This window comes from Pyrus communis, chromosome 9 (genome assembly GCF_963583255.1).
Source record: "Pyrus communis chromosome 9, drPyrComm1.1, whole genome shotgun sequence".
NCBI classification, from domain to species: domain Eukaryota; kingdom Viridiplantae; phylum Streptophyta; class Magnoliopsida; order Rosales; family Rosaceae; genus Pyrus; species Pyrus communis.
This window is the reverse complement of record NC_084811.1, coordinates 20,450,027-20,521,646: the sequence shown is the minus strand read 5'-3', so window position 1 is coordinate 20,521,646 and position 71,620 is coordinate 20,450,027. Positions and strand designations below refer to the sequence as shown.

Genomic DNA, 71,620 nt, shown 5'->3' with positions numbered 1-71,620 from the left:
CCCTTCTGTTACTCAGGTCATCGCCCAAATAGATGTTATTCGCTATCTGCTCACTTGGCCGATAGTGAAAGGCCTAATTTGGAAATGGACAATGGCGCTGTCCGAATTTAGTTTGCAATACGTGCCCTAAAAAGTTATCAAATGACAGGCGCTGGCCGACTTTTTAGCTCAACACCCATCCCCATAAGGTTTTTGGGGCAACAACGTCGAAATTGGCATGGTGGAAACACGTGATAATTATTGGACAATGTATTTTGACGGCTCTAGTACCTCGACCTTGACCGGCGTTGGAATTGTCATCCAGTCTCCTGATCACTACCGATGGTATTTCTCTCTCAAATTAGATTTCGACTGTATAAATAATCAGGCCGAATATGAAGCCCTTATCATCGGCCTTAATGTCCTTCATGACTTGAGGGCAACCCGCATACTTGTCCTTGGCGATTCGAAACTTGTGATTAACTAACTCAATAGGACTTTTTGTTGCATAAGTTGTACTCTGATGCCTTATAATATGATTGTCAGCTATTTAGTCGAATCGTTTGTTGGCATTACATTTAAGCACATCTCACGAATTCGAAATACCGACACAGACAAGTTGGCTTAAATAGCCTCGGAGCACAACTCCTAGGGGCGAACTAAGCTGGGTCATACCAGTAGTGCGATGCCCACACCTGGCCTTGGTTAATTAGCAAGTTTTCCAAAACGACCACGTGATCAGTACACGAGTTATGTCTCTACCTTCGTTGTTGGAATGAGATGATCATATAGATATTTGTGTGGTCGAGACATTACTAGACGACTAGAGAAAGTCAATTATCCAGTATCTTGATAATCCTAATAGGAACCACGACCGCAAGACAAGGGTACATGCCACAAATTACCTAATGTACCAGAATAAGTTATATCGAAAAAGGGAAGACGGTCTGTTATTATTGTGCCTCGGCCCAGAAAAGGTCGCCCAAACTATTACAAAGGTACACGAAGGGATATGCAGGGCTCAACAATCCGAAAGTAAAACACAGTGGTTGCTCCGCTGACACGGCTATTTCTGGCCGAATATGTTGAAAAATTGCATTGATTACACGTGAGGTTATGTATAATGTCAAATCCATTAGCCCATACAGAGAGTCCTGACCGAACTACTTCACTCGGTCACCAAACCATGGCCATTTAGAGGATGGGCCATGGATATAATTGGTAAAATTACACCGTCTTTTGGATCAACAAAGCATGCATGGATACTTGTTGTGACGGATTACTTTATTAAGTGGGTTGAAGCAAAGTCAAATGTCGAGTTAACTTCTAAATATGTCTGTAATTTTGTAAAAGAAAACATTGTGACAAGATTCGGCATACCAGAAACTATTATAACGGACAACGGCACAATTTTTACAACTGACAGGTTTAAAGAATACGCGACGAGTTTGAAAATTCGGCTCGATCAGTCCATGTTGTATTACCCACAAGCAAATGAACAAGCCGAAGCAAGTAATAAAGTTTTAATTGGTATCCTTGAGAAAAAGATAAAAGAAAAGTCTGATATGTGGCATTTGAAGTTAAACAAGGCATTATGGGCATACCGAACTTCACTCCGATCAGCAATAAGGACGACCCCATATGCATTGACTTATGCACACGACGTGATGCTACTAGTCGAGCTAAGCATAAACTCATTACGAGTTATCGAACAAATCAGTTTGTTTAGTGCTGAGTATAATCAGGCCATGAGGCAAGAGTTGGAGAACTTGGAGGAAGCTCGGCTCGATGCCTATAACTTACTGGTGGCGCAGAAAAAGATTGTCGAACAAGCTTATAATCGACAAGTTAGGCAAAAGACGTTCGGCGAAGGTGAATTAGAATGGCAAACCGTGTTACCAGTGGGGTTTAAAGACCCTAGATTTGGGAAATGGTCGCCGAATTGGGAATGACCATTTGTCGTCCACAAAGTTCTCAACAATGGGGCATACACCTCAAGGATCGAATTGGTTTAATTCATAAATTACCAATCAATGGGAAATTCTTAAAGAAATATTATCCGATCACTTGGGAAATGCAAGAATAAATATTTTATTTCATTGATTTAAAAATGGCGTACAAGTGAAGTTACAAATAGTCAATCGGCCTACAACTAAGGACAAAATCCTAAGGAGTCGAATGAAGAAAAGCTTTAAGAACGGCTTTCAATTCTAGCCACCTTACTTCGCCCATTGTAACTTCAGTCTGTCTTGTTCTTTTCTTAAGTTGTAGTTGCTGTATACACTTCGCGTTCGCTGTGTACTCTGCTAGTCGAAGTTTATTCGACTCAAAATCCTTTTCAAGCTCAGAAGTAACAGCCGACCTTTGATGTTGAAGTTCAGCATTTGACAATCAAGATCGACTAGTCGCTCTTTCCTTGTCTTTTGAGACCATCCTTTGCATGAAGAGCCCTCTCGAAGATAGTGAAATATTGCCGAATTCGTTCTAGAACAGTAGACAAGTGAACAACACTCTCGTTACTCAGAAGGTCATCGATTATAAGGTCGTTCAGACATTCTCCTATAGAATTGAGGCCTTTATGTTGGAGGATTTACGAGGCCGAGAGGGACAGAAGCTCCTACAGTTTGGCGATGGCGCTAGACTCGATCGCGGTTGCCAAAATCTTGGTCACGGTTGTTAAGGCCTAGCCATCCCAGAAACGCTGAAAAAGAAGGCGTCAAGCCTGACCTTCCATGAAAGCTACACACAAAAAAAAAGTTGTTAGAGAAGAGAAATTAAAAGGACGACAGATAAGGAAGTTGTATTAGACCTGCTGATAAGAGACTTCGGCCATGTCTACTGGTTCATTGCTTGAACCCAGAGAGCTTAATGGCTCAGCCCAATACTTAAGGTAGACTTTTAATTCATGCGGCCGATGAAGGTTATCTACGTCTGATGGCCACTAGGGTGGCCAGGAAATATAAATAACGCCATTTGGCGCATAAATTTTCGGTGAAATAAGCGATTGGGCACCTGGCATTTAATATTTTCTTGGTTTAGAATTCTAAGGTTGGAAATTAATAAAAGAAAATGATTGAGCTTTACAAAAGTCGAAGTGACCTCATGAGGAGAAAATCCGAGGTTTTGTTCTTGGGGATGAACCAATGTCTCTGCCGTCGCTTCTGGCTCGACTTGAGGCGGCGCTTCATGCTCCGGACCTACTTCGGCCCCAGGAGGGTCGACCTGGTCAACCGCCTCGACCATTGGTTGGGGATTAGAAGTTGGTAGTTCGGCCGATCGAGGGTGCTTCACCAACGAAGGTCATTCACTTTCGTTCTCCTAGTCATAAAAGATGATTGTTCGTTAGTTTGGAGATCTAGTTAAAATAAAAGGAGAACATTATTAAAAAAAATTGGTCGCACCTCTTCTTCCAGGACGATCACTAAAGTCTTCTTTGGATTTGGGGAACGGTTTATCTCGGCCGTGGTGGCCTCATTCTCCAAAGCAGTAACTCTAGGCTGACATCAGGAGCAACGGCTAGCCTCGGAGTTGCAAGACCCTCGACCAATGGGGGAACAACTGGTTCAATAACGACTTGCGTGGTGGGTCGAATCTCAATCGTTTGATCCATCAGAGGGCTTTGCAATACTTCTGTCGAGGCCTAAACGACAAGAGAAGGGAAAGAAATACTAGAAGTGGTTGCTCCTATGGTTTGACTTGCATTGATATGAATTTTCCGCTCTCCCTTCCTTACCTTTTTCTTGATGCACTTTTAAGGCCGGGCAATGTTGCCATTCGTCTCAACCTCTGAGCAAGGTCGTTTACTCGACGCGGTCAGCGTAGCAGCGACAGTTATTGGAGTTGGTTCGGCTAAGGGAAGTGCAATGGTCGCAGCCTTCTTTGTAGAATGAGCGAGTTTTTTTGTGGCCGCAACCATCGCAATCACATCAGCCCGTTTTATGGCACGACCACCTGGAAAAACTAACCGTAAGTTAAAACAGAGTTCAAATTGAGTAGATAAACAAGAAAAGTAATACCTCGATCGATCGCCAAAAAGTTTCTTCGAAACTTCCTCAGCCGAGATGCCGAAAAAATCCTTAACGTAGGTATCCCACTAGTCGACAAAAATGTTGGTACAGCCAGTTTCTAGGGTATACGGCCGAAGGCAGATTTTAATACACTACTCTTGGAATTCCCGTTCAGCCTCTTCGCATTCCTTCTCCGAGAAGCTGGAAAGGCGTTCTCGGCTCAAGAGTAAGCGAGAAGTAAAGAGCAGCAGAAGACAGCCTTGAGGTAGCCCAGTTGACGGGCCACAAAGTGAAGATGGTCCAGCTGGCCCATCGAGCATCGCAACCGAAGGGAAGGTCACGAGCTAGAACAAATGACCCCCAAGATTGTCGTAAGTCGGCTTCATCTGCTTCTCTCCACGCCGATGTAGAGAGCTTAATGGAAGACGGATATTTCTGGTAACGGCAAACTAGAAACTCCTTATCAGATAGATCTTTAAGGCCCAAGAAATATTTGACTATGTCTTCGGCCGAGTGAGCAAGAATGGGGTGCGAGGCCAGTTGAAGACCCATTGCTTCAGAAGAGTTGAAGCTATGGATCTCCGAGCTTAACGTGCAGAAGTAGATCTACAACCATAGTTAGAAGACCCAGAGCGGGTCGTTCTAGTGCAAATCGATCTTCCTAGCAAAGGCCTTGGCCAAGCACCGAGTAAGGTTGGCAAGGATGGCCGGGTTGAGAGCCAGGACATAACCACTGGCCAGTGTTTTGGCCACCGGCATGTTCTTGACCAAGCACTTGTTCGACTTGGTACAAAAGATGAATTTGTTGTACCAGTAGAACAAGAAGGCTTCGTGCTCCTCCTTCATGAGAGTTTTCCCTTCCAAGCTAGCGAAGTGGGTGATCAGGGTGCTATAGTTAAACAAGTTTTTGTGCAGCTTATGCACATCTTCTTTCGACGGCTCCTGACCGTCATTCATCAAAGCTTCAACGGCACGCTCGTCGAAGACCGCCTTCAAGTCCAAGTCGATTTGATACCGAGAAATAGCAGTATCAACTGGAAAACCAAAAGGGTAAGTGCCAAGTATGGCTGTGACATCCAGCACAGTTGGGGCAATAGGGCTGAAAGGAAGGACCATAGTGTTGGTGGCCGAACACCAGAAGCTTAGGGCAGCTATTAGGAATTCTCGATCCATGTTGATCTCAATGGTCGAGAGCTTAATGGCATCGAGGATGCCGAAAGTCTTCCATTTGCCCTCGAAGCGTAGCTTTATCCGGGTGACCCAAGCAGCCCAGGTCGCGAGGGTTGAGGGCCAAGCTCTTTAGGGTTTGGTCGATTCCCACTTCAACCATTTGTACCTTTGAAATAGGGGAACAAGGTAGTGGGCCTTCAACATGTTGGTGATTGATTCTGGGACTTCGTCCTTGAAAAGTGGTCCCAGAGTTTGGTGGGAGGCTCTTGAATCGTCCTCGGATCGAAGGGTTTTGATGGCGTTTCGATCAATAAAGTCTTGGCACTTGTCGTATTCTTCGGCGAGTTTGGTGATGAAGGTGTTGGTAGCCATTGATGAAGGTTGAAGGTTTTCTGGGTTTCAAAGTTTGGTTTCCTTTCTGGGCTCAGAGCAAATGACAAAGAAGTTCTGGAAATGGTAGGAAGTTCTAGAAATTTGAGAGTGTAAAAAATCATGTGAAGTTGGGCTAAGTATTTATAGGCAATTGGGAAGAAGATCAACAATTTAATTTTAAAATAATGAGGGGTAAATTTGACTAAAGTGTTGCACAATCATAAAAGGATCTTTAAAAATCCAGGTGAAGAGGTCAAAAAGCATGAGAATTTAGGTTGCACGATCCTATGTGACGGCGAAATTTATGACGAAGAGATGGTTCAACGTCTACACGCCTCGAACGTGAGGGCACGCATGATTAAAGATGGACAATCGCAATGAGAAGCTACCACGTGTCAAGTTGTGCAGAAAGAGACAGAAGTGGGAGAAAGTGGAAGCTGCCACGTGTCAAGTAGGGCAGTGTTGTCAGAAAAATTGATAGGTGAAAGACCATGCTTAATAAATGCGTCTGGACGTTTAGAGCGTTCAAGGCTTGCAATGTTCTTTGGGTCTTTAGAGGGAATATGCTAAAGGTTTATTCTTCAACAAAGAATCACTTCTTCAAGGTCGAGGCTCGGCCAGAGATTGTAGGCCAAAGACCTTAGAAGCAAAGGGACAATGTTAAGGCCCAAAATATTGTTTTGGGCCGAGCTTAGAGTTATTCTCAGCCCAATAGCAGTCATCTAGAATTGTTATGGGCCGTCCAGTCAAGGTCAACTAAATCTTGTTGCGAGAAGGATTGGTTTAGATAAAGATAAGGAAGTTGAACCCTAGTGCAACAAGGAGTCATAAAGCTGAAGATGCTTAGAATTAGGGGATGAATCTGGTTCGTTATGGAGCTTGGTTTAAAGTCCTATTAGAGCTAGGATTAGTCAAAACCTAATCATATTAGGTTGAGGAATTCTAATCCGAGTATAATTCTAGTTCAACCATGATGGGGGTTCACTACTATAAATAGAGAAGGGAGTGCATCGATCAAATGCCTCCAAATCAACACAAATTGCCCTTCACAAAGCTTCTCAACAACCTTGGAGATTTTATCATCTTCCCCTTTTTTCTCGCCAACACATCTTCAGTTTGGATAAACAGCATTGTGAAAGCAACCGGCAACATCTTCAATTTGGATAGACAGCACTGCTTCGAGACTAACTGGTTATTTATCCAAGTCTCGGTTGAGAAGGATTTTAGAATCCTTGTTGGTAGAGGTCATCTCATCAGCCTTCTCGACCAAGTGAGGTGTTACCAGGTTACTAGGCTCGGCACATTGAGAGCCGAGTTTTGTTTTGTGATTGGATATTTATAAGTACACTTTAGAGTTCGGCATTTCGACGGCCGAACCACATTTACGATCAGGACATTTATCTCTTTCGAGTATTTGTGTCCATATAATTACCAAGACCGAATCTGGCACCGACGATTTGTGAACTTCGCAGAACTAGCAGCCTAGTCTTCAGGCTCTAGAACCTAAAGGCCGAGATGTGTTCCTTCCTCGGCCATAGTCGCAAGATGGAGAAGTTAGTAGCGCGCCCAACGCGACATCAACATATTTTACTCTCTGGCCAAACTCAACCGACGAGTTAGCACGCCCCGCACACAACCGAATGACGTAGTTAGTTTATTAATTACTCGGCCTGCGTGCCACGTAGGTTTAGTAGGTTTTAAGGTCACCATTACATTTTATTAACAAAACGAGAAGTCACAAGTACAGTAAAGAGCAATGTTTGGCTACTAAAGGATGATTATGAACTCTTACTCAAAATTCTTCATGATTGATTTACAAAACTTTATGCTTATAATACGAACCCGTTAAAATTATAAATTACTTTGTAAATATTATCTCTACAAAAATGAATTAAAACTAAGGTCGTTAAGTTAATCAACTATAACAAATAGATAAACAGTTCGTAATGCTTTTACTATTTTTTTCATCTTGTTCTTATGTAATTTAATGTCTAAACGACTTTAATTTTAATTAATTTTCTTTAGACATAATTTTCATAGAATAATTTATAATATGAATAGATTTTAGGGAAGTGTTATTGGCACTCCAAAAATCTCATTCTACACTCCTCACAAATGTATTTTTCTCATCAAATATAGAAATTTGAAACGTAGGATAAGATTTTTAGAATGTCAATAATAATTCTTAGATTTTATCATAAACACGAAGATGTACGGATAAGAACCGAGAGCCTGAGGGCCCCATACATTATTAGGCTGTGCTGTGTTGGTCTGTGGTTGACTGACATATGACCAAGACAAAGACATGAAGGTTGTTATGAGGGTGGGCTCATCTGAGATCATGTATGGTATTGAATAAAGGGGTCCCATCCCAATCAGACGGCCAAAATGGGTCTTGAGATTGTTCCCTGATACTGTTTTGACGGTAGATCTAAATGGAAGTTTCCATGAAACCAAACACACGTACGTGTTGATAATAAAGCCCCTGTCCACAACTGCTAGCTTGCAGCCTTCTGTTCGTACGTTGAAGCCCGAACTTGTTCGCTGGATAGCCACTGCTTGCTCTCCCTCTCTCTCTCTCTCTGTTTAATCATAAACCCTAGTTCCCAAAATAATATCTGTAAAATTGGATTTTCATTTCCATACCACGTAGTATTTGACACTACCAACTTTTTTCTTTTAAATTTGTAGGTAGCGAAAAAGTATAGAAGGTTACAAAGTTTTATTGGGTCCCACAACAGAGAAATCATAAACAGAAAGGGAACATTTTGTTTACCACTGTAAGATCTACTCCAACTCTTGGACTAAAATTGAAATTTGAAGTTCTAAACTTACTCCAACTTGCTCCAACTCTTTAGACCTACTCCGATCCTTGGAGTAAAACTCAAATTTTACATTCTAAACTTATCACAACTTGCTCCAACCTTTGAGTCAAATATGAGTTTTAACCCAAAATTCATTTCTGGTGCAAATTTAGCCCAGAATTTCTCATGCGTTAGTGGAGCTGGTCTACCATATATGTGTACTTTTTTAGTTTCATATTTAATAAATTCATTTAATCTAATGGCTAAGATCTAATAGAACGAATCCAACGGTAAAAAAAACCTAAGGGTCCAAATTTAAATTCAATGGTTAAAGTAATTAAAAAAATTATTTTATGTATTTCATATTCTTTCATAGTGTTCAACGAGTTTCATGATGTTAGTTTAGAGATTTTTCAATATTTATCCGGATCTAAATATTTTAAGGTTAAAATGTTCATAAAATTAAATTTGGATAGTCTACATATTTTTTTAAGAGTTAGTTTAAGAACAAAATTATCCTAAATTCATTATTTAATACTCTCAAACTAAAAATTTAACGCATAAGGGTTAAAGGAGAAAAAAATGTTTTTAAGTTAAAATCTAAATTTTCTGGGTTAAAAATTTTAGGTTTTAACCCAAGGGTTGGAGATGGTCTTAAGAAAACAGGAGGTTTAAGCCAAAACTCATTTCTGGGGAAAATTTAGGCCAGGATTCCTCCTGGTTTAGTGCAGCTGACCCACTATATATGTGTATTTTTTTAGTTTTATATTTATAAGTTCATTGAATCCAACGGTAAAAAAAAAAAAAATCTAACGGTCCAAATTTAAATTCATCGGCAAAAGTTATTAAAAAAATTGTATGTTTTATATTCTTCAATAGTATTTCACGAGTTTTATAGTGTCAGTTTAGTAATTTTTCAATATTTATCGGAATCTAAATATTTTTAGGTTAAAATGTTCATAAAATTAAATTAGGATAGTCTATATATTTTTTTTAAGTTACTTTAAGAAAAAAATTAGTTTAAATTCATTCTTTAATAATCTCGGGCTAAAATTTTAACCCATAAGGGTTGGAGGAGAAAAACTATTTCCGAGTTAAAACCTAAATTTTCTGGGTCAAAAATTTTAGATTTTAACCCAAGGGTTAGACATGGTCTAACTTATGGTATATGTTCACCATACATGCATACACCTAATTAGTTGTCACGTGTTCTTTCACTTAACTTTAACTTTAGTTAACTGTCATTAAATGTTCCTTTTTCAATTTTGAAGAAATTTAGCCAAGGTTAAGTGAAAGGATATGTAGCAGATAATTAAGTGTACGGTGAGCGTACACCATAGTTTATGGTGCAATGCTAAGGTGACCGAATTTGTAGACTAAATTTTGTAAACTAAATGACATAGAAATTTATTATTAGATTATTACTTAAGTGTTGATTAACATACTTATTTCTTATTCGTAACACTTCATTTAATTTGCAAATTTTTCGATAAATTTAGTATATCTAATATTACTCTTACGGCCATGCGCAAAAATGCTCCCAAATAGAAAAGGAGAGAGAGTCAAAAGTAGGACACTACTTTTAATGGCAGATTACCCGCTTCTTTGTTTTTTAAGATTCAACAAGTTTCTCAACCATTCGATCTCTAACTTTTAACCTCAGCCGCTCAACACTCGTAGCATTTTATTTTATATAACATTGAAGAATTTTCCTTAAAATTGTATTATATAATTCGTTTTTACCCAAAGAAAAATAAGAATATGTGTTTAGAATTTGAGTCAAGCGATCGATATGATATATATTTCAAGATTAAAAGGGATGGATTAAATTACAAATCTAGTCATTGTCTATGATTATGGTTGTCTTTATTACAAAACTCGTCAATAATATGTACTGATTAGAATTATAATGCTACATCAGGATTAACAAGTAGTGACGAACATAATTACTTTTGGTACTACAATGGAGGACAAATTATCAAACTTTACTTTCTTTGTACAAAAATATTACCCTTATCATCTATTTGTACTATTATTTGTATCATCTTTCTATTAAAGATGTGACCCATATGCGTTCTCAGTCCTACATCTAATAGAAAGATGATACAAAATGTGGTATAAGTAGATGATAAATGTAGCATTACTCTTTTTTAGATCATCTCCATCCCTAGCCTATAAAATCTAAGATCTCTCAGTTAAGTCAGACGATGAGAAGAGAGAAGCTCATAGGTCGGCTCAATCAAGCTATAGTCATCGCGGAAAGACTCGAGTTGAGCTGACCTCGTTCCCTTAGTTGATTAGCCAAAAGTAGGATGAGAGCATTCCATCATCCGTCTCGGCTTTGACTAAACCGAGCTGACCACACTCTTCAACCCTCCCATTCTTCGTACAAAGGCACCTACGACTAAGGGACTTCCATGTAAATTGCATACACACTCCTCAGGTAATCAAAATACAAACGCATAGAAAATAGCAGATGTAAGTTGTAACCAGTTATGTTTTGCTTTTGAGGGGGAAAGTGTTATATTTTGGTTGATTCTAATGTATGAGGTCTTTATATAGACTATAAATTATAAATGTTGCAGAGTCTTGCATATGGCCGATTTGGCGCTGTTTTCCTAACGGCTGTGATGAAGTGATCGGGGCTATATAAACGTCAAGAGTAGTTTTTTGTTCTTCATCTTCTTCCCAAGTTTAAGTGGTTTTCTCAGCATTTATTTCGACGACCAAAATTTATAGGATCAAGGAAAACTAAAACTTTATGAGATTTTTGTTATTAACATTCATCATGTACCTTTTTTTTGTTTACTTTTTCACTAAAAAATAATGCAGAGTAATATTTTTAGAGTGTAAATAATAGATTTGCCTCCAATACTTACATGCATTTAATACATTTATCATCTTGACAATCGAATGATGATTGTATTAAATCCACATATTCACAGGAATTATAACTGATTGTCCGATGATAATTATGTTAAATACATGTAAATATTGTATTAAATTCCGTAAATTAAAATTTTTTAAATACGTTGTTGCTCGAGTACTTTGGTTTGAATACTCTTGTGCTAATCACCATGGAGTTAAAATGCGTTTGATTCCATGAACGCCTGAATGCTGAAAACAGACCTCCACTCGGGTGATAATTTTGTGAACACAAAGATGAACTTCAATATCTGATTAATTCTCCAGCATGCACGCGTCAATTTTAAGTTGAAAACGAGTGATTTGTGGTATTTGCTTTTGAGAAAGTAGTGGTGCTGTGGTGCTGTGGTGCTGTGGTGCATCATCATCATTGTGTATGTTGTTGAATTGACTTTATATTCGAGCTATATAGTTATGGTGGACTGGTGTGGATACCAATCCTGTCATTCACAGTTAATGGTTTTCATCCGTTTATTTGTATGATTGGACTTTCATCTCTTGCTCTTTTTGCTGATTTTGCCTTCAACTTTTTTATCATGGATCGATATCGTGGCAAACAGAATTAGACCGGACTCCACTTTGGACCATTTCTGAGGCTTTGTATTTGGGATGAAAATTTAATCCGTCAAATTCAATCAATGCAAGTAATTGACCCGAGCTGTTCGATTTCGAAGACCAAGTTTCAAGTTCTTTTTTGTTATGAGTAACCGTCTAATAAACTGTCTAGTTTCAAATTCAATTATGGTTGTTGGAGTATCATCCCTAAACCTGTACCTATAACCAACCCGTTTTCATTCTTTATATAAATATTTATTCTATGTTTATATTTTTTTGAGCGTGCAAACTTCAAAGGTCTGCAACAACTTTATTCTAAAAAGTTCAGTACTTTCAATTAATGATGGAATGTGGGAGAGCTCAAAGGCCATGACAGATGATTCAATACTTCAATTTTGGGAGGAAAATCCTATTCATTTCGTCATACAAACTGATAGCAGCAACAACCATTTGCTTAGTTTTCAAAAGATCCAATGGGGAATTCATTACACGACTTGTTTGGTTACGGGAAATTCCCGTTAGAGGATTCTACAGTCTCAGGTTTGAAAAAAAAAAGGGGGTTCAGTTATAGGAATGACATATCCAAACCCAATCCGCCTGTCGGCATCTCTACTACTTGTATTGATCATGAGACTAAGAGCACTCTTTTCATTGAATGCATTTTTGCTCACTCCCTAAAGTTGGGGTGATGTTCACCACCTTATTGGTTAACGTTAGATTGCATGTCCTTCTTGAATATCTCGATTCAACGTCAAAGAATTTCCAATTGCTACCATACATTATTCATCTTGATTTAATTAATCTAAGACACGAATCTCAAATTTAAACTAATTTAACGGCACCCAATATGATGGTGAGCGTCACACCACTTTTGGAATAACTTTCCTTGGAAAGTAATTAACTGAAAAGCTACTTTTCCTTTCCCAAGAGAAATTGTTGAGAACAAAAAGGGGTTATTTCTCAACAAATACCACTAGAAAATCTAAATTGAACGGGCCCAACCCTAAAAGCCTGAAAGTTGAGCAGATGAACCAAGAAAGATCAAAGCCCAACAATTTATTAGATCCGCAAAAAAGTAAAAAAAGGGAAAAGCCACAGAAGTTTAAAATTCTCTCACACCCGAAACAAATTACTAATCTTCCTGTAAAAGTCAAATGACTGTCAAATAGTAATTGCATTAAATACATATAAGTATTATTACCAAATCTATAAAATTCCCCTCCTTAACTTCTTTGGGCACCCAAAACTTATATCCCCCTAACAATAGTACCCATCTCCAATATTTTTCTTTCAAGTGTTTCCAGACTATTTTACAAGGCCGTTCTGAAGAAATGCAGGTGGTGTCATCGCACATAACTCTCAATATGTTCATGTGAATATATGGAAATCTTTAATTAAAGCTTCATTGCAAATAAAGTCATGTGTATGAGAAGAGAAGCTGCATAGCAATTGATACTTTGAGCTCATTCAGCTTCAGATGCTGCATAGCAATTGATATTATACAGATAATAGTAAAGGTCATGCGTATGAGAAGAGAAGCTTGCCTCGTGCATCTGCTGCAAAGTAAGCAGCATTTCATTCTACTTTCTGCATCAGTACCTTGTATGATATCATTTGAAAATCGAAAATCGAAATGACTTGCCTCGTTCATAAACACAAGATGACTTGCCTCGTTTGAAAATCGGAACGCTTCCCTAAATTTTGTGACCAATTCTTGATAAACTTGCTTCCCATCCATAACAAAGCAAAGAGTGGCTGCAAGCTTAGGAAAATCTGAGTTTCTTTCTTTAGCATCAACTGAATAACAAAGCATTTTCTGCTGTGCATCTGCCTAAAAAATCATTCCTACATTTCTCGCATTCATTAGGCTTCGTCAAAAAAGCAAGGTATCCGTTCTAAATATGAACAATCAAAATTAGAAACACTAATCCCATTCAAAACTGAAGTAAAAAGTGGAGAAACGAGAAGACAGAAATGAAGCATCGAAACCCTAAATCAAACTCAAACTTGAAAACCATACGAATTTGAACATAAAAGCAGCTATAGAATCGTACTTTCTGAACACCCATCTTAAAGTTGCCAAACAAGCTAAATTTGAACATCAAAGCAGCTGTAGGATACAACCATTTGGTCTCATACAACATAGACTATGAGATGATTGTTGAAGAGAGTTGCAATCAGTGGTATCGTGAACACTCAGTATGCATAGCTCCCAATCTCAAGCTTCATTGCCTAATGTCCAATAGCTAAGAATGTAGACTCGTGCGACTGCTGGAGTTATGAACTATAGTGTGACAATTTAACAGAAGCATTTACGGAAAAAAGAAGAAGAATTTAATCAGCGCTTCAAATAGAAAATGTTGCAAGTATGCAACTGCCAACACAAATGTAGTCTACACTAGAGGGAGAGTTGCTGAAATCGAAAGGTACAAATCTGAATGAATAAGTAAAAACGCTTAACTACATCTACATTGATGCTGCAGCTGCAACACCTGGAAGTGTGGGAAGCCCTTTGGCTTTGATGGAATCGAGACTTCCACGCCCAATTCCACCGCTGCACTGGTGCCTATTCAATCTCCTTCTTGCAGCCTCATCCATACCAATACTCACTGGAGTTTTGTGATCCTCCTCCTTGGTGTTGGATCTTGAAGTCCAGCAATCAGTGGAGTCGGCTGAATTGGGTTCCCATGAAGAAGAAGAGAAGCCCCAATTATGTTGTTGCGAGTGAGAACTACCACTGAGAAAGCTGTTGCTGCCAGAAGACTCTTGGTCCTCCATATCTTCCAATGCACCAGTACCCCTTCTCACAGTCACATACTTGTGGAAGCTTGGCTCCATCAGATCATCATTGGCAACTACCTCAGACTCAACAAAAGGATCTTTTCGCTCATCTGCTAGACAGCCTATGCTCTTCCCAGCAAGTGAAGCATTATAGCCAGAAGCAAATTTTTTGTTCATTTGATCTGTTGGAGTGCTTTTCGTAGCAGAGTTGAGGTCGGCAACTGCTTCTACAATGGAACAGGCCTTAGATACACATGAAGGGAGTGATACTGCACTCGGCGTGTTCTGCTGGTGGAAATTCTGTATGTCTTGGAGCAATAGTGAAGTATACAAAGATTGCCCAGGATTCAAAAGGGTGTCAGTTTCAGGATCAATGTCTAGGTCTCTGGATCGCCTAGAGGACCTGCTTCTTGTTAATGTTTGGGGTTTCCCTTGTGGTTGTCCCTTGGCCTCCTCCACTAGAACCTTGTTCTTGTTGTCCATTGTACTATTGCTGGTTATGTAGTTGATACCTTGGGCAACAATTCTGTTACAGTTGATTTCAAGAGTCGGTTTCTGCAAGATGATTAATCAAGCTAAACTTCAGAAGAACAAGTTCATTGTACAATTTGGTTTTCGGCTTAAAAGTGCAAACTTTTAAGGTAACTAATAGCATAGTCTTCCTCTCAGAGAGAATAATAATAATCGTAGAGGTTTACAAATTCAAGCAATATTCCATTCAATCTAATCTAAACTACGGAGAGGGTATTCAAAAGTTCAAACTTGGGAATAACTATCGAGGAAATGACAAGAAGATAAGCTACCTGATTTGAAAGATTGGTGGGTTCCTTGACAACAATCTCCTCTTCACCCTTGATTTCTCTTTTGTTTCGGCTGTTGTTATTCACTTGTGGGTAGGCAAGGGAGTTAGGATCGATCTCAGCCAATGGGTTCCTTCTGTAGGGGGATTGCTCCGCTTTTCTTGAGGAGCTCCGGCTTAGAGAAGGCTGCTGCTGACCGTCATTGGGACCTCTACCATTCAATATAGCTGGAGACTGAGCTCTAGCCGGGGACTGAGCACGGGGGGATCCAACATTTCTCTTCACTGAAATTCGCTTGATGGTAGTTGCAGATTCCCCATTGTTAATGGCAGCTGGAGGGACTGAAACCATCTTTCCTGGCCTAGGATTCGCACTGGCAGCTGCTGTTGCACCAGAATTAGCATTAGAAGATGAGCGTTTGCCCGGTGAAAGACTAGTTCGTCTCTCCCTGCTGCTCGATCGTTGCTGCTGATTTCTTTCTCTGCTGGGTGTCCTCCTCCTCCTCCCTTGAGAAGAAGGAGAAGAAGGCCTTGACCTCGAAGAATGGCGGTGAGTTTTCTCTTCTGAAAGCCTATCACCCTCACCATCAGCATCAGCACCGTTACATATATCATTGACATTGGCATGAACATCGCTCGCATCAAAATCATAGCTCCTCTTCGAACCAGAGTACTTTCGGGTTCTATTCGCAGACCCGGAAGAATTGCTGCGGCTAAGCCTTCCACACTGTATGAGAATGGCGTCCAATTCCTCCTTGTTGCAGCTCAACGTCCTCACACGCTTCCCAACCTTGTCAACGTCATCCACGGATTCACTGCAAGCACCGGTCTTGGTGTCAGCAGCAATCTGCGGAGGAGAAGCTGCGGAAGCAGCAAAAACAACCGCCGCATCTGACGGAGGTTGTCGCGGCGAATTCGGTTGGATTTGGTTTTGGGGAAGTGGGGTTTTCTTGCAATCTCTGTCCCCTCTTTCGTCATGGCTCTTTCGGTGTTTGATGACGAATACCTCTTTCTTCACTTGGACTTGGGGTTCTTGATCTTGATTGTCTCCTTCTTGTTGGGCAATTTGTTCTTGTTTTGCTCCCGGCTGCTTCTTCACCTTCATTTTAAGGTCCCCTGCTTCAGTTTCCGATATGGGCTTGCTCTTGATGCTTGAATCAACCACCCCATAACCGTAACCATAACCGGTAGGAGGCGGAGCAGATGGAGGAGGAGGCGGCGGAGCAGGAGAACAAGAGGTGTTCTTCTTGCTAAAACAAGTACCCATTGCAGAAATTGATGAATTTGATTTCGAGATGGAAAACCTGAAGTGGGTAATCAAATTACAGAAAAGGAAAGCGAATATCGAGTGATATTATTGACGGTAAGATACAGATTTTGAAGGATTTTGAAGGTTATAGTGCAAGAAGAGATGGTGGCGGTCCTTCGCCCGAGACGGATTTTGAAAAGTGAATGTTTTGTCTCTCTGACTCGTTAGCCGTTGTGGGTTTGATTTCAATTAAACTAATTATAAATTTGTTCAACTGAGAGAGAGAGAGAGAGAGAGAGAGAATTTGAATGATCATGTTTTCCTACTCGTCAAAGCGACTGAGGTCCTCACTCTCCACCTCCCTATTTCCCATTTTACCCCTCTCTCACAAAATTATTTTTTTTTTCATTTTTAGGTTATACCTTTAAGATTAATTTTACATTTCCTACAAAACAACTGAATCAAACCACATTTTATTCGTTTAATTAGCATTGTCATAATTTTAGTGCTTAACTGAAAAATGTAATTCGCTTATTTATTGTATAACATATAAATGACCGAAACGATCTTTAATACGTAACTTAAAACAAGAAGATTGTTAGGGTTCTCCGAATTATTGTAGAATTTGAATTTAGTTGAGAACTTGGGGATGTCATGGATTTAGTTGAGAATTTGTATGATATTTTATGGTTTACAAAAAATTCAAGTTTTAACAGATGATATTTTACTGCAATGATAGAAAATAATAATGATTATGTACTGGGGATGCATTTCCTCTAGCTCTCAAAAAGGACATCATATGAACTGGATTAAAGGGGTCGGTCATCCTAAAATTAGGATTCATTTCTTGTTGCAAATATTCACTTGTAGCATACCATATCTCAATAGATTGGTGTATTTTTCTACTGCGTGTACATTTCCATAATGATGGTGTTTTTCCTAAATAAAACTTTGTTGTTCAGCACATTTGATCCCCACCAATCTCTCTCATCCTAATATTTAATGTTTAACCCACTAGTGCTATCATTTGTTAAAAAAAAAAAATTGTAATTATTTTTCTCCTTATTATCCTATTTGCAGAAGGGTAAAAAAGGAAATTAGATTTTTAATACCCAAAATATGACATTGCAGCTTCCTTGAATACCCAAACCATGTGATATCGGGCTTGGCGAGTAGAGAGTGGGGAGGCTCAGTTGCGCGATTTGAAACAGTGCCAGGCGGGCGGTCGCCCATTTGAAATATGGAGCCGTTTGATGCGAAGAGAGCCGTTGGATGAAACCAGTGACCCCACCACTAACTTCAACTTTCCTACCGCCTAGAACAAGATAATTTATTGGGTTTATTTGTTTTGGGCTAATTACAAGTTTGATCCCAAAACGTTCTTATGTTTTTCTCTTTGGTCCTTAAGAATTTTCTCATTCCAATTTTGATCAATGAACTTTTTCTTAGTATGTTGATATATTTTTACACTATGAGGGAGGGGAATTCGGCTAAAGTACACAATGTGCAACCTAATTTGATATCGAATTAGCAAACCGTAATACTAAGTGGCCGATAATACTAAATAGCAAATCGAATTAGCAAACCGTAATATAAGACCTCTCATTTTCAAGTAAAGAAGAATATTACCAAACCGTAATACTAAGTGGCCGATCAATGAAATTTTGAATTTGTGATTAGCAAGATCAAATAGTGATAAACAAAAAGTGGGCTCCACATTTGAAGTTAACCGATTTCTTGACGGACGGACATAAACATAAGTTCGAAACTTAAGGGTATTAAATTAAAAACTGAAACTAGATGAATTGAAATGCAATATGAGGTCAAATTTGAGGTACTAAATGTAATTCAATGGAAATTATGTGATACGTTCAGTTATAATGTTGATGTGACTGTTCAACGTAATTAAGTAAACAATTATAGTTAGTTTTAGACAATGTTTATATATGCATGGATGTCACAAAATAATTGTTCAAACATATGATCATGTTTTGAAATTTGAACCGCATTAAAAATGATTTTTATTTATTTAAAGAAGATTATAGATGCGGTTCTTAGCCATCATTTTTTTTTTACTGAAAGTTTCTATTTTTCAAATTTGTTTATCAAATTCTTTTGACTTTGTAGCTTGTACACCTCAACATATCTCTAATATCTCTACTAATTAATAAAACATTCATTGTCAACAAAAATCCTATGAAATTATCAGTTTAACCCTTTAATTAAAACAGAACATGAATAAGAAATATGGGGTAGAAATGTAATTTCACACAACCAAATTTTGCTGTTTTTTTTTTCAAAGCCTCACCTACATGTAATCCTAACATATCTCTAATTAAAATAAATAAATAAATAAAAACTTCTCACTCTCACATTCTCTATCACTCTCTTCCTCTCTTCTTCTATTTCAAAAACAAAAATAAAAAAATTTCTCACAGACTTTGTGTGTGCCCATATGCTAGTTAATATTAATGTAATATATTTCCAAACAAATTATGAAATTTAGAACTCTCTAGTTTATGGGATATCTTTTTTTTCTTTTTTATTTTATTGGAAATATGGAATATTATTTAAAACCCACAATTTGTGGATTATAATTTTTTTTTTTTTAAAAAAAATCTCACCCATGTGACAACCCGTTCCAAATTTTACGTTTTTATTTTATTTTAAAAGCGTGAATTTACGAAATTGCCCTAGAGGCAAGGACTTTGACTTCCGTTGACCATCGACTTGAAAGATGTGGGACTTATTCTTTTAGCATATCCTCGTAGTACTCATTGGTACGAACTTATAGGCGAAAACCGTTTGCGAGTCCGGATTATAACGGTATAGTTACGGACGTTCGAAATTGGTTATTCAAGGTTAGTGTTTATTTAAATTAAAACCCCACTTTGTGGGGGAAGCCCAATCAGAAATGGAGGGAGAAAAGAAAAAAAAAAAAAAAAAAAAAAAAAGGAAATGGGTTTTCGTCCACCCGCACCCACCGCGGGTGCCCATTTTCCAAGGCCGATTCCGGCCAACTCCGGTGGAGTTTTTCGATGCCACCACCACCATCTTGAAGCTCTCATTCCCCTCTACAAAACCCACCCAAGAACCACCTTGATTAACCATGGGATGTGGAAGTTTGAGGCCACGAAAGTTGACGAAAATCAATGGTGCTCCGGCCACCCTTCTCGATTTTCCGGCAAATCGGCAAAGCAATGGCCGATGCCACCACTTGGGCTTTGTAGCCCATCATCCCAGGAGCAAAACCCAACCAACCTTGACCCCGTTGGACCACCGTAGACGACGAATCGACGTCGGGAAGTTTTAGGCACCCGCCGGCTTCGTGGGCAAAATTGACCATCTTCCGTCCACTTTTGGACTTCGTGGCAGGTATGAAAGTTGCTCCACTCACTGAGATCTTCATTTCTGTGAAGTTTGAGAATTTTTGGAAATAGTTGGATTTTCCGGCGAGTCGGGGCGGCCGACCGCCACCCGCGGCGGCGCGTGGCCAGTGAGCCGCCAATGCTATTTTTAGGCTATGTCGAATGTTTTGAATTCAGTTTTGTCATTTGAATGACGTAGGTTGATCGTTGGAACCTAAATTCGTTATGATACGTTACTTGATAAAAATGTGAATCGATGATCCGACCGTTGGATCGTCACCAAAATTGGATACATTATAATACGTAATATTTAAAGATCATAGGAACTTACGGATCGGGAATCCGACTTACGGATCTTCCTGAATTGGATTTGTAAGTTAGTAAAATAAATGTTCACGGCCACTTGTTTTAGGCAATTGGCGGAGATCTGACCGTTGGATCGTAATGAAATTTTAATATGTTATTCTAGAAACATATTGTGGATCGTTGGGAGTTGTGGATTGAAAATCTGATATGCGGATCTTCCGGGTCAAGTTATACAGGGTTGTAAACTCTACCGTCGATCTTTGATCGGCGGTTGACTTGTGGTCAATGGGTATCAAACTATTTCAGAATGTCGTTGAGGTTGTGTTTTATGTGAATTGCGTATTCTACGGATAAGAGTTCTGAGATGTGATTTGATAATTGGCCACAGGGACCGATCATTCAGGACGCCTCGATGCGCGTGCTAGAGAAGTATAGCGTGGACTCCAGGTGAGTGGATCTTTTCCTTTTTATTGTGCATATTATTGAGAGTTCTATCGATACTTTTAAATTGATTAGGTATATTACCTTCATATAATTATTGTGAATGCTTGAAGTACCTATATGAACTACGAATGGCTTGATCCCTATTTAGGGTATGTAGACAGTCTAACGAGACGTTAGATGCAGCCATAAAATATTTGAGACAAAAGCCTTGCTTGGGAAATTGAGTAATGCGAAGGAAATTGGTAAAGACAAGTTTTAGTTTTGTGAATTAGTTAGTTAAATTAGAGTTAATTGGGTTGTCATGTATAATTATCCCTGAAAATAAGTAGTTTGGGAGTAGAGCGTTACTGATTGTACACTTCACACCATATTGTTTATAATTGAAAATGCTACGACATGGTTGAGTAGTAGATTGCATCATGATATATCCATATGTATATTACTTGCATATAATTATTGGGAATGCTTTCAAGTGCAAAGGTGAACTCAGGACACCCAGGTAAGTTCAGGTGAGTTTATGGTACTAGTTGAATCGATTACGTTATAGCATGACTACAGTTATGAGTTAGGCAACTTCGATACTGTCGTACTGGTTGCCATGAGTTGCACATGTTATATTGAGATGCATTGAGAGCTCATAAACCTGCACCCCGGTGTTAGTGCTCCCGCCCGTGGCCAGGGCACAGTCCTTCACGTGATGTTCACCTCCCGCACCTTATGCTCACCTTGGATCCAAGGTAGGTGCACAGTCCTGTCGTATAGACCACCTTAGGTGGTTCTGACTCGTAGGTGACCCGCGATTATTCGCCCAGTCTTCACGTGATCGTAGCACTCGAGCGTATTTATTTACACCCAGTCCTGTCGTACAGACCACTTTAGGTGGTTTCGACTCGTGTACAGGTATACTTATTGAGCTATATGCTAGCCAGGATTGATGAGATATAGATAAGTCGTACAGGTCACTATAGGTGACTCCGACTTATATGCTAGCCAGGATTGATGAGATATGGATAAGTCGTACAGGTCACTAGAGGTGACTCCGACTTATATGCTAGCCAGGATTGATGAGATATGGATAAGTCGTACAGGTCACTATAGGTGACTCCGACTTATATGCTAGCCATGATTGATGAGATACGGATAAGTTGTACATGTCATTTTAGATGACTCTGACTGATATATTACTTTGTATTGATTTAGTTCATTTGGCCTACTTATTAATGTATGGTGGATTTGATGGCAAACCGTGGTTTTGGTCATTTCTGAGTATGGTTTGGATATATGTATATATGTTGTACTGTCTTATGGAAAACGATACGGGTTTTACATTTAGGGCATTACTTTTAGAGAGGTAATAACTTTGGGAAGCTTGGTTTTATTGCTTACTCACACCTTCTGTTTGGTGCCCTCCAGGTTTTAGCTGCTGAGTTTGTATCGACAAGAATCTGTGGTGAATCTTAGTATTAATGGATATTTCTGAGGATTCTTACCCACACTACTGTACCTTACTTATGCTCTGACATCGCGTGTGAAATGAGTTCGCTCCCACTCATAGCGCACTCTGGTACTTAGACACTTTTAGATTCAAATTTATTCACTTTTTATACACTATCACATTTTATGGCTTCGTCACCTTCCAGGTGTCGGCCAGCACAGCTCGATTCAGGGTCCAAGTGGACTTTCTGGGTCGGGGTGTGTCAACCCATATATAGTTCTCAATGTCAAAAAATGTACCCCGACCTGAGTTAGGGTACATATCAAAATTTAAATTATGTGCACAAATAAAAGTTTAAAAATATGAGCACAAGAAATTAAATATATGGGTACAAATTAAAACTAAAAATAACAAGTACAGTTAAAAAATGGTTGCAAGTTCTGTAAAACAAAAGAAAAAAAAATGGTACAAATTAAAAAAAAAAAAAATATATATATATATATATATATATATATAATACAAAATTTAAGTATGCTAACATGTGAATTTATAATTATTGAAATTATGACGTGGATAAAAACCAAAAGACCTTGATAAAAAATTTATAAAAAAAAAAAAAAAAAAAAAAAAAGATTTCAATTAATGAAATAAATAAAAAAAGATAGAAACCTAATTTCTTCCTTATTTGAATACCACCCTTCATCTTAATTCATTATACTACCTGTTGTTGTTTTTATCGAAAAACTAAATTTTATTCTCCCTCCAAAAAAATTATTCTAATACGTGTGAAAAAACTTTCGGCTTCAAGACCCATATGGGAGGAAAAATCCACCCAAAAAAATAAGAACTTCTCCCACTTTTCAACATATACAAATATTAACTTGACGTCATTAAATCTGCCCCAATAACGGGCGTTAACCACGATGTAGAAAACATTTTGTAAAATTGTAGGATCCATTAATTAACTCATGCTTAAATCAAAATAAAAGGCAAAACCTAGATATGCATATAATAAAACCAAATCCTTTTATCAAAATCTTCAATGCGTAAGAGTTGACAAATCAAATTTGTTCCCAGAGTTAGAGATGAGATTGTTACCCTTGAGGCTCTCTTTGATTCATAGAACCAAGGTCATCACCTTTGAGGGAAGGCCTTTAAATCCTTGCTCTTGCTTTGTACTCCATTGCCTTCATCTTCATCAATTTTTCTTCCTTGAATTGATTCCCCAAAGCCACCAAAAGAGATGGCCTCTACGTTTTCGCACCAAAGATGACAAGGAAGATGATGAAGTGACCATGGGAAGGAGAGATGCTAGTAACTCCTCAATATGGTAGCCGACTATGGGGGGGGTGAAGGAGGAGAATGTTGGCTCTCAATCCTTCTCTTTGTTGCACAAAAGAAAGCTCTAAGGAGGATGGAGGTATAACTTAGCTTATATAGTGGACTTACATGTGGAAGCCACATACTCCTTTTAATCCTCTAGAAACCTGAAACTTACTTTAAAGGCCCAATATGACATCTTATGTTCATATAATTAATTAACTTACTTAATTAATCTCAACCTTCTCAATTAACTAACATAATTGAATTTCATCGTCTTCATTAGTCCCCTTAAACTCATTCTCAGTGTGCGATACAGATGTAGATGTATTGGGACAAACTATTAATTATATGAAGAGTTGTGTAGTTTTTAGTGGAAACTTCAAATCTTTGATAAAAATCTATTTCAATAGTTAATTAAGGGTTGATTTAATTACGAATTAGTCAAACAATCTTTGGGGACAACGACCTTGCATGAGCGATTATACTATAATTACCTTGTATTCTTGCACGTATTTTTAGTGATTTTAACCCTATTTGCGCAAGTACTAAAAATTCTATCACTAAGTATAATCCACACACTGATTTTCTTTCGGCACCAGTGAAGATAAATTCATCCTATGGCTAGACAAGCATTGCAGAAGCTCGCAAAGTAATTAGGGCTAGAGCTCAGTGAAGAGTGGGGGATTAAGCATCTATTAAATTATAGGAGGATGGTTACTGAGGAAAAGTTTTTTCAAAGTGCTCGGTCTTATACCGATAAGGATGGATTGGTCGGACACGGTGCCAAAGTTGATCTCACAACAGGAGGGCGTTAGTTGGAATTTGGACATTATAAATGAGTTATTTTGGGAAGAGGAAGCTCTCTTGATTCAAAGTATTCCCTTTAGTATACAGAAGCCACTAGATCGTTTGATTTGGCATATGGAACCGAATAGGAAATTTACAACGAATAATGCTTATTATCTTTCAAGATTCGTGGGTGAGGTGTGTGGACAAATAAGTAGCGGATCCTCAATTATTGTAGAAATCAAAATTTTATGGAATACCTTGTGGAAAGCTCAAGTACCTGAGAAAGTGTAGATTTGTGTTTGGCAGATTGCTGGAATGCTTTACCAACCTACGATAATCTGAGAAAAAAGAAAATCACCATGGACGATATGTGCATGTTTTGTAATGGAGAAAATGAAACTTAAGTGCATTTGATGCGAAATTGTCCAAGAGCGGCGTTGGTGTGGTTATCTTGTCTTTTGGGGCTATGAAGTCTGACGGACACACAAGAGATTATGATGGATTGGGTAGCTAAACTTGTAGGTGAGTTGTCAAGAGATAGTTTTGATTTATTCCTTGCACTTCTTTGGAGTATGTGGAATGAACTTTTTTTGCGGCAAGGAAAGGCACTCGAACTAACGGAACTAATTTGTTGGGCAATTAGTTGGATGAAAGAATTCCAACACTAGCATGGGAAAAATGAAAAACACAGCTGTAAAGTTTCTCAAAAATGGACGAAGCTAGGAGAAGGATGGTCAAAATGTAATTTTGATGCTGCTTGGGATGAACATATAAGTATTGATGGCGTTGGTGGGTGATTTTGTGGTGGCCTTCGCAAGAGGCCTTGGTTTTCGAAAAGGATGCGTTACTTGTGATGACAGCTCTTCAACAGGAAGGTCAAAAGGATTATTCGCCGTTTGAAAATATTCTAAATGATACTCACTCAATGATTTAGTCATTGCCTCAGTGGAAGATTGGATATAGCGGAAATGAGACTGAGTTATGTTGTGAATGAGTCTGAGTTATGATAATCCTATTCTTTGGTTTGAAGGACCTCCTGATGTAGTTGTAGATCTTCTCTTTGAGGATAGTAAATCCTAATTTGTTAAGTGTGGGACACTCTTTTTCCCTTTGACCGGGTTGAAATCTCTGGCAAGGTTTTTATCGAGGCCCACTGTATTCACCATATCCTCATTGATTGTATATATTCCTATCGTTAACGAATATCGTACCTTTTTCTCAAAAAAATTAGCGAGGGAGTGTTCAATTAAAACCTTACTAATCGATTATGAATTAAAACCATCTTCAATAAGAATCAATTATTGTTAATCCTCAGGACTTTCATAAGCCATGGGTGATACCTAGTAGTATGTCATGACTACCCAAGCTAAGAAGAAAAGATAGATAACCTCTTTAGTTGGAACTACAATGCAATATGATCCTTCTACCAATACTCCTAATCACATTATTAGGGCATGGAGCTTATGTCAAACTCTAATGTGGATTACTAAGTTAATATGATTTATAATGTATATAATTTAGGACACTCTCTTAATTATATTCAATATTATGTGCAGAGATTCCCGAATCATGCCTTAGAGTATTCTCCTTCTTTATCGAAGGTAGAGATTCCTCGGTTTGCACTTCTACCAATAAGTCTAAGACCCCGACAGTGCGTGTAATAAACCTAATTGTTATGATGCATCGTCAAATGATTAATGATATCTCCATAAGAAAACTACAGTGTCTCGATTCTAAAGACTAATTACATTATTGCGACTTTAGAGTTTCTTATTTGACATGTCGGTAAAACTTCCATATAAGAACTATCGTTCAATCGGTTTCGGTGAATTCATTTTCTATTGAGCATCTACATACTTGTTTTAGTGACGTTCGCACTAATGACTCAAGACTAGTCATTTATCTCAAGTAAGAAGACAGTATATATTAATCTTTAATGAATTGCCAATGCCAAATTGCTAATCCTACAATAAAAAACTTACAAGATATGTGTATGAGGGAGAAAGTCTCATGAATCTCACCTCTTTAGATTATAATCTCACTATTACATAATCCTTGAACATTATTATTTAAGCATATACTTTCCAAACCCCCCTTTAGCATCCATTTCCAACACAGGGCCGACCCTAAGAATTTAGGGGCCCTGTGCAAGATTTAGATAGAGGTCATTCATCTTTTTTAATACTGTATTTCTGTGTTTTTTTATTCAATTTGTAAAATTTAAATACTACAAATTAGAGCACCAAATTATAAATATTATTTGAGAGGACAAGAATGTTTCCTGTCTTGAAAGGTCTTCAATTCGAAATATGTTGCATGGTTTTTTGTGTAAAACTTATCAACTTTTTAAGTTAATAAATTTGCAAAACTTAAAAATAGTAAAATTGTTCCACAAGGACTTGAACCCGGCCATGTACAAGAAGATTGAAGGCCTACACTGGCACTAGTACAATAATTATTATTATATTGCACATTTAAGTATACAATATGTATCTGTTTACATGTAAAGAAAATTTAGGGGCCCTTCCGAATTGGGGGGCCTTGTGCGGTGGCACGTTTTCCACACCTTTAGGGCCGGCTCTGTTCTAACACTATCTTGCTAAAACCCAAATTAGCCTAAAAAACAAGGCCTTCCCTTGATGCCAACATTTCACAACTCGGGGGAGAAATGAAATCTTGGACCCTTTTTATCAAGGTTTTAAAAGATGTTAGGCGTTAGTTGGGTGCGGGCTAGGGCCGAACGCCTAAGCAGCTAAACGGGGTCTAGGTGGATGCCTAGGCGGATTTAAATAAATTCATTATATTTCATGTAAATAATGTATGTTTATACTTAAAATAGATATAATTTCATTATAAACTACAAAAAAAAAATGACATATGTATTATGAAGTATTGGAACATAATGAAAACATGGGGAACAAGCATTTAGTGTGTACTCATTTAAGTATTCAACAAGTTACTTGCAATTTATTTAAAAAAATTAAATGCAAATTGAAAGTTATCTATTTTCTGTCAAAGTGAGTTGAAACCTAGCAGGTGCCTAGGCGGTCTAGACGAGCGCCTTAGCTGGTCTAGGCGCCCTTTCTTAATTTTCAAACGGTTAGGCATTAATCGGGCAGTGGCCAGCCATCTAGCGCCTAGGCGGGGATTTTTGGAACAGTGCTTTTTATACAGGCTGCCGGTAAGAAATTTTTCAGTGTACCTGTTTAGGTTTGGGTTGAGCTTAGAGTCGTTCTCGGTCCAATAACATTCATCTAGAATCTTGTCATGGGCTGTCCAGTCAAGGTTGGCCGAATCCTATTACGAAGAAGATTGGTTTAGATAAGGGTGAGGTAATCGAACCCTAATACAACAAGGAATCTTAAAGCTAAGGATGCTTAGGATTAGGATGAATCTTGTTCGTTTAGGATCTTGGTTCAAAGTCCTGTAGAGGTTAAGATTGGGCGAAACTTAATCAGATTAGGTTGAAGAGTTCTAATCTAAGTAAATTTCTAGTTCAGCCATAAGGGGGTTCACTGCTATAAATAGAGAGGGGAGTACATCATTCAAGTCCTCTCCAAATCAAAACACAAATTGCCTTACGCAAAGTTTCCCAACAATCCTAAGATTTTTTCATTTCCCTCTTTCTTCTCATCAACATATCTTCAGTTTGGATAGACATCACTACTTCGAGACCAATTGGTTATTTATCCAAGTCTCGGTCAACAAGGATTTCCGAATCCTTGTTGGTAGAGGTTATCTCATCAGCCTTCTCGATGAAGTGAGGTGTTACCACGTTACTAGGCTCAACATATTAAAAGTCGAGTTTTATTTTATGACTGGATATTCGCAAGTACATTTAGAGTTCGGCAGTCCGACGGGCAAACCACATTTATAATCAAGACATTTATCTCTTGAGAGTATTTATGTCCGTACAATCGGGTACCAGTTCAGCGTACTTATATGCTCTCGAATATAAGTACCGTGATCGAACCCAGCGTCGACGATTTGTGAACTTCGAAGAAACTAGCAGCTTTGTCTTCAGGCTCTAGAACCCGAAAGTCGAGACGTGCTCATTCCTTGGCCGCAGTTGCAAGATCAAGAAGTCAGCAATGCTCCCAACCCTACGTCAACATATTTTACTCCCTGGCCGAACTCAGCCAACGAGTTGGCACGCCCTGAACACAACCGAATGACGTAATTAACTTATTAATTATTAGGCATATGGGCTGGGCAACGTTACCAATTGTCTTGGCCTTTGGGCGAGGCCATTAGCTCGGTGCGATCAGCGCAATAATGCCATTACTAGAGTTGGAGTGGTTGTCTTCTCGATTAAGGGAGTCGCAATAGTTACAACCTTCTTTGGATGAGGAACGAGTTTCTTTTTGGCTGCAACCATCACAACTATGTTTATTGCACGACCACCTGGAAAAGCTAAGCTTGAGTCAGAATGAAGTTTGAGTAGACGAATAGAGAAATAAAAGATATATACCTTAAGCCATTTCTTTAGATTTTGGAGCAAGAGTCTTCTTTGGTCGATTGCCAAAAGTTTCCATGAAGTTTCCTCGGTTGAAGCACCAAAGAAATCCTTGATATAAGCATCCCACCAATCGGCGAAAGTGCTGGTACTATGGGTTTTTGGAGTATTCGGTCAAACGTGGAATTTGGTACATCGTTCTTGAAATTCCTGCTTGGCTTCCTCGCATTCCCTCTACAAGGAGCTGAAGAGGCGTTCTTAGCTCAAAAGTTAGCAAGAGGTAAGGAGTGGCACTTGACGGCCTTGAAAAAAGCCCAATTGACGAGCCACGAAGTGGGGATGGTAGATTTCCCAACTAGCTCGTCGAGCATCGCAACCAAAGAAAAGGTCACGAGTTAGGGTAAACAAACCCCAAGATCGTCGAAGGTCGGCTTCCTCTGCTTCTTCCCATGCTTATGTGGGGAGTTCGATGGAAAACGAATATTTCTAGCAGCAGAAGACCAGAAATTCATCGTCTAACATATCTTCAAGGGCGAAGAAATACTTGAAGATGTCTTCGACCGAGTGAGTAGGAATGAGGCGCGATGTCAGTTGAAGGCCCATTGCTTCAGAAAAGTTAAAGCTTGGAATTTCTGGCCTTAGCGTGGAAAAGTAGACATGCAGCCAGAGTTGAAAGACCCATAATGGGCCGTTTTGGTGTAGATCGATTTTCCCAACAGAGGCCTTGGCCAAACACCGAGTGAAGTTGGCGACGATGGTCGGGCTGAGGGCCAGGACATGGTCGCTAGCCAATGCTTCAACCACTAGCATATTTTCGGCCAAACACTTGTTCGACTTGGTACAAAAGATGAATTTATTATACCAGTAAAATAAGAAGGCATTGTGCTCTCATTTCTTGAGATTCTTCTCCTCCAAGCTAGCAAAGTGGCTGATTAATGTGCTGTAGTTGAAGAAATTTTTGTGCAGTATGTGCACATTTTCTTTTAACTCATCCTGATCTTTCTTTATCAAAACTTCAACGGCATGCTCGTCGAAGATTGTTTTCAGATCTAGGTCGAATTGATACCGAGAAATAGTGGTATCAATTGGGAGACCAGAGGGAAAAATGCCGAGTAGGGCTGTGACATCCAGCACGGTTGGACCGATAAGGCCAAAAAGAAGAACCATAGTATTAGTGGTCGAACACCAGAAGCTCAGGGCGGCTATCAGGAGCTCTCGGTCCATGTTGATCTTAAGGGTCGAAAGTTTGATGGCGTTGAAGATGCTGAGGGATGTCCATTCCCTACCGAAGAATTTTTCCATTCGTTTGACCCAAGTCGTCCAGGTTGTAGGAGTCGAGGGCCAGGCTCCTTGATGTTTGGCCGATTCCCACTTCGACCAATCATATCCTTGGAATGTTTTAGGCAGTGGGCCTTCAGCATTTCGGTGATGATTTTTGGGGCGTTATCCTTGAAGAGTGGTCCCAAAATCTGGTGAGAGGCGTTTGAATCACCCTTAAATCGGAGGGTTTTGATAACGTTTCAATTGATGAAGTCTTGGCATTTGTTGCATTCCTCGGTGAGCTTGGTAATGAAAGTATTGAAGGCCATTGATGAAGGTTTTAAGGTTTTTTTTCCGGGTTTTGAAGTTTGGGTTCTTTTTTTTGGGCTAAGAGCAAAATGGCAAGAATTTAAGAAAGTTGAAAGCATGAGAATTCACATGAAGCTAGGCAAAGTATTTATAGGCAATTGGAGGAGAAGATCAACATTTTAGGTTTAAGAGATGAAGGGTAAATCCGATCGGAGAATTTTATAATCATAACAGATCTTTTGAAAATCCAGGTGAAGAAGCCGAAAAGCACGCAAATTAAGGTTACACGATTGTGTGTAATGGTAAAGCTTATGACTAAGAGATGTTTAGGTGTTTGCACGCCTTGAACATGGGGGTACGAACAATTGAAGATGGACAGTCATAATGAGGAGATGCCACATGGTTTATTTTGTAGCGTTTTGAGAAAACTGACACGGGTGAGAAATCGCGTTTAATAAATGCGTCTGGGTGGTTGGAGTATTTGAGGCTTGCAATTTTCTCTGGTTTTCTCTAGAATGAATATGCTAAGGGTTTATTCTTTGGCAATAGATCACTTCTTCAACGTCGAAGCCCGGCCAGGAATTATAAGCCGAAGACCTCAGAAGCGAGGGGGCAATGTTTGGGCCCAAAATAATATTTTGGGCTAAACTTAAAGTCGTTTTCGATCCAATAACATTCATCTAGAATCTTGTCATGGGCTATCCAGTCAAGGTTGGCCGAATCTTATTACGAAGAGGATTGGTTTAGATAAGGGTGAGGTAGTTGAACCCTAGTACAAGGAGTCTTAAAGCTAAGGATGCTTAGAATTAGGGGATGAATCTGGTTCGTTTACGAGCTTGGTTCAAAGTCATGTTGGGGTTAAGATTGGCCAAAACTTAATTAAATTGGGCTGAGGAGTTCTAATCCAAGTAAATTTCTAGTTCGGCCATAAGGGGGTTCATTACTATAAATAAAGAGGGGAGTGCATCATTCAAAGCCTCTCCAAATCAACACACAAATTGCCATGCGCAAAGCTTCTCAACAACCTTTTTTTCTTGTCCCCCTTTTTTTCGCCAACACATCTTTAGTTTGCATAGACAGCATTGTGTCCGTACAGTTTGGTACCAATTCAACGTACTTATATTCTCACGAATATAATTACCGAGACCAAACTCGGCGCCGACGATTTTTGAACTTCGAAGAAACTAGCAGCCTTGTCTTCAGGCTTTAGAACCCGAAAGCCGAGACGTGTTCCGTCCTTGGCTGCAATCACAAGATCAAGAAGTCAGCAGTGCGCCCAACGCCACGTCAACATATTTTACTCCCCGGTCAAACTCACCCGACGAGTTGGCATGCCCCACACACAACCGAAAGACGTGGTTAGCTTATTAATTACTCGGCGTGTGTACCACGTAGACTTGATAGTTTTTAGGATCAACAATACCCAAAAGAATATATCTTATCATCACTTATATTATGACATATAATAAACTTATATTCCAACCACATGAAAAAATCTCTTTGCCATCCAACCAAAATCATCAGGAATCACAACACCAATAACCTTCAACTTGTCAAATATGAAAGTTATTATCCTATCCGGTTCTTCCTTCAAAATGCCTTTTTGTCGTTGAATTTCGATTTCCCGAGCGAATTGGGCTAGTATTCAAACCTAGAAATTGCTGTAGGCCCAAGCCCAAGCATCCATTTGAAACCCAAACAGGTCTTTTCAAACCCAACCTACCCAACCCAAAACCGAACCCCCTAAAACCCTCCCGTCCTCTTCCGCAACCCCGCAAAACCCTCCGAAACCAAAAACCACCATGGACGAAGACCACCACGACGACCTAGACGCCGTCGAGCCATTCAACGATGTCGCAGACATCTGCCAACAGCTCATGGACCGCTACAAAAAGTCCTCGGCTCCCCAGCACCGCCACCTCCTCGCCACCGCGGCTGCTATGCGCGCCATCCTCGCCGCCGAGTCCCTCCCCCTCACTCCACCTGCCTATTTCGCTGCCACCATCTCCTCCATCGACGACATGTCTTCCTCCGCGTCCCAGATCCTAGAACCCACTGCCACAGCGGCGCTGTTGTCGTTCTTGGCCATGGTGCTCCCGTTGGTGCCTCCGGGGAGCGTCTCGTCGGGCAAGGCGGGCGAGGCTGTGTCGATGCTGATGGGACTTCTGAAGAGAGAGGAGGAGCTATCCATGCCCGCTGTGAGGGCTTTGGTAAAGTGCTTGGGGGTTTTGGTAGGGTTTTGTAATTTGGAGGATTGGGGATCCATCAAATTGGGATTGGAGACGTTGCTCAAGTTTTCCGTCGATCGGCGGCCCAAGGTAGGGTATTTGCTACAATTTTCTTCCTTGTTAAATTATTTATTTACTACATATACTTAGCATAAGTGGGTATAAAATCTGTAGACTTGGTGTCAGCTGCATAAGGAAGTATGAGCTTTGTGCATAATGGCTTGGTAGTGTTAACTTCTATAGGGAAACTTCGAAAATTGTTACCAATTTACGTGTAATTGATCCCAATATGAAGTCATTTCAAGTAATTTATATTTAATCTTTTATATTTTTTTGGAATTATTGAAGAATGCGGGCCTTGGTGTAGTGTTACCGTTGTAATTTGGAGGGAATGAAACAAAAACAGCCTTTCCACAAGGCGGGAACACTAAGTATGTGGTTAATTTTCTTTTTGCAGGTCCGGAAATGTTCTCAAGACTGTCTCGGGAACGTTTTTAAGTCGCTCCAGTCCCGCACTGTTATCAAGGAGGTTAGCAAGTTGATACTGTCTAAGCTCAAAGGATACATGCCTTTGGCAGTTGAATTAAGTGCTTCACAGACATCAGATGGACCTAAACATCTAGAGGTCCTTCACATGCTAAATGTGGTGAAACTTACCATTCCCTTTCTGTCAAAGAAAGTCGGTTCAAAACTTCTTTCAGAAATAAATGAGCTTGTTGTTCCACGGTTCTCAACACTCACAAGGCATGTACTCCAAATTATTGAAACATTGTTTGAGAGCTCAAGAGCTAATGCCATTATTTCTGAAACGGAGGCGACTATAGCTTCTCTTGCTTCATACGTGTCTTTGGGAGATGAGGTTCCCTCGGACACTGTCATGTTGGCAGCAACCTTGTTAAAATCTTCTTTGTTTATACTTCATGCTGGAGAATTGACATCGTGGATTAATAGTCTTGCTCTAGTTTGTAGTTCTGTGGCAGGTATGTGTCTTTATTGTATTTATTATTTCAAGGCTTCTTGATGCTACTTTATTAAACTCGACATCTAGCCAATTTATTGTAGTCTCTAGCAAGTCTTGTTTCAGTTGAAATATAGAAGGCGTTCTTCTCATGGTGCTTAGAAATTGACTATCTCATCATTCTACTCAATATCATATTTCTTTACGATAGCCTGACATGGTTGGTGGTGATTCTTTTCCCTAAGATATTGTCACTGATTATCCTGGCATGTTTCAGTGCCATACATGAAGCTTTTGCACTTTTCTTTTCTGACTTGTTTATATTCGCAAGTTTGCTAGATGTTAAATGCTCTTAATTGTTTAGTTGACGTAAAACGTTTGATTTCGGTGCCATACTATCCCGATGGGTATAAGAAACGCATAACTGTAGATGAACTTTCTCAGCATGTGTAACCATGTATATGTCATCTCTCTATAAATTTGTTACCAAAGATATATTATTCTTCTTGTTTGCTTTAATAGTTTATGTTGCTAATAGTAGTCATGTTATGAACTTGTGAAAAATGTTGATCTAGCTTGTAGTGGTTCTCTAATACATATCGTCTTAACTCATCTAGGTCTTCTGACTTCTGAGGCTAGCACTGCATCACATGCTTCAGATATTCTTAAAGAGCTGATAAGTCAATTTGTGGATCAAAAAAGTCTGCTGGTGGGTGAAAGCCAACCTTCTGATGATGAAGCACACAAGACTATGAAAGCAAGTGTACTAATATCAATCTGTACTGCTTTTGAGGATGCCCTTAGCACTTGTAAAGGAGTGCCAAATGAGCATCTTTTGGGGGTTATATCGGCATTGTTCCTCAAGCTCGGTATGGATAAATTGGTCATTTGCAAGATTTCTTTTGACAAAAGAGTTATAGAACTACTGCATAGCCAAATTATTATTATTTCTTTTATTCTTTTGGTTGAATGCTACACTCATATGCTTTGCTAACTTTTGAGTTAGTTATTGTAGTTCATTGTTGAAAACGCATTGCATTTGTTGATAGTATTTGTTTTATGTAATTTTTAATTTTGCAGTTTAGTCAACTAATTTCATGGCCTTGCACACTCTTTTGGTATTTCACAATTGTTTGTCAATTAATTGTTATGGTTGTGTCATTCCATTTCTGGAACTAAACAATTTAAATTTTTTGTTCTCCAATTGGTTGGAAGTGCTGTCACTAATTTACATCTTACGTTGTTCGTTCTTGTAAGTTAATTTTTAATAGTTACTTTGGATTTTTGGTTATAGGAGGAATCTCCTATGTCTATATGAGAAGTATTCTTCTCAACCTTGCCAACTCAATGACCCTTGCTAGTGGGGACAAATCTAACACCGATCATGTAAGTCTGAATGGAATATTTAACATTTGTAATAATGATAGGAAATTGGTGCAAACTGCCAATTCTTATCTATAGTTTGTCATCTTTCTCATTTGTGTTTTCTTATACTTTTATTATAAATTTGAGCAATTCCGAATTCTATTGAATCCCATAATCTGTTGCTTGTTAGTCCTGGATCCAACTTTCCATTTCATGTTCATTTCAAGTGTAGTCATGTGTAGTGGGTTCTGAAAATATTCATTCATTGTTTTTCGGGGTAAAGCCCCCCATTCCCCCCCACAAACACACACACAAGAATTATATGTTCGTACTGAAGTGCTAAAAAATGCATGTATTCCTTGCTATAAAATGCACCGGAAATAAAAAAGTAAGCATTAGCTCAAAATTTTGATAAAATCAGAGTATTAGTTGATGAAATGATTATTCGATACTTCGACTACTGTTTTTAGTTTGGTTTGGTTTGTGGTAATTTTATATTAGACTTGCAATTTTAGCTTCTGTTCCAGTGGCCAGATATCTTTACACACTCTTGCACACATTTGATTACCAACTATATGGCCTGTATTTAAGGATTCGTTGTTTTACTTGTCCTCTCAATACTTGGAAATTTATTTATAAAAAATAATTGATCTTCATCAATGGCCTATTTTAAGAATTTGTTTTTAGCCATTAGATTCAATACAGACAACTGAAGTCCTAAAATGGGTGAGATGATTGCACCTCATGGAGTTAACTATATTTGTTCTATCAGGTTGAGAAACAAATCCATGTTTGAGGATGTTGTAACATAATCTGTGTTTGTAATGGTGGCAATTTAAAAATGATTGATATCTCTTTTATCATTGCAGCTTCAGAAGTGTATTGGAACTGCTGTAATTGCAATTGGACCTGAGAGGATACTTGAACTTGTTCCTATATCTCTCAATGCTAGCGACTTCACCTGTTCAAACATTTGGTTGGTACCTATTTTGAAAGATTATGTTGTTGGAGCATCACTTGGTTACTATATGGAGCATATTATGCCTCTTGCAAAATCCTTTTGTCGGGCCAGTGGTAAAGGTATTTTCTTCAGACTATTCATATATGAGACAAAATTAACTGGTAAACTTGCATATTTGGATGTGTTTGCAGCTGTAATGCTTTAACAGGGTTTAGTTTTATCATTCCAAGTCTTTATCTTTTCAGCCTCTTTTTTGGCATAAATATCTTTTTTCTCTTTGAATGATGTTCATACAAACACATAAAAATTGCAAAACCTCGCTCGTGACATACAATTCAATTTAAAGCCTAGCCATTCAACTCATTAGAAGAGACATCCAAATCACTTGAGAATAAAAAGACATAACATGAAAATACTAGTGATCCTGCTTGCTGGTTCTTTTGTTTTTGTTTTTATCGTTTTTAGGTTGGAAACCAGACAATTTTATGAAACAAAACCATACAAGACATTGTGAACTAGAAGTCTCTCTAGAGTTTACTCGAACCGTACAAGAACAGGGATCATTTTATTTCTAGTGTTGAAGCTTTCTTCAAAATATGTTTAATATTTGTCACGACTCACGACCTCTCCATGAGTTGAGCTTTTTCCCTTTTTGGGTATGATTTTCTTACTATGGGTACAAGTTCAATGAAGTGAGGAATTAATTTGTCACAAACCCTTTTCTTTTCTTTGTTTTTTTTCTTTTTTACTTTTCGATGGTTTCCATAAAGTAATATACCATTTCACATAAGTCACCCATTTCTGGACATTACATTCTCTTTTGCTCCTCCTTTTCCAGTTAAAAAGTCAATAACCAGTCAAGATCTACAAGCTCATGCACGTGATCTGTTGGGATTGCTGCCTGCTTTCTGTAATCTTCCAACTGATATATGCCAAAAATTTCGACCGTTGGCTGAGATTTTAGTAACATTTCTTCAGGACTCCTTAATGCATGAAAATATTGCAGTTGCCTTGCAGGTGATGTTTCCTTCATAATAATTAGAATTCATATGGTTCACTTGAAGTTTATTTATTTATTCACCTTCTTATTATATTTTGATGTCCAGGTTCTTGTGAATCAGAACAAAAGTGTACTTGACCAAAAAGATGGTGCTGGTGACACGAAGTCCTATGCAGTAGACAAATCTTTGTTAGAGTTCGGCAACTTACCCAATTATTCAAAGAAAACTGCTACCAGAAACATTAAGGCTTTGACATCTTGTTCTTCTGAGCTGCTTATTGCTCTAACAGACTTATTTCTTTATTCACCCCCTGAGAAGCGTTTATATCTAAAGGTTCTCCATTCATCCCTTGTTTAAACTTCATAAATTAGCCAGAAATTGTTAGCATGTTTCAAACCAACTTAGATTTAGGTGGTTTGTTTTTATTATGAGGAACACTAATGCCTTCAATTAGGTGAAATGCTTTGAACAACTAGGTTTGGTTCACTGTCCTCAATTTTGTGATATGCTATGTTAATTCAGAAACTTTGGACAAGTATTGACAAACCTGTATGAAACGGTCATCTTATGTATATTATTTTTCTCCATGCTGACTCAAATAATCTTTCTCCATGTTGACTCGACTTAGTTGTATTCTAATTTTTCCAGGATGCCATAGGATGCTTGGCTTCAGTAACTGATTCTTCCAATGCCAAGAAGATTTTTATATCATTGCTTGAGAAGTTCCAGTTCAAAGATAGTAGGCATGAGCTTGGAAAGTTGGAGAGTCAGACTGATGCATCAGCTGGTGAGGAAGAACAAAACCTAAGTACTAGAGAGAAAGATGCTCTGCGGTAAGCTAGGGACTCCTGTTTCACGTTATATAAAAGTGGAGAAAGTTTACATACATAAGTGTGGTATGTCTGTTTGAATTGTGATTCTCTAAATAGCAAGCTCAGTGTGCATTGTTTCATTTTAAGGACATGCCCTCGTATTAAATTTTTAAAATGAGTCTTACATCTGTTCAAGAGCATGATGACCTTGTTTTGCTTTCATTTTGATTTTATTGGGTTTGCATCCTAGTGTTTTAGTTTCATGTACACATTTTGAACTCTCTCCTGGTTAGATGTTTAAATTTTTAATGAGGTTCTTTTAGATAACAGCACTGGCTAGCTATCATAAAAAAAATGGCATTGGCTAGATGAAGTCTCAAGCCATCCTTCTTCTGAATGTCCTTACAGCTATTGGGCTTTTTCTTCTTTTTCTTTTGAGGTCAAATAATTTTTATTTATTTTTTAAATTGGGGTTCAATCAATCAACATTTTGTGTGTTAGGAGTAGGTAAATGGGTGCAAGAAAGGATTGATGATGCCTTGGAGATGGAAGTGGAAGTGGTGTGGGAGAAGGTCGAGTGTTGGGCAGCTCTTATGCCTCATGATTAACTAGAGTGTCTTAAGATAGATGTAGATTTTTCAATTAATGTTTTTCTTGTCTGCTCATGGTGGATTACTTGTCTACTTGTGTGTTCAGGTTTATTGTTTGAAATACAGTTTCTAATTTTCAGAAAAAAGGACACATTTTGTTGCGGGTGATTTTTCTTAAATGAGCAGCATCGACTTTAATTTTCTTTTCTATTATCTTTAGTTCCAAATTAGAAGTTCTCCTTGAAAAGCACTTCCACTGGATACCATGTAAATTTCTGCGGCAATTTCTGGAATGCTTGAATTAGGAGTGTTATGACAAACGTGGAGTCTTTGCAAATGTTAAGATGTCTAAAGGAGCTTTGATAACTATTTTTTGAGGGAACTATGATGACCATTTCTTTCTCGTGATAATTGTATTGATGATATCATCAAATTGTTTTTATTTTATTTTATTTTTGTAAATATCTAAATTTGTTTTGTATTCCTACAGATGCGTGATGATGGAATTAGCATCTTCTTTTGTTAAAGGAGCCAATGAGGATCTTATTGATCTAATATATGCCTTTGCTAAAGATACTTTACTGGTAAAGTTGATTTTTAACGTTTCATGACATGTTTTTGATTCATACATTGTATTGGAACTGTTCCTTTTTTATTTCTAAAGTTCTAACTTAATTTTGTGTTTAGAATGATGATGAGATCGCCATTCATGAAGCATACCATACTTTGAGCAGAATTCTAGAGGTATGCATTCTCATCTTTGTTAAATTTTTCATAGGTAATGCTCTTGCCGTGCTATGTTCATGGCTGAAGTTCCTTATCCCTGTTTGTATTGACCTAATGCAGGAGCATGATTGGTTCTGTTCTTCTCGGTTTGCTGAATTGATTGATCTGCTACTTGGTTTGAGATCTCCTGTTGATATCATATCTCTAAGGAGTCGCTTTGCTAGTTTCCAGACTTTAATGATTCATACTTTGAAGGTCAGATTTATCTGTGATTCTGTTTAAGAATGTCATTCATATCTATCATTTAGAAATATTGAAATTGTGCCGTTGTCTTGATAGAGTAATAGAAGGCTTGATTTGTTTCAGAGATGTTTGTTATGTTGTACGTGCACACATGCAGCTTTCTGTGCATTAGAGAAATATAGATATATAGAGGGTATTATTTATTAGTATCAATTGAGCCGGAGGTTTGCTTTCGATGGGTTATGGGTGTCCACTTGTCGAGGTTGAGAGTATTCTTTAGAAGGCAGGGAAAGATGACATGGAAGCAATACCGTTCAGTGATACTATTCGTGTGGAGTGGAAAATTGTTAAGCAAGCCTATGAGTTTTGTCATTTTACATCAAAGAACTTTGCATCACTTCCTTGAGTGTCCGAGGTCTAAAACTCTGTGTTACAAGCTATGGTCGTATCTTGGTAATAAACTTGTTTGTATTTTGATAATAAACATGTATGTATCTTGGTAACCAAGCGTGTGAGCCCATGACTTTTGTCATTTTAAATCAAAGAACTTGGCATCAATTTCTTGAGTATCCGATGTCTTAAGCTTTTTTACCAGCTATAGTTGTATATGTATAATCATTTCTTATTTGTTCATTTCTTCAAAATAAAAGTTTCTCAATACCTTACTTTTGTCAGCATCCTATAGTTATTCTGTGTAAACATGTATTCTTTTTCTGCCATACATGTGCAACTGTGAGAGTTTTTGTGGGATTAATGGTCAATTGAATATTTTGTTTAACCCTTGTAATTGATTTTTGCAGATAGACTCAGAGGTAGAAAATTCAAAGTCGTTTCTTATTCTCAATGAGATCATACTCAAGTTAAAAGATGTAAGAACTACGTGTAGAATAGTGATGATTTGCTTAACGTTGTGACGTATCCTTTTGTTATTACTCTTGTTGTGTAGTTCCATCTTATTGAGGTTGCCTAGCTTACTCTCTATGAGTTTTTGAGTCTGACTTGGAATATGAGCCTTTTGAATCTTCTGTATTTGATTTTGAGTCTAATTATCAGGCACAGCTTCTGAATATGAGACAATGGATCTGTTAATAATTTTTAGTGTTTCTTGATTCGTAGGCCAAGGATGAAGCAGTCAGGGAGGCAGCTTACGATGTACTCCTCAAAATAAGTGTTAGCTTGAGAGATCCATCGTTTGTCAGATCAGATGGACCTTACCAGAAATTAATTAATATGGTAAGGGGTTCACTTATCCCAGTTCAAGTTCTTGACAAGTAATCTAGTGCATGCTGGTTCATCGTTTATGTGACCGGTATGGTAGTTCTGTACTCTACTCAAATGATTGGTATAGAAGTGAGACGGAGGAATACGAAACTCCAAGGCTATGATTGGGTCAGGAACTTTTAAGTCCCAAGGGATTTAGGTCAAGTGAGGAAGACAGAGACTACAAAGGGTGATCACAAATGCACTTCTGACCATCACAAAGGCATGTATGAGGGATTTGTAAATGACTCCTTCCATGTAGTCATTTGCAAATCTCTTTTCTCATGCTTTTTTTAATGCTTATGAAGTGCATTTCTGAATCCCCATATCTAACATGTTGTAATCCATTCAATGCTAACTTGGTCTCATGGTTCGAAGTCCCTCAACCAAACATAGTCTAAGGTCTCTCCATTTTGAAGAGTGATTTGTTTTAGTTATTAGGGGCCGAGGTCCAAAACAATTACTTAGTAGTCGTTTTAGATATAAAAATTTATTTATTATTATATTGTTAAATTGCTTGACTAGATTACATTCATATGTATATATCTGAATTATTCTTGATTATGTTTCTGAGGTTTTGTGGTTGAGTGGCTCTGGTTGTCTGTGATGGTCTTCTTGACCACTCCTCTGTTCTTCCCTCTTTCGGGTTTTAATATAATCGTTACTTTCTCAAAAGACAAGCTGAACATGATCAACATTCTTGCCCCAGCTTTAGGTGAGTGTTGGAAATAGAAATATATTATGATTAGGACTCCCATAATGCTTGGTTTCCTGATTTGATCATAAATTGGTTTCCTCCTGTTGCGTTTATACTCTATTAACCTATTTTACTATTTAGGCAGTGGAAATGGATTCTTGCTTCTTCTATTTTCTTCTTCTATTTTCTCAAAGAAGAAGCAAGATATGAGTAAAATGTTGCATCAAATTGAAACCTCTTTCGTTTCTTGTTCCCTTTAGTTTCTCGTTCGTTATACAAGTAATATTACTAATATGTAGCAAATTGAAATTAGCTTGCTCCATGCTTTGCATGCTTACCTGCGTTATGCTCTTGTTGGATGAGCTTTTTCTGCTTATGTTTATCGACTGATTATTTTATAATATTCAGATAATGGGCTATCTTACCGGTGCATCACCGCACATAAAGAGTGGAGCAGTGTCTGTGCTATCAGTGCTGGTGTATAAAGATACAGATATTTGTCTTTCAATGCCCGATCTTGTTCCCTCTATTTTATCTTTGTTGCAAGGGAAAGCTTTAGAAGTTATAAAAGTGAGTGTCATTACTTCTGATCACAATTAGTGTTTTTTCGTCTATTGAGTGTTTTTGCTGGGCCTGAAATGCTAATGAGTTTGTTCCTACACATTTAACAGGCTGTTTTGGGCTTTGTAAAAGTACTAGTATCCTGTTTAGAGACTAGACCTCTGCAACGGCTTCTTCCTGATATTGTCAATGCAGTTCTCCCATGGTCACCTGTTTCGAGACATCATTTCAGATCAAAGGCATGTACAGATTTAGCAATAATGCTTTTAGTGCCTGGACAAATGCACTCACATATTTATGTTTGGAAATATTTTTACTTTTGGCACCTTAATCAGCACCATTTTACCTACAGGTTACAGTCATAATGGAGATTTTGTTAAGGAAGTGCGGTACTGCATCAGTTCAGTTTGCTACACCTGATAAATACAAGGGTTTCCTGAAGGGTATTGTGGAGGTAATTTCTTTAGTTTCCATGTATTAAACGGATTTGGTGGTTAAGTTTGGGGTACTCATGCTGGAACAATTCCTGCAAGAATTGAGCTTCGTATTACATGATCTGGAATTCTTTCCTATTACTCCGTCAATTTTGACGTTGTAAATTTCAGAGAGAAAATATGAATATATTTGTGTGTGTGGGTGTATACATACATACGTATACACACATATTTAGTTGAACCAAATAAGAAATTGATTTTACAATGCAAATCTTACTGCAGAGCCGCCATAACAAGAAATCTTCCAAGGAAGTTGCAACAACCGATATAGACACGGGTCATGCAGACACTACAACCAACAGGTCTGATATTTTTGTACAATTTGTTTTACTGTCCAATACACTAACTGTATGTAGTTTACATCTACTCATTTCTCTTGAACTCTTTTTAATAGGACGGAGGATAAAAAGCGCAAGAGATTTGGTAAGCCACATGAAAAGAAAGGATCAATGGAACATAGAGAGATGAAAAGGTTGAAGAGACACATTCCTAACAACCAGAGAACCAACGAGCATCATACTTCTGGCGGTGATGGATTCAAGCGGACTAATAAAGGTAGGCAATCTGATGGAGTAAAATCAAATAAAGACCAGTCAGAAAGAAGTGGAAAGACAAATAAAGAGAAATATAGTAAAGGTCCCGCAAGTGGCTTCAAGAGGAAGATGGATAGCACAAATACGAGGAAGGATGCAGCTGCGATGCCTAGACCTCACACTTCATCCAAATCATTCAAACACAAGAAGGTTGGGAGAAAAAACTAGATAGTTCAGTAGGGATTTCCTCGATATGGGATTGCAGCTGCATATGTGGAGCGTAAAAAAACCTGCACCGTCCTGCCCCGTAACATTACCCATGAGTTTCTTCTTCACATGGAGCTTGCAGTTTAAAGATATGGCAATGTGGCATCTTGCTCTCCATCTAGGGCCCGAGTCTCGCTAGGATTGGCTTTCGTACTTCCGATTCTTTCGGAGAAGCCTGAAGCAAATGCCTAAGCTGATTCTTGCTATATTTGGGTCTAGGGATTTTGGCTTGACGGCTTTTATATACCCATTTTTTGTTTCCCCTACATGTATTTTGTGTTTGATATGTTTGTTTAAATTATATATTTGGTGGCATACACCGTGACATTTTATTTATGTTTTCTTGTGATCTTGTAGCTATTTTGTAGAAGAGGCAACTTGATAAAGAAGAAAAGATGGATTGTTAAAGTGGATTTCTGATTTAATTATAAATCTCTCATTTGAGGTTGTTTCACTTTTGCCCTCAAATTTTAATTTTTTTCGTTCCAAGTCGTTACTTCGGTCTCTTTTTTAAGTTGAAACAAAACTATTGTTTATCCGTTTTAGGAGGACAAGGTAAGGGTAATTACCGTCTGAAAAGTAATTGTCTTTGGGCAACTCCTTCACTCGTTAGGTTTGGGAAAGGGAAAGGGCGATTACTATTTATATATACATTATTATGTTATGCCTTGTAAGTGTGAACTATGTAAGTTTGTTTTTTTGAAAATTAAACTCCATGTTTAACTCTGATAGTTTAATTTCAAATACAAAGCAAAATATAATGTTGCAACAATCATAGTTAACTAAACATAAAAGGCGAATGAAGAAGATGGTTGGATAACTTTTCCTAACCTTTATCTTTTTATTCCCATTTATTTTCTTATGTTTGTTTTCCATATTTAACGATTGAATTAATCCTTGCCATTTGATTTTTTTTTTATTTTTTATTATTGATTTTGACTTTTTAGGTCATCAGGTCGTTGAAAATCCAACAACTATTGTGTCGCCATGTTAGGCAGCCATTGCAATTTTTTTTTTATTATTTGTCGCCATCAAGGTTTTTTTTTTTATATTTTCTTTAACATGAAATTACTAATATGGCCACCAAGGTATTTTTTTTCTTTGACAAACGGCAATGTTAGTGTGTTAAATTATTAGTTGTTAGGGGGAGGGCGATCAATGGGGACGAACCCACACCAAAGTGCATAAGCATGATTACTTCTGGCAAAGTAGTAAAGCGCCATCTACAACCATCAAAGTATTCGATAACAAACAAAATAAGAAATTTGTTGTGAAATTGAGGATGTAAGCAGTGGAGGCCACATTAGTACTATCTATCATTATCTGAAATAATAGGAGTACAAAAATATCCATCACTATTTTTCTCTCTATCTCTTTAGCACTGGCATAGCTTACATGAATTTCTCTAATTTTGTGTTATGTTCTTCAATGATGCAAGTACCTCTTTATATAGAGGTTTTCATTCTTCCTTGGTCATATACATATATATATATTTTTTTTTAACATCAATATTATCTATACTAAAGGAGAGGGGATGTGTTTAGCCTCACAATGGACTAACAATAAAATGGTTCAAATTCCCCTTTGACGAGAATTAAACCTAAGACCTCCCACTCACTAATGAAGAGGAATACCACTAGACTGTAGTACTAAGTGGCTTCCTTGGTCATATTTGGTTGACCATGTTTTCCAACCTAACAAACTTATCAAGATATTTTCTTTGACAACATTGTAAAGCTACGATCATATTTAATTGCTTATTACAATGGGCGTTCATACCTCCATATACAACAAAATCATGCAAAGATTCAATAAGTAGCAACTAAAAACCCTCAAAATTTATTCGAAAAAAGAGAATTAAAGCACTAGAACGGCCTTTAAAAACTTTAAAAAAAAATTAAAAATAAATAAAAACCCAACAAAATTCAAAAATTAGCGTCAAATGTCCGCCTAAACCGACTTGCCTAGAGCTGAAGCTAACGGCTATAAAACCAGTACGCGGATTCTCTCTCTCACCCGCCCTTATTTCTTCCTTTTTCTCCAGCGAACTCAAATCTCTCATCACTCTTTCTCTCTCTCTCTCTCTCTCTCTCTGTCTCATCAAATTTCAAGTTTCAAATTTTTAAATCTCTGATCGATATCAATGGAGTTTCAGCGCTCGTCGTTCTCGTTCCGATCTTCTGACTACTGGGTCCATGTGACGCTGCAGGGTTTCCCATCTCCAGCGGACTTTAAGTCCCAATTTGTCGGCGAGCTTTCTCTCCGTCAACACCAGATTTTTCAGAAACGCTTCCACGCCTTTATTCTCGATGAATTTCCACTGGGTCCTGATCGCTACGCTACGCTCCGTTTCGCTCCCCGCCAACTCCTACTCCCCGAGTTGCGCGCTAACTTACGATCTCTCTCCTCTTCCCTCAACCTCGATCCTGCCATCTACGAAGCACTAGCCCCCCAGATCAAATCCATGGCCCGGAAATTGGCAAACCCTAATGGCTCCATGGGCTTTGTTATGGTGGCTACGGTTAAAATCCTGACCATTGAATATGTCGACCAACCGTTTGATGATTTGTCCGACTCAATGGCTTTGCTTGCGAATGGTAGTAGCGATGGTGGTTCAACTTCGTCGTCAATTTCTTTGGACTTTGTGGTTGAGAAATTGGGGGCAGAGAAATTTTTCGAAAGGGGAGACGACGACTTGGGTTCTTGCAGTGTATGTTTGGAGGAATTGTCTAGTGGGAGTGCGAGTGAGCTCATTCGGATGCCGTGCTCTCATGTCTATCACCCACCTTGCATCCTTCGCTGGTTCAACATGGATAAGAAGACATGTCCCAACTGCCGATATCAACTCCATGTGGAGTGAGTGACCCAATGTTGCTGCTGCTTTGTCAAACAAAAGTTTGCGATTCATCATTTCCTTAGTATTCGTTGATTCTTTATTAGTTAGGATAAGTGTCGATATGTGTAAGTTGCTTTGTAAATCCATTTTACAAAACGTGGTTGAAATTGCAATACTCACAATTTACATGCATTGTTTGGTTTAGCTTTGTCTTTGTTCTTGTGTTTTTGTTACAATTTCTTTTGAAAAGCCTGCCAAACTATAAATAATTTTTTATCAACTTTAAAGAATTTTTTTTCGTTTCATCTTATTTTATTTGATTGTGTATTTTTGGATACATTGACTATTACTGTTATGTGAAAACACGTTTTTAAGCAGTAATTTACAAAATTATAACTTATTACAATGTGAAATTTATTATGCACCCTTTCTAAAGAGTAAAGATTATGTTAGGATGTAAAGTTCAGTTTGGACTAAGTTTGGTAAGATGCTTATTTACAAGACTGAGATTGACATTCAAATTTCCATATAATTCTCGCGTCACCCTGTCTAAAGATTATCTGACAAGTGAATGTGTCATTACATGGGATATAAAGTTTAAATTTCTTTAGTTTTATTGTCGATAAAATTTTGAAGGCAGCCCACTAATTTTTTAACATGAAAATCCTTCCCGGGGCATAGAAGATCAGATCAACGTATTTGTTTTCTTTAACATGAAATAACTAATGTGGGGTTTTTTTTTTTTTTTTTTTGACAAAATGATAGTGTTAGTTGTTAGGGGAGGGAGATTGGTGTGTATTGAACAAGAATCAGAATACATAGACATAATTGTTTTCCGCTACTACGGTGAGACGCCATTTGCGGCCATCAAGTCCAAAAAGCGAACCAGAAAGGTTCGGAAAAAGGAGGCAAAAAATTGAAATCGAACCGATTTTACCGAAATGGTTTTGATTTTTCAATTCGGGATGGGTATTGGGCCTGCAAGCCAAATTTGCAATCAGAACCCCAATCTGCAATCTCAACCTTGTTAACGCTCAAGTTAGGAGGTTAACAAAGATCAGTATGGTCGTGTAGTCGACCTTTGGTGGGCTCGGGATCGCAATGATAAGAAATGAACAATAATGTTTAAGTGGTTCACCCCTCAAAACTAGGCTATGTCCACTAAGTCACTCGTATATTGAATGAAACATTACAAAGAGCAGTCGGCATAAACAAGTCTCTCTCTTTTTGTCTGACTCATTCTAAGGAGTACTCACCCTTGATGAGCCCCAAGTCCCTAGGCTTAAGTCTTCCATCGCTTTCGCATTTAATGCGCCAAATACGTATGTATGATTTGCTAGCTATTCCTCCACGCTTTAGTCGATACTTGGTGACACAGTGACATCCGTTCAGGTCCACTTGCATGTTTTCTTAGAACAATGTGTACCGAGCGCCTTGCTCGGTCCCGAACTTGGTGGGAATCCACACCTGAGCACAGAATCTGTCAGCCTTTACATCCTTTTATATTACTTTTTGCCATTGCAAAAAGGTCATGTGAAGCCATCAACGTATTCGATAACAACAAAACAAAGAAATTATGTAAAGATTCAATAGTCAGCAACTAAAAACCCTCAAAATTAGGTTACTTTTTGTTGAAGTCTAGAAGACCATAATGTGCCCTAGAATTATTCGCCTTAAATAGAAGTAAAGGACTAGAATGGCCATTAGAGAAGAGATAATGCTATCGAGATTAAATTTTTAAACTAAAATTTATAAATTAAGTGATGTGTAACAAATAGGAAATAAGTACGTTAATCAACACTTATGTAATAATCTGATAATCAACCACCACACCATTTGCTTTACAAATTTAATTTAAAAATTGATCACCTAGCATTACCTTTAAAATATTATTCCAAAAAAGAGGATTTAAAAAATAAAAAATTCCTCACAAAATTCAAAAATCAGCGCCAAATGTACGCCCAAACCGACTTGCCCAAACCGACCTGAAAAACCCAGAAGCTAACGGCTATAAAACTAATACGCGGAGTCTCTGTCTGTCTCACCCGCCCTTATTTCTTCCTTCTTCTCCAGCGATCTCAAATCTCTCATCTCTCTCTCTCGCTCAACGAATTTCAAGTTTCAAATTTTCAAACCTCTGGTCGTCTGATCTCAAATCTCTAGTCGATCAATGGAGTTTCAGCGTTCGTCGTTCTCGTTCCGATCTTCCGACTACTGGGTGCATGTGACGCTTCAGGGTTTCCAATCTCCGGCGGACTCTAAGTCCCAATTTTTCGGCGAGCTTTCTCTCCGTGAGGACCAAATTTTTCAGAAACGCTTCCACGCCTTTATTCTCGATGAATTTCCACTGGGTCCTGATCGCTACGGTACGCTCCGTTTCGGTCCCCGCCAACTCCTACTCCCCGAGTTGCGCGCTCACTTACGATCTCTCTCCTCTTCCCTCAACCTTGATCCTGCCATCTACGAAGCATTAGCCCCCCGGATCAAATCCATGGCCCGGAAATTGGCAAACCCTAATGGCTCCATGGGCTTTGTTATGTTGGCTACGGTTAAAATACTGACCATTGAATATGTCGACCAACTGTTTGATGATATGTCCAACTCAATGGCTTTGCTTTCGATTGGTAGTAGTGATGGCGGTTCAACTTCGTCGTCAATTTCATTGGACTTTGTGGTTGAGAAATTGGGGGCAGAGAGATATTTCGAAAGGGGTGACGGCGACCTGGGTTCTTGCAGTGTATGTTTGGAGGAATTGTCTGGTGGGACCGCAAGTGAGCTCATTCGGATGCCATGCTCTCATGTCTATCACCCATCTTGCATCCTTCGCTGGTTCAACATGGATAAGGAGACGTGTCCCAACTGCCGATATAAACTCCATGTGCAATGAATGACCCGATTTTGAAGCTGCTTTGTCAAATAAAATTTTGTGATTCTAGTTATGATTCATTAATTCTTTAGTATTCTTTGATTCTGTGTTTGTTAGGATTGGTGTCGATCTATATAACTTACTTTGTAAATCCCTTTTACAAAACGTAGTTGAAATTGCAATACTCGCAATTTTCGTACATGGTTTTCGGTTACCAATTATTTGTTATGATGAGTGTCTGTATGTCTAGCATCCTGTTTGGTTTAACTTTGTCTTTGTTGTTGTGTTCCAAGCGGATATCTTGTTCATCCTGTTTTCTAATTCCCTTTTCTTGAATAAAGATTTCTCTTCCTTTTCCCTTTGCTTTTAATAAAATGTTGGAGAAAAAGCAATACACATGATTTGTTCTTGATTGTGTGTCATGGTCCGTTTGGCTTAGACTTTACTTGAAAGCTACAAAATTCTTGATTTTGGTAGTTTGCATATTTCTGTTTCTGATGAATTATTGTATATTACAACATCTTAGTTCACTTGTGGCCGTCGTAGCATGTGTTTAAGGGAGTACCATTAGTTGACTTGTAGTTTATCTTCTTATCTAGCCGTGTAAAGATATATTTTTGCTATACATGTTGGCCTATTTACTTTGAATTCTGAGCTGGAACTGGCATTTCTTAATCAATTTCAAATGGAATGACTTCATACTCAGAGATCTTCCAGTAGAAAAAGAGCATGATAGTATGGCGAGTTCTGGTTCTAAAGAAGCAAGGGACTGAAAAGACAACTTTTCAAAGGTAACGTATGTTGGAATAGCATCTTCAATACCTTTATGTTCTCATGCATGAATTATCTGCTTTTGGGGAGCATATTAACAGCAATTTCCCTTTCTTCTTTGGAGGGAGGGGGTGTTATGGGTGGCTATTCTGTTCATCTTTTGTTTGGTTTTGGGATAGTATGGTCATCGTACTGAAATTTAAGGTAATATTACTGTTTCCAGTCGCTGACAGTATGTTCATCTTGCTCTTGCACTTTCTGATCGCTTTCTACGTAATGGAGCTTCAGATCAATTACTTCAGCTAATCATAGAATGCAGGGAAAAAAATCTGGCAAGTCTGGACACTCTCGGGGTGGTAGGGAAATTAATATCTGGAGTAATGGTTGGCAGTATTGCATATATGGTAACTGGATGCTGCGTTGCCAACTACCTCACAGTGTGCAGCTGCTAACTGCCTCAAAGTGATTCCATTAGGAAGGAGGTACTGCTTTTCTATTTGACTAATTCTTTAGATTCTATTAGTGCTAAATTGCTGTGAACCATTAGCTATAGGTAATGGTTTTTTTTCAGTACTCTAGCACCTCCGGTTACTAACTTACTATTCATAAATAGACAAGATTTGTGTAATTTTAAATAGAATTTAAGAAAATCGATTAGTAATTTTATCTGTTAAGGCATTTCGCGGTTATTGCTTGTTAATTATGAGAATGTGGTGCACTCCTGTAGTAAAACAGTAATGTGACAGAACGCGTAAACTTGAGATCTGGTGAGACGGTATTAGGAGACTAGGTGGAGAAGATGATAATACACATATCAAATAAGTATGTATGGAGAAAGGACCTATTCGTTTTTTTTTTTTTTTTTTTTTTTTATGTTTTTGGTTTGTTTAATTATTTTTCCATATATGTCACATTTTGATTGATTCCACACAATTTGTGCTGCTAACGTAAAAGATGAAATGCAGCTTTAGCCAATGCGGCTGAAAGAAATTGTTCAAACTGATCTAACAACAAAATTCGAACTCCGATGCCAATGAGCTGAAGGGAACACCAACATTAGCTTTGGAACACAGGAGATTGGACAAAAGTCACAAGTTTATAACTCTATTAGACATATTTACAACAATGTTTACAACTTAATACACTATTCAACACTTTCAGACTTCCTCAATTGACACTTTAGAGCTCTTTTTTTTTATTTTTTTTATTTTTTTTTCATGTGTATGCTTCTCTGTTACAACCCACGCGTTCTTTCACTTGTACCCTGTGTGTGAGGTTGGGTTACATAACCCACTTGATTTCGGACTCATACCTATCATTTAACACCACCAAACAAAAAATTAGACTCATAGCCATTTTAATTGGATAGGCCATCTCCGACCGAAATGGTTAGATATAACTCCGTCTAGAATTATAGCCATGTAAAAAATTATTTTTAAATGAACATTGTCATGTCATACTCATATATCATCTTCAACCGAAGGGGCTAAACATACTTTCTCAATAATTTATTAGTTTTAAGTTTATACTTTAAATTTATTGATTAATTTTATTAAATTACCTTGTATTCTTTCAAATTTAGCCGTTGAATTTGAATAAATTATTGTAAGTGAGGAGCTTGAGTATCAAAAAAGGGCTAAGAGTGGGGACTATATTTGGCCAGTCTGATGTCATTTTGGCCAAATAATGGCCTGGTAGACTCTACAGAATTATAACTCAATCATTGATTAGAGATGAATTTTTAAACGAATCATGTCATTTTTCACTTTTAGACATTTAGTTCTCTATATTGAAGATGACACATATCCCATCAAGCCTAGCAATGGCGTGTACGTAGAGGGAATTTAGGGTGTCACTGTCATTTAAGTGCGGTGGCACCTCCTATATTTTCAAACTATAAAAGTACAGCGGACCACGTGGCATTCGCAGTTAACGCGACTACTACGCTGTCTACACTTTGAAAAGCATCCTAAATTATGTAACTACCCTCTGCTTCTCATCCTAGCCGTTACAACTTTTGTCAATCTGAACTTGCCAAATCATCACGATCGCCATCGTGAAAACAAAATAGGGGTACGTTCGTAATTTCACCTTCTCTCACTGTAGCTGTTCCCCTCCACAGTGATTCACTGAAACGAACACAAACAAAACCCAAACAACTCACTCACACTCAGTCACTCATCTCCCTCTTTCTCTCTCTCGCTCCATTTCTCTCTCTAGGGTTTTAGTTTGGGTTCAATTGGAGTGTTCAATCATGGCGTCGTCGTCCTCGGATCCCGGTCCGAAGACCGAAAGCGGCGGCGGCAGTGGCGGTGGGGGTGCAGAGCCGTCGGAGGCGGTGATGGCGAGCGATCAGCTAATGGTGTACAGAGGGGTAAAGAAATCGAAGAAAGAGAGAGGATGTACGGCGAAAGAGCGCATCAGCAAGATGCCTCCGTGTGCTGCTGGAAAACGCAGCTCCATTTACCGTGGAGTCACTCGGTAATTAAGCTCCTCTCCTCTTTCTCTTTCTGTTTGGTTGCAGAGAAAAACAAAAAAAGAAGGAGGAATTTTGATTTGATTTGATTGGGAATTTGGGGTATGGAAATGTAGGCATAGGTGGACAGGTCGTTATGAGGCTCATCTTTGGGATAAAAGTACCTGGAATCAGAACCAGAATAAGAAGGGAAAACAAGGTCTCTCTTCTTTCTTTTCTCCCTCTAAAATATATATATATATATATATATATATATGTATGTATGTATCGTTTTTTGGTTTGTGTATAAATATTGTATTAATTTGTAATTTCTGACAAGCATTTGATTTCTTGGATTGTGCTTGCAAATGTTGGCGCTTGACAATTCGATATATATTCCAGTTTACTTGGGTAAGTTTGGGGTTCAGTTTTCCATGAATTACTTAAGAAATTGGCAATTTCATGTGAAGCTATCGGTTTAATTATTAATCCTTGAGTAGCATATGGAATTTACAGGGGCGTATGACGATGAAGAGGCTGCAGCTAGAGCTTATGATCTTGCTGCCTTGAAATATTGGGGCCCTGGCACTCTCATCAATTTTCCTGTGAGATTAATGCCATTGATTTGCTGATTTCATTTTATTGTTTTTATTTCACTTGAAATTTCTTCCCTTCTGGTAATTGGGGTAGCATTTGTTTTACTGTTGAGTATACCGTAAGTAAGAGAACACAGTTAAGTTTTTCAAATCAACATCTTAGTTCATGCCATGGATTGGAAATGTATGAGGATATGTAAATATTTTCAAGTTATCAACTAAAGTATTCCGTTTGTTCACGTTAGCTCCTCATTCAATTATTGCAGGTTACTGATTACACAAGAGATCTTGAAGAGATGCAGAATCTGTCAAGGGAGGAATACCTTGCTTCTCTTCGGAGGTGTGTATATAGATTTTAAGTACATATTTGGATCTTAATTAATATGCACATGTCTAATAGTAGTTATTCTACTCTTGCAGGAAAAGCAGTGGTTTCTCAAGAGGACTTTCTAAGTACCGTGGGCTTTCCAGGTATGCTTTACCTTTAACTGTTGCTTGTAGGCACAATGTATGTAGTTCGTTTCTCGTAGGACTTCTTGGCACATTATGTTATTCCTTAAAGATGCTCATTTATAACTTTTTCAGATTGATCTTTGTTTGTTATGCCAGTAGAGTTATTTTCTTCTGCTTTTTAGGTCTCAATCTTCCCTAACTGCGTTTTGGACAGAAGTAAAAATCTTGTTGTATATAACTCAATTCCACCAAAGTTTTAAATAATATTATGTTATCTGTATTTTCTTCTATATCGTGTTCTTAGTTGGCTTTTAACGTTTACAATCCCACTTTTGAACCGAACAAAACCGTGGAAAACTTGGCCATTGCTGTGCGTTGCATCACTGCAGTACCAATTTTTTGTGTTGTTGACTCTCAGCTAGGCATGGCACAGAACCAAGCGCAATGGCATTCTAGGATTCATACAGCTGACCCCACTTAGTGGGAAAAGGCTTTGTTGTTGTTTGTGGACTCTCAGCTAGTAGAGGCATAAAATATCTCCAAATTCTGTGCAATGTCTGTAATTTCTTCATTCTGTTCTTAACTTTTTATCTTGTTGTACACTTAACAGTCGTTGGGAGCCGTCACTGGGTCGTATGGGTGGATCTGAGTACTTCAATAGCTTACATTATGGTAAGTCCTCAAAAGATGCTGAACTGAAGCAATGTTTTGGGTAAGAGGGCTCTGAAAAATCAGTCCCTCGAACTGATTCTTCGGCAAACAAAGTTGCAGCTGCAGGATTTTGAATTTATTATATTCCTTTCATCTGGATTACTACCTGAATCAGTGCCATTCCTGTCTTATACGACCTGAAGGTACAGGCGTTGATCCAGCAACAGAAAGTGAACTTTTGGGAGCTTTTTGCACTGAAAGAAAGATTGACCTAACAAGTTACATCAAGTGGTGGGGACCCAACAGATCTCGTCAAGCTGAAACTAGCATGAAATCGTCAGAAGAAACAAAACACGGTTGTGTTGGAGATATTGGAGCTGAACTTAAAACATTGGAATGGGAAATCCAGCCTACCGAACCATACCAGATGCCGTGTTTGGGCATCTCCCATGTAAGTAAAAAGCATAAAGGTACCAGAGTCTCAGCCATGAGCATCCTTTCAAGGTCAGCGGCATATAAGAACTTGCAAGAGAAAGCATCACAAAAGGAGGAAAAGGATGCAGATAATGATGAGAATGAAAACAAAAACACCATCCACAAGATGGACCATGGCAAAGCAGTTGAGAAATCCACAAGTCATGATGAGGGACTTAGGTCTGCATTAGGAATGAGTGGACCGTCTCACCAAAGAGATGTGTTCCCATTGGCTCCCTTCTTGTCTGCACCACTTCTGACCAGCTACAGTGCCATCGATCCCTTGGTAGACCCCATTCTCTGGACGTCTCTTGCTCCTGTTCTTCCTTCTGGAATTTCTCGTCCTACTGAGGTTGGTACTACTCTTTGAGAATCTCTCCTTTTGTTTTGTGTACGTGTTCCCAAGAGAATAATAAACCGTCACTTAGCTTTCATAAATAACATGTTAATCACAAAACCATTAACAATAAAATAATAAACCATCACTCCTTGTCATGGGACGTCATTTTTGTTTTTCGTTAGGGCATGGGATGGATAAACCAGTTAATCTTCACAGTATGGAAACATCTATTAAATTTCCCCCTTCCCTTCATCCAAGATGTTCAGTCTTAGATCAAGGGCCCTAAGGTGTAATGGTGAGCTGCTCCCATAATTATATTTCCTTGTGCAAGTTCACCTTATAAAGATTTTATATATTGCAATGCAGATTACAAAGACTGAGACTAGTTCAAGTTTCGCTTTATTTCAGCCCGAAGAATGATGATGCATTTAATTTTGCTCTACTGGTTGGTGAAGTGCATGCTAACAGTTGCTTGGCAACCTCTCTTCCAAGGGGTTTACCCATGCATTACTTTGCCACAAGAGCAGGAAAAAGGAGCATGAACAGTTGATGTAGCCTTGACAACTGGGCTTTTACTCGTTTCGCAGGTTTGTGCTATGTAAGGTGTAGAATATATAGAAAAGCGGATAAATTATATTCGAAAACTTTGTTGTCTGCTGATGAGCTGAGATCGCTGAGCGTGTGTACGTTACTTGTTCTGCATAGTTTCAGAGTGCTGGTACTTAGTTTTGCTGAATAAGTTCAAGACATGGGTTCTTGATAACATTTTGTACAGAAAAGATGGTTGTTTATAGAAGTGCAGAAATAGAGTCACTGGTTTCAAATGCTTTTTGTGTTTTGATATATCTATTCAGGTCAGTAAAGAATTCTTATCTATAGATCCTTGGCTTACAGAGGTACCTCCACGACTTTACCGACACCAGTGACGCTATGGATCCGGTTGTTCGCTAGTCGTACGTTCACTGGTAAAGAATTCTTATAATCCTGTTGTTGAATGTAAACTTTTGCCACTTAATACTACGGTCTAGTGGTATTCCTCTTCACTCTTCACCGGAAAGTGAGTGGTTTTAGATTCAATTATTGCCAAAGGCGAATTTAAATTACATTATTGCTAGCTTATTGTGAGGCTAAGCCCATCTCTACTTTAGTGTACATTATATCGATTGTTAAAAAAAAAAAAATAGGAAGGACTTCAAGACTTTGAATTTTAACCAAGAGTACCTTAATACTTTATTTAATGGTAGGACAAAATTCAATATCAAACCAGCTCAATGGATTAGTCCAAGCAAAATAATTGATCGAGTTTCGTTCAAATGCACCGTTGGAGACACATAATTTAAAAAGAAAAACTAATAGAAAAGACTTCAAAACTTTGTATTTTAACTAAGAATTCGTTAACAACTTTATTTAATGATAGGACAAAATCCAACATCAAACTAGCCCAATAGATTGGTCATACCAAAATAATTGACCGAGTTTCGATTTTGTCCCTCGACAGTTTTAGTCCCGTTTTCTTTTCCCATCTTGTTTTCTTCCCTCTCGTATCATTCTTTCCAATCTTAAATTCTTCTTAGGACTTTCATATTGTAATGAAATCACGCAAAGATAGAGGGTACGAGTTCATATCGACGCCCTCTTCTTTTCATAAAAGTCCCACATGTTGAAATTCGATGCCTAGTCATATTGAGCTCAAAAAGGTATTGTTTTTTTTTCGAATTTTTACCTAAATTTACGAAATTGGCCCTCTACTGCCGACAGAAGTTTAATCCCTTCTCATGGAGTTCCCTTCCATGAAATGTAAGTGCTACGGGTTCGTATCGACGCCCTCTTTCCTCAACCAAACTTGATGTACGTAATTTGTCATTTTCATTAAATAAAGGTGTTTTTGGTTAAGAAAAAATTTGGAAAAACCTTCTTCATTAAAGCTCCCAATTTAAAATGATCACACTTGCAGTCATGGTACTCCTGAGGTGAAACATTCTGCTAGTTCAAAACTCGAAAACATTCTGCTAGTTTAAGCATATATTTCAGTTGAGTCTATTGAATATATAATTTCCTATGACAAGGAATTCTATAAAACAATTTAAGCCTTCTGTATCGTTCATACATCCGATAGTAACGCAAGGGAAAGAAAAAAACTCCAATTCAATTCAACTTTCTCTGTGTTCTTAATTAAATCCGCTTCACCTACATTTCAAGGACTGCAAAGGCTCTTGAGAGCATCCCCCGTTGCGTACCAGCCAGGTATAATCTTTGACACATGGGGATGAAGGTCTTTATATGAGTTTCGGATTGTTCCTTCTGCTACTCCTGTAGCAACGGAGATATCTGCACTCGCATTGGCCATTGCGTACGTCAGCGCTAATTAAGAATGAATTAATTGCTTGTTTGGAACTGCTTTTAAAATGATTGAAAGCACTTTTAGAGAGAATTTTTTACGTTCCAAAAACACTTGAACTGCTTTCTGTAAGAGGCACCAGTTATGTTGTGCTTCTTCCAGAAAGCAAAGTTTCCAGGATTTACTTGCATTTTTACTAAGGATTAGTTCCAAAAAAAACATTTTCACCAAAAGCACATTCAGCCATTTTAAAAGCATTTTCCAAACAAGCTCCAAATGAAGCTATAAGATTGTAGGATGGGAGAAAAATGAATTAGAAATGAATAATGTAAAGCCATCAAGATTGGATCTATAGCAAACCCAATCAACAAGCTTTCAACCACAATTTTCAAACGCTAATTCCCTTGTTTCTAAAGGAGAGGATATTGACCTTTGAGAGGCTTCTTGTCATCTGAAAGCTGGGTGATAATATAAATAACTGCTGCTGCTATCGATATAGGGCTCCTCCTGAAATTTAGACAAAAAAAAAAAAAAAGAAAAAAAAATCCATCATTAGAAGCAACTAGTGCAGATTGGTGTAGCTGAACGGACCATTCTTAAAATAAAGAATCTTCACGCCTTTAATACGAAGGGTATATATTAAGACCAATGAATTTCATTTGCAAGAAGAAATCACATGATGAATATTTTTTTTCATATCATGTAACTCCTCGTCACTATCCAAAACAGAATTGCTGGGAAATGAACAAAGAATAACCATTGTTCCCATAATTTCTTCTCATAATTTCTTTGAGCTCAACTATAACCATTACACTGATAAATTAAAGTAGAAAAGGAAAGGAAACTCAATTTATTAGAAACTTTAATCGTACCAGTATATATACCTAATAACACATAGCCAATCTCAACCAAAACATGCCCTAAGAGCATCTCCAACAGTTTTGTTAAATTTGCTTGTTTAGCAGGTGAACAGTGTCAAAAAACTACTTTAGCTACTCTCCTTAAATTTCATCTTCAACAACTCTCTATTTTAACAAACTTTTGTTATTTTATCGTTGATCATTTCAAAAAGAAAAGACACAACCCACTTCTTTTCTAGAACCACCTTATCTCTCTTCCTTTTCTCCTCGGTTCACGGGTCCACCTTTGAGTTTTATTAATTTGAACAGTGACTATAAACTTAAAGAGCAACTGCTCACTTTGCTATTATAGAGTCATTTAGTCTCTTGGAGATGATTTTTATGGATTTGGCTCTTTAAACTAGCTTTCTATTGCTTTTATAGAGTCCTTGTTTACTGTAAAATGAATGTGTTACTATGTTGACAACACACACAATAAGAAAGGAACACTTCCAGTCATCCAATTATGCATTCATCAAATAATACCCTTTTTCTTGTTCGTAATGCATTAAAAAAGGAACTACCTAATATCAAATTCTTCTGACTTTGTCACGGCTTCTTGGGCAGCTTTGACTGCTTGATTAGTCATACCAAGATTGGAACAGAATCGCCTCTGCAATTCAGTAGATATTATGTCAATGGCAACAACAAACTAGGAAAATGTATTAAGTATGATTTGTTGCCTAGATCAACGAAATTTAATGATTGTTTATTTGCTTCAAATAGAATTAAAGAGATAATGAAAAACTTCTCACCATAAAGTCCCCAGCATGTATTGTTCCCATCTCCACTGACTGACCCTTCTCTAATCCCAGTTGTTTCACTATGTATTCTTTTGCTCGGCCAATTTCCTTCTTTGTGGCTCCATTGGCGACAGAGCAAATTTCTAATTGAAATCCACAGATTCAGGGAAGCTCATACACAAAGGCAAAGATAATTCAGGAAGCATCCATATGTAAAAAGAAATCATAAGCCGTACCCTTTACAGTGCGTGGCTTGTCTTCTTGTCGACAAGCAATGTACAGGCAAGCAGCCAATAGTGCATCCTGATTTCTTCCTCTACTAGATTTCTGATCTTCCACCCTTTTATATATCTCATTAGCCCGATCCTTTAAACCAATCATAAAAGCACCATTAGATATAATGCTCTAATCCAATGCATGCCCAAACGGTAAGAGAAAAATAGTTATACGAGAAATGAAAGAATAAACCAAACATCCTAAAATATACTAAAGTGAACTATAGACAAGCCAGAAAACTACAATTTTAGCGGGGCTTATTCCTGTTTTTGTCAGAAGATGGACCAAGCACATGTATAATTGGATGACGTCTGTTTCTTTTCTTTAACACCCTAAAAACCATATTAATTTGTACTAAAAACTTTAAATATCAAGAAAACAGAAAGATTTATCAGGTTGAAACATCAGGCTGGGAATATTAAGGTCCTTAGGTCCCTTTTATCAATTGCAAGAAGGTAACAGTAGAACTTTATCAATGTAAATAAAATAAAATAATGCAACATCAATGAACAGACAATCCACCGAAGGTACAATCATAAGTTCCTAACCTTCTACACTCCTTTTAACAAAAAAAATTTCAAATTTTAGAAGTTTTTGCTAGAGTTTTGCCCAAACAACCAACTTGATAAAAATTAGCACAAACATTTTGAATTCACAACTTGTTATTGTTATACAAGTCTGGCTGTGATGTGAAGAAAATGCACTTGCTCGCTCACTTGCTCATACACATACACACACAAAAAAAAAAAAAAAAAAAAAAAAACTCTGGAATCAAGTCTCAAAAACCCTTCCCACTTGAATTTTATCTTTCCCTTGAAAGCCTAGCATTTCTCTTCAACCAAATGTACTATATCAAAGCAAGATGGAACATCTACAGAAGCAACTAAACCTATTTTGTACTCCAAATAGCAAACAAAATTAAGATTCATCAATCAGCACCAAAAAGGATAAATCCAGTATCCATAAACCACAAGACACCAAACCAATTAAAAGTGATCTACTGGTTGTCCATTATGTCATCCTACCACTAGCCAATGGCCTATAACAACCATTTCCATTCAAGGCTTGGTCTCAATTAAAAAGACTTGGTTTCAAGCTCCAACTCAGAGAACAATGGTCCAATACAGTTGAACCAAATAAGAAAAGACAACAGAAAAGCTTGTAACAAATGTTTCTCCATCATAAAGCATTCTGTTGAACTTCTAAAGTATTAAATAAGTTAAGGATTAGCCATCACTGTTTTGCATATCAAATTATTAATGGTACAATAGAGAAAATTAAGATAATGATGCTTTGGCATAGGTCAAAGCCCCTCAGACTTCCTGCTACTTGGATCTTTTCCAGAATCAATATTAATGGTAGTCCCCATTAAAAAAAAAAAAAAAAAAAAAAAACGTTTGGTAGTAAGCAAATAGCATACCTTGATGGTTGCAACAAGGCCCAACCTGAAACACAATGTTATAACATCAGCTTTGGTACAAGTTTAAAAATAGTCTCATCAAAAAAAAAAAAAAAAAAAAAAAATATTAGCATAAGAGGAAATCTTAACTTCGGAGCATCGGGAAGAAGCAGGCATTAGAAATAGGGAAAGGTAATACATAAACCACTCGCTAATGAGTAAACTCGGAACCTCTACATCTAGACCAAGTTCAAGACCTATATTTCAATGTTCTCATATAGTTTGGATGCAGATTCAAGAAATACGACCATCATAAGAAACATGTTAAGCATAAGAAACCTCTTCACTAAAATCTACAAGTAATATTATTTTGACATCGAAATTTCATATATTTTATAATTTTTTAGAAGATGGAGAGTTTTGCATCAATTTGTTTTCAACAACAACAAAATCAATCCTAAATTCAGTCAGCTAAATTATGAAAAATATACCTAAATAAATCAATTTTTCATCTTTTATTCAAATTCAATTCTAATTTCTACAAATCCTCAACCTTCAGCTAACTATTCAGTTTTTATTTTCCGTCGTCATAATCATTCCGATCCAACTTCAATCAGAACCCAAAATCTAATCCAAAAAAAACAACTCCTTTTCTCAATTGAAAACTCATGAATTTTCCCCAATATCTCAGCAACCGGTCCCATACCTATCAGACATGGTAGCAATGGTTTTGAAGGCCAGTATCAAGCCCCGATCTGGATTAGACCCACGGTTCTGCCACCGACCCAAGGACGAAGACAAGAACTCACCAGAAGCCCCATTAGGCTTGGCTATAACGGTGGACAGCCCGCCATCGGCCAACAAGGGGTTGGTCGGGCCGCCAACACGGACCGGGTCGTTATCGCCCGACTCGTTGGCGAAGGTACGCCACTCCGAGGTCTCGTCGATGGAATGGGATTCCAGCACTAGGCCGCACTCGGAGCATACGGTGTCGCCGGCCGAGTGATCGAACACGACCTCCGTCTGGCGCTTGCAGTCGGAGCAATAGGCATCGGACATTTCTAGGTATAATACACAGTAATGTTATGGGAAAATGGTCTTTGGGAGGTGAGAAAATTGGGAGGATGAGAGATTCTCTCCTTCGGCGTTATTGTTTGTTTCTCTCCCTTCCGTTTGTGTTGGGGTGACAGATGTTGAAATGGAGGAGGAAGGAAGAAGGAAAGGGTGAGAGGACCCATTTATAGACGGATTGGAGTATGAAAGGACTTGGTAGGTAGGAAGATCACGAAGCCTTCCTGACAGCAACCGTTTGGACTTTGGACATGTATTCCTATTCTTTTGGGCAGGTTCTTGTTGGATTGGACTCGATTTCTTGAGTTGGGTTGGATTATGGCATTATTGGACATATCACACGGTTTATTTTTTATTTTTTTTAAACAAACGATATTACCTGCATTAAATAAGAGGGAGGGAGTTTAGCCTCACAATTTACTAGCAATAATGTGTTTCAAATTTGTTTTTGGTGAGAATCGAACATAAAACCTCTTACTTATAAGTAAAGAGAATTTAGAGCATCTCAAATGAATATAGCAAGGGAAATTTTTGGTTTATCCAACATACAAAATGGGTTTGAAAGAAAAAGAAACCCAATCAAAGTCACCTCCGACATTCACCCCTACCTCTAAAAACCAAAAGACACCCAGTGTTCTTCACCCCTTCACCAACCACCCAGCTAGGCCACTTACACCTACCCTACCACCCACCATCAAAGGTCCAAATCTCATCCTACCATAATATAGAAACAACAACTGAACAACGTACTCGTAAATCAATTAAGAGATATCATATAATATAGAAGCAATACTTCAACATCATAATGTATGCAAAACTCAAGTTCTTCATCATTTCTTTTCACAAAAATTCAACCATTTTGTGATTTAAACCAATTTGAGGTTGAAACACAATGAATTTAAATCATGCAATAGGAATGACACGGGGTTTAGGCGGTCAAGGGTTGAAGAGAGGTTTGAGAGAGAGGGTGTTTTTGTGGAGGGTTGTGAATGGGATAACCAGAGGTATTTTCACTAATGTCTTCTTTTTTGGCTTTTCTTTCCAACCCATTTAGTATATGGAGTAACGCATAAATTCCAAAATAAAATATTATAAGTTGAACATAAAAAAATAAAAATAAAAAGAAATTGGGTCCAAATAAATTTCAGATATAGTGATGAGATTTGACCAAACAATACCCGCCAGAGATTGAGCTCGACTCGAGAGATGGAGACATAAGGGTGCGATAAAGTCCTTGGTGGGTGAGTCATCTTTTTGATATAATAATATATATTTTTGATATAATATATATTTTTTTATTTGCTATGCCACGTAGGATCAAATCTTCTTCAATAGAAGTAGCAATTGGAATCGTAATTTCCTAAACTAGACCACGAGTTACAACTCACCTCTAAGCTACAAAATCCAAAGAAAAAAACTCATTCAATCCTAAAGTTACGGGGTGAAAAGACTCGTTACCGAGGGTTAGTAAAAATTGACTTTTCATTCTCGACAAGGGTGGTACTACCTTCATAAATGTTTAAATATACGAATAATCGCGGTTATCCATACCTATAAATATATTGTCCATCCCTAACCATGGGCAAGGGTTTTGGGGTCAAGCAGGGGACGATGGTCGGCGGCCTCGATGAGGGTCAATGATTGGGAATGATCGAAATCGCAATTTTCACCCAACCAGTGGCGTCATTGGCATAACATTCACTGTAAAGCAAAAGTTAAGTAAGTGTGAACATTTACTTTTTTTAAATATTAATTAAATTAGGTTAAGAAGAATATAAAATTTGCTAAAATAGTATAGAGAAAGGAAGTAGGCGTTCCAAGGGTGATGAGAGTAGTTGAAGACAAATGGTCAGGGAGATTTGTACTTTGGTACATAGGGTACTTGCGTATCATTCAGGCTATGATTTCCCTCGCACAACTTTTTAGGGGTTTGGCACTTGGTGTGTTGTCGGGCTAGCTCTTACTGCTCGGTGTGCTGCAATGAGAGTTTGTAGTTAGTTTGAAATGTGCCTTTGTGGGGCCTTAGGTATTGGCCTTGAGGCTCACAATCAAAACTAACAAGGATCTTGGCATGCCAGTTATCTCAGTATAACAGATGTTGAATAGATGTGAGTTACTTAAACTTCTTGTTATTAAAGGATTGTCACATATGAGTTAAGTTTGCATTAAGTTCTTTTTCTTGTCTTGTAAACAAGAACTTTTAGTTCATAATCTTGTACGCTCAAAATGAAGGGAGTTCAGGGCCCTTTTAACCATTTTCTTGAACACAGTTTGTTCTTAATGAAAACAGGTTTATTAAGTTGACCAGATTTGAATGCAAATGAGACCCTTAGCTGGAAAACGGTTGGAAATAACTTGAATACATGCTGAAATGTACATTAAGCGACAGATCTACTAAATGAAAGTACAAACAAAGAGACCCAAGCAAGATTTCACCTTGTTTTGCAAGGTCGACTTCTTGCAGACACTTTTCTTTGAGTTTACAGAGGTTGTATGCTAAAAATGATGGATGGTAAATAGGTTTTACACAAGGGAATTGATACTACAACACTAAGGGAAGGGAGCAGAGCTTTTATACTAGACAAAAGATGGCTTTCTAAGGGAACTATAGCTAAAAGGATTGAATTTGGACAAGTTTCAACTTTCTGCATACAAACTGGCTTAAGAGCAGAGTTTGTATGCCTTTTGATTGGTTGGTTGAGTGTCCTTATCTCTGATGTCTCTTTCCCCTTTCATAGACAATTTGGCCCTATTGCTTTAGCTCTACTCTTGGTTGATGGCTCTCAGAGGGCAATGAGTCATCATCCAGTTACTTGTAATGCCATTAGAAAGTGTTTTTTGGCTGATAGTGAGTTGGTCTCTGTCATTTGTCACTTCAGTCATAGGCACATGGCCTATGCCTTGGCTGAAAAGGCTTCGGTTTGCTTCAGGCTTCATTGTTAGGCTTCAGGCAAGTTCGACTTGTTTTGCCACCTTTGGGCTTTCCCTAATACAAAACTCAATGTTAAATATTAACCCAAACAATGCCCCGTTTAATCATTTGTTAAGTCTGCAAATCGAGACCTTAATAATGATTAAATACCAGCCATATGCTTTAACTCGGGACTTGCACCATTTAAACAACCATTTTCGAATAAACCTTTGCACTAACCCACAATTTCCAACGTTAACTAACTGCCCATTATATAACCTCCATTTAAATTTCTCAGCCAAATACCTTTAGCAATCCTATTTTCTGAGCTTCCAAACTTCCTAGATTTTCCAGAATTTTCTTGCCTTCACAGTTCTCCCTTGCTTTCTGCTTTCTGCTTTTAGCTTTCTCCACTTTCTTCCCAAAAATCAATCAATCAATGGAACTTAAAACTCATCCTGCATGCGAGTTTGGCAAGAAGATTGTTAACTTGCACCGTTTACTCAACAGCCTTCATCGCTTTCAGGCTAGCCTGAACATCTCAATATTCTTCAAAGAATGAGGAGTTCACTCTCTAGGATCAGCCTAGACGGCCCAAGTCCCAATTGTGGTGGAGAATAACATGCTCTCTGCCAACTGGTTCACTTTTAATCCTTATTCCAATGAGGCTGGCATCTTGGCCTTCAAATGGTCTAATTTCAGAAAAAGCTTCCCATTAATGAAGGATGAGGTCTGATCGTAGTGGGTGGACGAGCTCGAGCCCATCTAGAAGAGAAAGTGGATGGACAATGGCATCTACGAGTTCATCATGCTCTGCAAGGTCACTGTTATTGCCAAGCTCAAGCTCGTGACCACAACTCTTTTATTTTGGAACAATGGGACAAATACATTCGATTTTAAAATGGGTCTCATGTCTCCCACAATCCTGGACATGGCTCAATTCTTCGGGCTAAGGCCCTCGGGCAGGTGTGTGGACATCACCATTGACTGGTCCTCACCCTCTTGCCCGACTACTGAAGCATTAAGTGCCTCTGAGTCCATTACTCACCTAGAGTACACCAATCCCACCTTCAAAAGCTATGGGACGTCCTTCGCGGGCTTCATCCCATTTGCTAAGAAAACCTTTAGCCCACCGTCTTCCACTACAAATAGGGACCAGGAGCACATGTACTTCCTCCTGTATTGGTTGAACAAGCATATGTTCCTCAACAAGTTGAATAAAGTAAAATTAAAGTGGATTCCTTTGGTGGAGGTACTGCACTTCTTCGATGACATTGCCACAGGGCATTTCCTCCTCGCACACCTGTATCATCTCTTCTATGAGATGATCAGAGACGAGCCCTTCGAGACTAACCTTAATGGGCCAACTTGGATGGTCCAATTATGGCTTCAGTGGTACTACCCCAAGTTTCGGGTGCCCAACCTAGAGTTCCTTGAAGGAGTGGCTCTAACCCACATCTTGGTCGAGGTGACTCCCACCAATCATTCAACTTTTGCCTGCTTATATTTCTTCATAGTCTGTTGAACTCGGTGTTAAACTCGGGCAGACTTGGAGTGGGGTACCTCTGTGCCCATGAGGTACTTATGGTTTTCAGACCATATTTTCAAAAACGTCTTCAGGGAAGATGACAGTAGCCTCTGCAAAGAGAAATTTGTAAGCTGCATCCAACAATAGCATTTGGCATGAAGAGTTCAGAGCGATCGTACAAGCTACGAATGTGGGCTAGAGGTTTACCACCCTAATTTTTGTGGTAGGCAATTGGGTTTTAGGCAACAGATCCCAGTGCCTTATTTCAACTCTATGCATTGTGGAACCTTCAATCGCCTTTGCTCCCCCGCCGACGTGACGTTTCGGGTAGCTCGATGCAGCTTGGAAGTAATGAGCTGCATCGTCCATAAGCCCATGGCTCTAAATTTTGAATGCACTCCTTCTTTTGCCACTTGGTGGAAGGCCAAGTGGCAAAAGAATTATGTGGAAAATCTTATAGAAGCCCACGATCATCTCTTTGGACAGCTCTTCTTCAAATCTTACCCGAAGAATGAGGAATTTGAGAACTGGAAAGAGGCGATAAACCAGAAAACCCAGCTTCTTCGTATAGGTATATTTCATTGCCTTTGTCTTTTCTTTTGTGATACTTTCATAGTCTGTTTCTTAGTTAATCTTGTTTTGGTCATACAACCTAAAGCAACACTGAAGAAGTGGATGTCGGGCTAGAAGAATAAGATATAGACATACTAGTCCTTCAATAGGCCGCTGTTGAGGCAGCAAGGCAAGAGGCGGGGTCCAGCCAAGCTGCTGGAGACACTAGAGACATCTCTGAGCTCTTTGGAGACTCAAAGGTAGAGGTTGGGCCTAAAGTGGAGACTCAGGCTCGAGAAGTGGTAGAGTCATCAAAGTTCGAGCCCGAGAAGTGGCCTCAGCTTCGTCTTGCTTTGCTTAGCCTGAGGGCAACTCCTACCAAGAAGCGGACTAAGTCTTAGACTTCTCAATCTTCAAGGCCTTCTTCTGCCCATCCAACTGAAGTAGGCAAAAATAAGAAAATATCTTCCAGTAAGTCACTTTTGCTTTAGTCTTCATTCTCAGTTTTGATTTTCTTGAAGCTTGAACTAACACTCCTCATTTCTTGCTTGAACTCAGGGCCTTCACCAACCAAGAAACCTATCCCTACTTCTAAGGAAGGGCAGTCAGGCGCCGAAGTTCAAAAAGAAGACAAGAAGATCCTCGAGGAGTTGAAGGTATATCTTTCATTCCTTAAGCATTGAGTTACTTTCTAAGTTTTCTTTCCTTGACCCTAACACTAATCTTTTGCTTGTTTGCTTGTAATAGGATACCAGAGGCAAATGGATATCCCAGCCAGAGATTTCTTCTCCTCCAACCCGAGCAGTGCATTTTTCTCCTATTCGGGCCAAGCCCTCAAAGGTATACTTCTTCCTCATTCTTGGTTAAGTTGTGATTTTCCAAATTTCGAATTTTAATGAACATCTTTATTCTTTTATAGACAAAGGTTGGGGCACCTGCACTTTTCGTCGGGCAAAGCTCAGTTCTTACCTATTCTATTCCCTCATCCTATATCCATGGTGGTGACTCCTACTTCCCAGTTTAATCCAACAACTAGGGAGTTGCTGCACTACATTGAATATCATAGCATTTCAGTAAGTATCCTTCTCCTTAAGCTTTTTCGAACTTTACGTCTTCCCTTAACTTGTGCTTATATTTTGTTTTGCCTTCTTTCAGTCTTCTCCAGTGCATGAGGCTACTAAGCAGCCACTAACAACTTTTGGGAAACCTTGAGATCCTTGTGGTCTCAGAAGTGACTAGCTCGAAGGCTTCTCAGGCTGATTCTCCCAAAGTAGCTACCACAACAGAGGTGCCCCCCTAAGCTCAAGGGCCAGCTCAAGTATAAAAGTCCTCTCACTTCTGCTTCTTCTTTAACTTAAGTATGACTTTATTTCCTTAACTCGATTTTCCCTTGGCTTGAAACAGGCTTTTGGCGAAGGCTCGGGCAAGTCTTCTCATCCCAGGGCATGCAAAGTGGTCGTTCCTAGGCCTCCCAAGGCTTCTGGAGTTATAGGGATCCCCATCCCTTGGCCGAAGAATATTGCAGTTGCTGCCACATCTGTTTCTGGGTCCTACCTCTCCATCTCAACTGAAGCTGTCATCGCCGTTGCTGTCTCCGAGGGTGCTGGTGTGATGCTTCATCCACTTATCTCCATTTCAGCAATAACTTCATTGCTCGAACTAGTCAGGGAGTTCGGGCAAATCAAAACCAAGTTGAGGTCTCCAATAAGCCACTCTAAGCCCTAACTTCTTCAAGATTCGCGCCGAGTCTTCAAAGAGTGGATGCAAAGGAACTTCATTGCCTCTTTTAGCCTCAAAGCTCTCCAAGATGCAGAGAAAGCACTTATTGAGCTGTACCAAGCGTAGCAAATGTCAAAGGTCTAGTTTGAGTCTTTTATCTCATTTTTTGAGAACTTGAAAGCTCTAAGGAATCATCACCTTTGGCCAGAAAGGAAATCAAATCGAGTGAAGTATTACAAGGAGAAACACACTCGAACTTCAACTTCTTTGCAAAAACTGGTGAATGAGGGATCGGCCATGGAGGATCGCATCATGGTGGTTGCAGCCAAAATTCAGAAGGTGGAGAATCAACTCTCTATTTTGAAGGCCGAGCATATGACCCTTTCAAGCAAACTTTATCAAAAAATTGAAGAAGTGAAGAAGTTTAACCATGAAGTGGAAAACTCCGAAGCTCAACTAGCAAATAGTAACATGTACTTGCAAGAACATGGCAAGATTTTTGCAATTATGCAAACATATCATTCTAGAATAGCTGCCTTAGCAAAAGATGTAAAGTTGTTAGGCTAGGGTATTTTTAACTCTCCCAATATGAAATAAAAGATCTTCCTTCTTTAATTTCCAACTTGTCGTATTTTTACTTAACTGCTTCAAAATAAACAGACTTCAATACTTCACCCTATGTTCAAACTCCATCAATATAACAATTTCTAACATCCCACAAAGTTGGGTGATACTTATTTAAAAACTTATCACTAATTAGATGTCTTTGTAGGTTCCCTTCCAAATCTGCCAAATAATAACATCCTATGTCTAACACTTGGTTGATAATGAAAGGACCTTACCAAGTGGGAATCCACTTCCCAAAACCTCTAACTTAAGCCCCCAAGGGCAGAACAACCTTCCATACTAACTCTAATTCTTTGAAGGTTTTCAACCTTACTCTATTGTTGTATGTCCTGGCAACAGCCCTCTTTCCTTCTTGGATTTTGTTCAAGGCTTCAATTCGGGCTACATCAAAATCCTCAACTCCTTGACACATAGTCTGAGTGTATTCTTCACTGTGTATACCAAACTGGTTTTGAAGTCTTACAGAGCTCACATTGATTTCCATAGAGAGCACAACATCTTGCCCGAAGGTTAAGGCATAAGGGGTACTGAAGTTCTTGCTCTCTTTGAGGTTCTATAAGCCCACATAGTGTCTCCCAACTTCTCATGCCATTTTTCTGGAATATCTGCTACCATGCTCTTAATAATATTTACCAAGATCTTATTGGTAGCTTCTGCTTAGCCATTTGATTACGAGTAGTAAGGGCTAGACTGGATCATCATAATCTTGAACTTGTTTGCAAATTCCTCCACTTCTTTTGAGATGGAAAATGGTCCTGTTTATGACAATTGTCTCGGGCACTCCATGTTTGTGCAAAATCGTTATTTGAATAAATTTCTTCGCAGCAGCTGAAGTGATAGTCTTCACAGCTGAAGCTTTCACCTATTTGGTGAAGTAGTCAGTTACCACAATTATGAAGGTATGCCTTTTGTTGGAAGCTGGATAAATTTGCTCGATGAAGTTCATTGCTCATCCTTTGAAAGGCTAAGGCTTCACCACTGGATTCAAGGGGACTGAAGGTATGTGTTGGAGAGGTCCATGTCTTTGGCATTCTTCACGGCCTCTGGCATAAGCCCTACAATCTTTTTCCATGTCCAGCCAAAAGTAGCCATACCTTTTCAACAACCACCTCATATTGGCTCCTGTTTGATGTGCTCCACATATGCCTTCATGCACTTCAGCCATCACTCATTGATTCTTCTAGGCCTAAGCATTTCAATAGGAGTCCAGTTGGAGTTTTTCTTAGCAAAGTTATGTCCCACATAACAAACTTAGTTGTTTGCTGCCTAATCTTCTTACTTGTGAGGAAACAATGATCTTTCAAGTACTGGATGATGGATGTTTTCCAGTCTTCTATCTCAGGTTTCTTGGTCATCACATCTAAGATGAACCCTCTTTCAAAGATAGAAAAGAGATTTCTTCTTTGCATTTCCACATCCACCTTGAACCTTCTTTCTTGGATCGGTGCTTCATAAGCCAACCGTGTCATCTTATTAGCAATTAAATTTGCCTCTTTGGGAATATGATTGACTGAAACTTCAGTACCCCAATAACTTAACAGTTAAGTAACTGCCAAATAATAACCTGCCATTATGATGTGCCTGCACTTATAGTCTCCATTTAACTGATTAATCACTAACTTTGAATCACCAAACAACCCAACTTCAGTTGCCCCTAACTCTATCAGGATTTCCAAGCCAATGATCAATGCCTTGTACTTTGCCCGATTGTTGGTAGTATCTTGGTAATCTAGCAGGAATGAGTAGCAATGTTGAACTCCTTCGGGATCAATGATGGTAATCCTAACTCCAGCAGCCTGTTGAATGCAAGATCTATCAAAATACATCTAATAAGTGATCCATAGGCTAGTTATTCTCTTCATCTCTTGCTGAATCCATTCTTCCTTGCCCGAATGATCTTTACTTGGTGGGATCCAAAGACTAGCTACTTTCAAAGTTCTTAGGATATTGACAAATTCATCCTGTAATTCTTGGTGCTTGGTTAAGAAGTTTGCAATTGCTTACCCCTTTATTGCTCTTTGAGGCATATATTGAAGACTGAACTTTGAAAATGCTAGAATCCACTTTCTAATTCTCCCAGCTAGCATTGGTTTTGACAGCATGTACTTGATTATATTGATCTTGGCAATGATATAGATGTGACAAGGCAACATGTAATGCCTCATCTTGCAGGCAATGAAGTATAGAGTCAAACATAGCTTCTCAATTGGGGAATTTCTTGTTTCAACCTTAGTAAGGATTATACTAAGGTAATATATTGCTTGCACCTTCCCCCTTCATTGTTCTGAGCTAGCAGGCTTTCTATTGACTTTTCAGAGGCATAAAAATAGAGTTATAAAGTTTTCCCTCTTTGAGAGGGCATGAGTACTGGTGGAGAGGCTAAGTAAGCCTTCATTTTGTCAAAAGCCTTCTGGTGTTGTGGGCTCTACTCGAACTCTTCTTGATTTTTCAATCTTAACAGAGGAGTCAACGGCGGAATCTTGCCTGCCAAGTTACCAATAAATCTTCTTAAGAAGTTGATCTTCCCCAATAGCCTTTGCAATTGCACTTTGTTGGTGGGAGAATGTGATTCTATTATAGCCTGATCCTTGTTTTTGTCTACCTCCACTCCTCTCTGATGAACAAGGAATCCCAAAAGTTGCCCAATCTGACTCTAAAAGCAAATTTCTTAGGATTTATTTTCAACTTATGGGTCCTCATTCTGACTAAGGCTTACCTGTGGTCTTCTAAGTGTTATTCCTCAGTTTTAGACTTTACCACGATGTCATCAATGTATACCTCCATGCTATGCTCAATTAAATCATGAAAATGGCATTCATTGCTCTCTGATAGATAGCACCATCATTTTTTAGCCCGAATGGCATGACCACATGTAACAACTGATGCGATAGAAACTAACACATAAATTAAACCCTATAAATTATGCAATCGTAGTATGAGTAAGTAGGGATCGTTCTATTCCAGGGATTAGAAGGGATGCTAATCAACACAAATTAAACTTAAAATTTGAAAACTAAGTTAAACTAACATTAAAACAATGAGGGTGGAGATTTTGGACGAATTTAAGAAACTAAAGTAAATTGCATCA

At 38.4% G+C, this 71,620-nt stretch overlaps 4 protein-coding genes across 4 annotated transcripts; 2 read left to right on the top strand and 2 right to left on the bottom strand.

The window, feature by feature from the left end:
- Positions 1-13,948: 13,948 nt before the first annotated feature.
- LOC137746156 (uncharacterized protein At1g65710-like) lies at positions 13,949-16,796 on the bottom strand. Its single transcript, XM_068486237.1, has 2 exons — positions 15,397-16,796; positions 13,949-15,148 (listed from the first exon to the last, which is right to left on the bottom strand). The coding sequence occupies exons 1-2, from the start codon at positions 16,657-16,659 to the stop codon at positions 14,279-14,281; spliced, it is 2,133 nt and encodes a 710-aa protein (XP_068342338.1). The 5' UTR covers positions 16,660-16,796; the 3' UTR covers positions 13,949-14,278.
- Positions 16,797-32,071: 15,275 nt separating this feature from the next.
- LOC137745530 (ribosomal RNA-processing protein 12) lies at positions 32,072-43,440 on the top strand. The gene is made up of 18 exons (XM_068485492.1): positions 32,072-32,649; positions 33,017-33,539; positions 34,135-34,386; positions 34,812-34,903; positions 35,752-35,962; positions 36,682-36,860; positions 36,950-37,177; positions 37,493-37,677; positions 38,737-38,830; positions 38,934-38,990; positions 39,093-39,227; positions 40,016-40,084; positions 40,332-40,448; positions 41,581-41,742; positions 41,844-41,972; positions 42,086-42,187; positions 42,450-42,529; positions 42,622-43,440. Exons 1-18 carry the CDS (start codon positions 32,134-32,136, stop codon positions 42,986-42,988), a joined length of 3,498 nt encoding a protein of 1,165 aa, XP_068341593.1. The 5' UTR covers positions 32,072-32,133; the 3' UTR covers positions 42,989-43,440.
- Positions 43,441-51,657: 8,217 nt separating this feature from the next.
- LOC137744967 (AP2-like ethylene-responsive transcription factor At2g41710) lies at positions 51,658-55,347 on the top strand. Its single transcript, XM_068484796.1, has 9 exons — positions 51,658-51,981; positions 52,093-52,175; positions 52,358-52,366; positions 52,472-52,560; positions 52,818-52,891; positions 52,972-53,022; positions 53,615-53,676; positions 53,859-54,481; positions 54,836-55,347. The coding sequence occupies exons 1-9, from the start codon at positions 51,755-51,757 to the stop codon at positions 54,887-54,889; spliced, it is 1,272 nt and encodes a 423-aa protein (XP_068340897.1). The 5' UTR covers positions 51,658-51,754; the 3' UTR covers positions 54,890-55,347.
- Positions 55,348-56,462: 1,115 nt separating this feature from the next.
- On the bottom strand, positions 56,463-61,305 carry LOC137745858 (transcription initiation factor IIB-2). Its single transcript, XM_068485889.1, has 7 exons — positions 60,831-61,305; positions 60,146-60,170; positions 58,686-58,815; positions 58,462-58,592; positions 58,231-58,319; positions 57,238-57,314; positions 56,463-56,797 (listed from the first exon to the last, which is right to left on the bottom strand). Exons 1-7 carry the CDS (start codon positions 61,181-61,183, stop codon positions 56,664-56,666), a joined length of 939 nt encoding a protein of 312 aa, XP_068341990.1. The 5' UTR covers positions 61,184-61,305; the 3' UTR covers positions 56,463-56,663.
- Positions 61,306-71,620: the final 10,315 nt, after the last annotated feature.

Bases quoted from the DNA above. Each gene is read 5' to 3' on its own strand.
- LOC137746156 (XM_068486237.1), bottom strand. From the start codon at position 16,659: ATGGGTACTTGTTTTAGCAAGAAGAACACCTCTTGTTCTCCTGCTCCG. The intron at 15,149-15,396 runs GTAGCTTATCTT...ATCATCTTGCAG, and splicing joins CCACCAATCTTTCAAATCAG to AAACCGACTCTTGAAATCAA.
- LOC137745530 (XM_068485492.1), top strand. From the start codon at position 32,134: ATGGACGAAGACCACCACGACGACCTAGACGCCGTCGAGCCATTCAAC. The intron at 40,085-40,331 runs GTAAGAACTACG...CTTGATTCGTAG, and splicing joins TCATACTCAAGTTAAAAGAT to GCCAAGGATGAAGCAGTCAG. The intron at 42,530-42,621 runs GTCTGATATTTT...TCTTTTTAATAG, and splicing joins GCAGACACTACAACCAACAG to GACGGAGGATAAAAAGCGCA.
- LOC137744967 (XM_068484796.1), top strand. From the start codon at position 51,755: ATGGCGTCGTCGTCCTCGGATCCCGGTCCGAAGACCGAAAGCGGCGGC. The intron at 51,982-52,092 runs GTAATTAAGCTC...ATGGAAATGTAG, and splicing joins ATTTACCGTGGAGTCACTCG to GCATAGGTGGACAGGTCGTT. The intron at 54,482-54,835 runs GTTGGTACTACT...ATTGCAATGCAG, and splicing joins GAATTTCTCGTCCTACTGAG to ATTACAAAGACTGAGACTAG.
- LOC137745858 (XM_068485889.1), bottom strand. From the start codon at position 61,183: ATGTCCGATGCCTATTGCTCCGACTGCAAGCGCCAGACGGAGGTCGTG. The intron at 60,171-60,830 runs GTATGGGACCGG...ATTGTGTTTCAG, and splicing joins ATTGCTACCATGTCTGATAG to GTTGGGCCTTGTTGCAACCA. The intron at 58,320-58,461 runs GTGAGAAGTTTT...ACTGAATTGCAG, and splicing joins TACATGCTGGGGACTTTATG to AGGCGATTCTGTTCCAATCT.